The sequence below is a fragment of the Hyperoodon ampullatus genome (assembly GCF_949752795.1).
Source record: "Hyperoodon ampullatus genome assembly, chromosome: 11".
NCBI lineage: Eukaryota > Metazoa > Chordata > Mammalia > Artiodactyla > Ziphiidae > Hyperoodon > Hyperoodon ampullatus.
The window spans coordinates 15,278,954-15,351,042 of NC_136924.1; positions in this window are offsets into that span (position 1 = coordinate 15,278,954).

A 72,089-nucleotide genomic window follows, 5' to 3' on the forward strand; every position below is an offset into this window, starting at 1 on the left:
TGTGGGATCTTCCCAGACCGGGGCACGAACCCGCATCCCCTGCATCGGCAGGCGGACTCTCAACCACTGCGCCACCAGGGAAGCCCCCTTGTTTCATTCTTTATATGAGAATGCATTTTCCGTCTTTTTATTTGGATTCGTTTAGGTAGGAGTATGTCAATTTTGTAGATCTTCTCAAATAATCAAATTTTGGATTTGTGTTTTTTTCTTTCTATTGTTAGTTATAAATTTCACTAATCACTGTTTTAGCTGCATCCCTCGATTTTTGATAGGTTGCATTTTTGTTGTTATCCTTACGTTCAAAATATTTTATAATTTTCTTTGATTACTTCTTTGACCAATAGATTATTTGGAAGTGTTTTAATTTTATTTATTTATTTATTTATTTATTTATTTTGTGGCACTGCATCTACTTTCTCACTGCTTCTGTGGATCAGGAGTCTGAGCATAGCTTAACTGGATCCATTTCTTACTGTCTCATGAAGCTGCATTCTTGGTGTTGACTAGGGTTGGTTTCTCACCAGAAGCTCAGGAACCTCTTCCAAATTCCCATGGCTATTGGGAATAATCAATTCTTTGTGGGTGTCAGACAGAGAGCTTCTGTTTTTTGCCCAATGACTAGAGGCCACCTGCAGTTCTCAGAGGTCATCCATGGTTCCTTGCCACGTGGGATTCCCCATCATGGCAGCATACTCATTAAGCTACCTAGGGGCAGCTCTCTGGTCTCTCTACTGAGTCTATTAGTAAGATGGAGGGTTTTTAAAAAAATATATTTATTTTTTATTTTAGGACATTTCTTTTGCAAATCAAGATATTTTTATACAGACATTTCATTTACATTGAGGAAATGAGAACTAATTTAAATGAAGTTCACATATTTTCTTTAACATAATAGGATAAGTGTTATTCTTGTTTTTTTCTTAAATTAAAATTTAGCAAAAATAAAACATATTATCAAATAACAATGAAATAAGAGGTTTTAGAAGAAACATATTTATAAAATATTTGTTCATGACAAATGACATAATTGTTGGATTTTCCTTTTTTTAAAAATGGAAACTTCTAGGAAGGAGCCATGAATATCTATGATGATTTTACTTTAAAACTTATATGTACATAAAGCTTGGATGAATAGATCTTTAGGAATAGAGATCACTACATTACTTTTACCACTGTCAACTTCACTCACATGAAGAGTGAAAGCCATCCTTCCTTCTTTCTCTCTGTTCCCTCAACTACTCAATCTCCTATGCCATTATTATTAGCTCCTTGGCCAGGTCCCAGCCCTACTGCCCATTAGAATCATGTGAAGAGGTTTTAAGGAACTCTGATACCAGGGTCCAACCGCCAAAGTAGAATTTTTTTTAATTTCAAAATATTTGAGGTAATTCTATTTAATATTAATTTTGCATTTAATTCCATTGTGGTGAAAAAACATACTCTCTATAAATTAAATGATTTTGAATCTATTGAGACTGGTTTTAATGATTCAACATATTTCTATCTCAATGAATGAACTATGTGTGTTTGAAAAGAAGGTATACTCTGCAATTCTAGGGTATGTATAGTGTTCTATAAATAACAATTAGGTCAAGCTGGTTAATGGCCTCATTCAGATTCCTCTATGTGTTTACTAATTTTTGTTGTTTTATCAATTGCTGAGAGACGGTTGTTAAAATCTCCAACAGTGCTGGATTATTTATTTTGCATTTTCTTTCTGTTCACTTTATAATCTGTACATTTTGAAACTCTGTTTTTAGGTACTTACACATTTATAATGGTTATCTCCTTGATGAACCGGCCACTTTATTATTATGAGGAGGCCTTTTTTTATTTTCCTCAGGTAATACTCTTTATCTTGAAGCTTATATTGTCTGGTATCATTTCAGCCAACACAGCCATCTTATGCTTACTCTTTTCAGGGTGTATCTTTTTCCAATTATTAAATTTCATTTTATCTGTCTTTATATTTAAAGTGCATCTCTTATTGACAGCAGTTACTTGGCTCTTTCTATTTTGATCTATTCCAACAATTTCTGCTTTTTAATTGATGTGTTTATTCCATAATCATTTAATGCAATTATTGATATGATTTGATTTAGGTCTATATATTTTAAGTCCATCTGTACTTTTGCCTCCTTCTTTGTTATTTGTAATTTTTTTAAACTACATTTTAATATATCTATTGTCTTGTTTAGCTGTAACTTTTCATGTTATTTTTTTTAGTGGTTGCTCTAAGGACTGCAATATACAAAGTTTTTTCAATCTACTGAAAGTTAATATTGTAACACTTCAGGAAGAAGTATAAAAAACTTGCAGTTTGGAGAGTTCATCTTCTCCCATCCTTGTTTATGTTATAGTTGTCCTGCATGCATTATGAACACAAAATAATTTTATGTTTTTGCTTTAAATAGCTCTATATATTTTAAAGAAGTTAAAAGAAAAATGTTCTTTTACATTTTCCAGACATTTAACACTTCTGCTGTTAATTACTTCTTACTGATGATCCAAATTTCCATCCGGGATCATTTTATTTTAGCTTGAAATCTTTATTTTCTATAGTATAAGTCTGCTGGTGACAAATTTCCTTTGCTTTCTTTCATATGAAAATGTCTTTACTATCATTCTTGAAGAATATTATTACTTGATAAATAATTTTGGATTGCCTTTTCCACCCCATTTATTACTATAAAGATATTTATTTCACTTTCTTCTGGCCTCTACAGTTTTTCATAAGAAGTCAGAAAATTTTCATAGTTGCTTCTCTGCATGTAGAGTGTTATTTTCCTCTGGTTATTTTCAAGATATTCTGTTTATCTTTAGTTATCAGCAAGTTGATAATCTCATGCTTGGTCATGATTTTCTTTGTATTTTTCCTGCTTGTGATTTATTGAATTTCTTAATCTGTAAATTGATGTCTTTCTCTAAATTTGGAAACCTTTACTTATTTTACCTTCAAATATTTGTTTTGTCACATTCTTTTATTTCTACTGCAACTCCAATTACACATATGTTAGATCTTCTATTATTGTCCCACAAGCCACTGAGTTTCTCTAATTTTCTTTTTTTTTAATGTTTTTTATTGTATTCTTCAGGTGAACATTTTCTATGGATCTATCTTCATAGTTACTAACTCTTTTCTCTGTCATCTTTATTCCACTATTAACTCCCTCCAGTTAATATTTGATTTCAGATGTTGTTTTTCAGTTCTAGAATTTGCACTTTTAATGTGATTTCTATTTCTCCTCAGAGATTTCTTCATTACAAGCATATTTTCCTTTACCTCACTGAACACAGTTATAAGAGCTGCTTAATATACCTTGCCTTATAATTCTAAAACCTGAGTCATCTCAGGGTTGGTCTTGATTGTCTTTCCTTTAGAAAATGGATCACATTTTCCTGGATCATCTGATGTCAAATAATTTTGGATTGGAACAAACACAGTGTGACTGTCATATTATAGGGACTTTGGATTTTGTTATTTATTTTTCCACAGAGTGTTAAGGTTTTTGTCTTAGTGGGCAATTAACTTATTAGGTCTCAATCTACAAACTTTATTTTGTAGATGACAACTCAAATTTCAATTCATAAAAAAAAAAATCTTTACTTGGACTGCTTTGAAGCTGTTTTGTGCATGCATAGCTCATAGGTCAGTCAGATAATTAAGTAAATTTAGAAACAAAATTTGAAACTCTCCGTGTCCAGAGCTCTCCTTTCTGGGATATCCTCCTTATTTTCCAAGATCTTTTTTTTGCCTCAAACTCTATGGTCTATAACTTCAGGCCAGAAAGACTGCAGGTTTATCATTGGTATTTAAAAGCTAAATACCATAATAGGCAACTCACTTCCTGTGATCCATTCTTCCAAGTTTCAAATTCCCTCTAGAATTCGCCTGTTTGGTAACCCTCTTCAATGCTTCCAGGCTATTTTAAAAAAATATTTCTTGTCTAGAGTTTGAAGTGTTACCTTCAGGAGGGTCAAGTATTATGGGAACTTACTCAGCCATCTCAGGATATCACCTCGTGTACTCTTCAACAGATATACTTAGCACAATTTTTTGACAATTTTCTGATACCATATTATACAATTCAACCCAAGGTCAATATTCTCATGAACTGAGAATGTCTACAATAATTGGGTCATTAGTTGCCTTTTTTTTTTTAGTTTGGGATTCATTTTTATAGTTTTTCTCTTTTTTACTACCCTGACAACAGGAAAGCTGTCACTTAGCACCCTTTGAATTCTCCACAGCCTATATAACATGAAAATCAATATGATTTAAACTGAGTTTGAAAATAGAGTACAGAACATTATGATCAAAGCACTAAAATGATCCCCTTTGAATGCAATATGTGGAATTAAATAAAAGAATTTTGTAACATCTAAGATACTTAATTTTTTCTCTTACAAATTCCAAGTATATTCTGGACTTTTGTGTTATCAGATAAAAGAACTCTGGATAAGTCAAAGACCTTTTAAATTAAGGATTTAAAAAAAGGATTGACTTTATTGACAAATATATGTTTTTCTTCTAGGTCCTACATCAACCTTCTCTCCCAGAGAGAAGCTTTTTCAATGATTAAGGCCTATTTACTGAATCTAACAACTGCATTAATCTGTTAGTTGTTTTTTTTTTTTTCCAGAAAGAAAGACAAAAGAAATACAAAAAGAAAGAAATATTTGTCACACACTTCCTTAATTTATTTTTATTGAAATGTGTTCTTAAATAAATTTTGTTCAAAATCTAAGTTGATAAGAGTTTATTGAACTTCATAGTGACACATAAAAATTAGCAAACAAAAACAAAAACTCTTTGCTACTAGCAGTACTATTGTCAAAATTGTTCTATAATATCAGCAAGTTTTTAGGGGAAAACTTATTCCCAGTAGTGGGCTAGTATTTTCCACAGGAAACAGTGGTTCAGGACTCATACTAATTTTGTCCATGGGAATTTAAAACAAGACACATTTTCGTGGTTTAGGTTGCACATAGTCATTTTGGGAGCCAAAGACACTATTTTAATATTCCCCAAAGAACTGTGATTTGAAAGTATCTTTTTCTCAGGGCAGATACAGCTGTGAAAAAAGTATTACTTTTTTTAAAGAAATGAAAATTCTAATGAACACCAATACACTGAGTTCCTTTAGAATTGTTCTAAAGAGAAATATTATATTCTAATTAATCTTTCATATAAATTCTTTTACTGTTGCTCTTTGGTTCAGCCTAGCATTTTGTAATTTTGGAATAATAAATACCCATGATAAATGAGAGTTGTTATATGTTATTTTCTTAAGAAGTTGAATGTCTTTGAATAGTACACTTTTAAAATGTAGGTTTCTAAAACAATTACAAGCTTTTATCTTTTTGGAATCCTGTCCATAATTTTCTTGATAATTGTAATAAAAAATATCATTAATATTTCATTTTAATGATATAGTGCTCTGGAACAAAATTACAATAGAACAAAATTCCACGTGAAGAGCTGAACTGCACCCCACAATCATACTAAATGAATTCACTGTGATTAGTTTTATGAGCCTCAGACATGAAATTAGAGTTTGGGTCATTCTAGAAAAGGAAAACATTTTTTCCTTTAAAAAAATTTTTTTTTGGCCTCACCACATGGCTAGCAGGATCGTAGGTCCCCAACCAGGGATCGAACACAGCCCCACGGAAGTGAAAGCACAGGCTCCTAATCACTCAACCACCAGGGAATTCCCTCCTTTCTACTACTGTTATTACTCTAGGTTTATTTGGAAAATTTTAGATTGTTATCACATTGAGAGTGTTAACATGTTTTCTCATTCTTTCACTGGGGAGGTGTTAGAATAAAAAGCTTTGGGGTTACTCTTGTAAATAATTTCTTAGAGTCTTGTGACACTTGCTATTCTAATGAAACTACAAAATCCAGATAGATCGTATCTCAATTCTATTTCCCATATTATGTTTTACTTCTCTTGATCCCTTCTATTGTAGTGCATATCAGGAGAATAAAATCAGTCAGAATAAAAGGATCTACTCCACTGAGAAGTTAAGAGACAATTAACCATGAGTAAATGTTCATGGAAACCTAAATCACGGGCCAGCACATCTGGAACTTTTTGCCTGTATCCAAGGCAATGATTTGACTCAGTGGAGACCAACAACTACCACCCACTATCCTTACCCAACAGACAGGGAATTTTCTGGATAATTCCAAAAGCTGAGGAGAAGGTAAGATGGTCGTGAAGCAGCAGAAGAGACAGAAGTACAGATGCAGAAATTGAAAGAAGACTGGTTGACTTCTTGATACAACCCAGCCTTTGCATAAGCCTCTGGCACTTGTCTAAATTTTCACACCTACCTGCTGGCTCTGGCAGAAGAGAATATTTATTTATTTATTGGTTTATTTATTTATTCTTTTTATGCCAAATTGGCTTTTTACCCCCTTGGGTCTGAGTTTATTTACAGGGTTGTCTAAAATACAGACAGAGTTTCCACAACCTCTCCAATGACTTAAAAACATTGATTGAGTGCCTAGTGTAGTCAAGCATAGTGCTGGCTGTGAAGAGGAAGGAGTCAAATATATGTATATATATATTACAGACACTATTCTAAGTGCCTCCAAAAAACACCTTCCTATGGTGCAGTGTGACTATCAGCATCCACTTTTAATAGATGAGAAAACCAAGCCACAACATACCCAAAACATGGCAGTAACTGCTCAGTTATGGCCCACATATGCTCTCTCTCCCTAAATTAGGTGTGCTAAACCACTACGTCTCTTGCAGCATAATCTCTGCTCTTAAGGATTTCAAATAGGAGAGACATTCAAGATGGCAGAAGAGTAAGATGTGGAGATCACCTTCCTCCCCACAAATACATCAGAAATACATCTACATGTGGAACAACTCCTACAGAACACCTACTGAATGCTGGCAGAAGACCTCACACTTCCCAAAAGGCAAGAAATCCCCACGAACCTGGGCAGGGCAAAAGAAAAAAGAAAAACCAGAGGCAAAAGAATAGGGAGGGGACCTGCACCTCGGGGAGGGAGCTGTGAAGGAGGAAAAGTTTCCACACACTAGGAAACCCTTCACTAGTGGAGATGGGGGGTGGGGGGGTGGGGAAGCTTTGGAGCCACAGGGGAGAGCGCAGCAACAGGGGTGCACAGGGCAAAACAGAGAGATTCCTGCACAGAGGATTGGTGCTGACCAGCACTCACCAGCCTGAAAGGCTTGTCTGCTCATCTGCCAGAGTGGGTGGGGGCTGGGAGCTGAGGCTTGGGCTTTGGAGCTCCGATCTCTGGGAGAGGACTGGGGTTGGCTGTGTGAACACAACCTGAAGGGGGCTAGTACGCCACAGCTAGCCGGAAGGAAGCCCAGGAAAAAGTCGGAACCTGCTGGAGAGGCAAGAGACCATTGTTTCAGGATGCAGGAGGAGAGGGGCTTCCTGCTTCGTGTGCCCACAGATGGCAGAACACTGCCTAAGTAGGCTCCAGAGACCAGCGCAAGCCATGGCTTTCATCTCGGACCCCAGAGGTGGGCACGGACTGCTATTGCTGCCGCTGCTGTCACCAAGGGTCCTGTGTGCCAGTGTAGGTCACTACCCACACCCTCGCAGGAGCCTGTGCAGCATGCCACTGCCAGGGTCCCTTGATCCAGGGACAACTTCCCTGGGAGAACACATGGCATGCCTCAGGCTGTTGCAACGTCACGCTGGCCTTTGCCGCTGCAGGCTGGCCCTGCATTCCAATTATGACTACCACACCCCTCCCTCTCCCTGGCTTGAGTGAGCAAGAGGGCCCTAATCAGCTGCTGCTTTAACCCCCTCATGTCTGGGCGGGGAACAGTCGCCTGAGGGTGGCCTACATGCACAGGCGGGGCCAAAACCAAAGCTGAACCCCAGGAGCTGTGTGAAAAAAGAAAAGAAAAGGAAATTTCTCCATGCAGCCTCAGGAGCAGTGGATTAAATCCCCACAATCAACTTGATGAACCCTGCATCTGTGGAATACCTGAATAAGACAAAAAATGTTCCCAAAATTGAGGCGGTGGACTTTGGAAGCAAATGCTGACTTGGGGTCTGCATTCTGCTTCTGATTTGTTTTTGGTTATATCTTTATCTTAGTTTAGTTTTTAGTGCTTGTTATCATTGGTGTATTTGTTTATTGGTTTTGTTGTGCTCTTCCTTTTTTTTTCTTTTTGCTCTTTTTGTGAGTGTGTGTGCATATTTGTGTGATTCTGACTGTTGAGGTTTGCTTTTACCATTTGTCTTAGGGTTCTGTTGGTTCGTTTTGTTTGTTTGTTTGTTTGTGTTTTCTTGGTTTTTTTGTTTTTCTTTTCTGAGTGTGTGTGTGTGTATGTTTCTTTGTGTGATTTTTATCTGTTTAGTTTTGCTTTTACCATTTATTTTGGGGTTCTGTCAGTTTTTTTTTTTTTTTCCTTCCTTTTCTTCTGAGCTACATGGCTGGCAGGGTTTTCGTGCTCTGGCCGGGTGTCAGGCCAGAGCCTCTGAGGTGGGAGAGCCGAGTCCAAAACTTCGGTCCACCAGAGAGCTCCCGGCCCCACATAATATCAATCGGCAAGAGCTCTCCCAGAGATCTCCATCTCAACACTAAGACCCAGCTCCACCCAACGGCCTGCAAGCTCCAGTGCTGGACGCCCCATGCCAAACAACTAGCAAGACAGGAATACAACCCCACCCATTAGCAGAGAGGCTGACTAATGTCATACTAAGTTCACAAAAACCCCAAAACACACCACTGGATGTGGTCCTGCCCACCAGAGGACAAGATCCAGCCCCACCCACCACAACACAGGCACCAGTCTCCCCCACCAGGAAGCCTAAACAAGCCACTGAACCAACCCCACCCACTGGGGGCAGACACCAAAAATAATAGGAACTATGAACCTGCAGCCTGTGAAAAGGAGACCCTAAACACAGTAAGTTAAACAAAATGAGAAGACAGAGAAATATGCAGCAGATGAAGGAGCAAGGTAAAAATGTACCAGACGAAACAAATGAAGAGGAAATAGGCAGTCTATCTGAAAAAGAATTTAGTAAAGATGATCCAAAATCTCAGAAATAGAATGGAGAAAATACAAGAAACATTTAAAAAGGACCTACAAGAACTAAAGAGTAAACAAACAATGATGAACAACACAATAAATGAAATTAAAAATTCTCTAGAAGAAATCAATACCAGAATAACTGAGGCAGAAAAACAGATAAGTGACCTGGAAGATAGAATAGTGGAAATAACTGCCACAGAGCAGAATAATGAAAAAAAATGAAAAGAATTGAGGACAGTCTCAGAGACCACTGGGACAACATTAAACACACCAACATTCAAAATATAGGGGTCCCAGAAGAAGAAGAAAAAAAAAAAGGGTCTGAGAAAATATTTGAAGGGATTATAGTTGAAAACTTCCCTAACATGGGAAAGGAAATAGTCAATGAAGTCCAGGAAGCGCAGAGTCCCATACAGGATAAATCCAAGGAGAAACATATTAATCAAACTATCAAAACTTAAAAACAAAGGAAAAATATTAAAAGCAGCAAGGGAAAAGCAGCAAATAACATACAAGGGAATCCCCATAAGGTTAACAGCTGATCCTTCAGTAGAAACCCTGCAAGCCAGAAGGGACTGGCAAGACATATTTAAAGGGATGAAAGGGAAAAACCTACAACCAAGATTACTCTACCAAGCAAAGATCTCATTCAGATTCAATGGAAAATTAAACCTTTACAGACAAGCAAAAGTTAAGACAATTCAGCACCACCAAACCAGCTTTACAACAAATTCTAAAAGAACTTCTCTAGGCAGGAAACACAAGAGAAAGAAAAGGCCCACAAAAAACCCCCCAAAACAATTATGAAAATGGTAACAGGAACATACATATTGATAACTGCCTTAAGTGTAAATGGATTAAATGCTCCAACCAAAAGACACAGACTTGCTGAATAGATACAAACACAAGACCCATCTATATGCTGTCTACAAGAGACCCACTTCAGACCTAGGGGCACATACAGACTGAAAGTGAGGGGATGGAAAAAGATATTCCACGCAAATGGAAACCAAAAGAAAGCCGGAGTAGCAATACTCATATCGGACAAAATACACCTGAAAATAAAGACTATTACAAGAGACAAAGAAGGACACTACATAATGATCAAGGGATCAATCCAAGAAGAAGATAAAACACTTGTAAATATTTATGCACCCAACACAGGAGCACCTCAATACATAAGACAAATGTTAACAGCCATAAAAGAGGAAATCAACAGTAACACAATAATAGTAGGGGATTTTAACACCCCACTTTCACCAACGGGCAGATCAACCAAAATGAAAATAAATAAGGAAACACAAGATTTAAAAGACACATTAGGGCTTCCCTGCTGGCACGGTGGTTAAGGATCCTCCTGCCAATGCAGAGGACACGGGAAGATCCCACATGCTGTGGAGCAACTAAGCCTGTGCACCACAACTACTGAGCCTGCGCTCTAGAGCCCACGATCCATAACTACTGAGCCCGAGTGCCACAACTACTGAAGCCTGCGCGCCTAGAGCCTGTGCTCTGCACAAGAGAAGCAACCCAATGAGAAGCCCACACACCACAACGAAGAGTAGCCCCCGCTCACTGCAACTATATAAAAGGCCGCACGCAGCAACAAAGACCTAACGCAGTCAAAAATAAAAAATCAATAAATTAAAAAAAATGAAAGACACATTAAACCAGATGGACTTAATTGATATTTATAGGACATTCCATCCAAAAACAACAGAATACACTTTCTTCTCAAGTGCTCATGGAACATTCTCCAGGATAGACAATATCTTGGGTCAAAATCAAGCCTTGGTAAATTAAGAAAACTGAAATCGTATCAAGTGACTTTTCCAACCACAACACTATGAGACTAGATATCAATTACGGGAAAAAAAACCTGTAAAAACTACAAACACATGGAAGCTAAAAAATACACTACTAAATAACCAAGAGATCACTAAAGAAATCAAAGAGGAAATCAAAAGAACCTAGAAACCAATGACAATGAAACCACGATGACCCAAAACCTATGGGATGCAGCAAAAGCAGTTCTAAGAGGGGAGTTTATAGCAATACAATCCTACCTCAAGAAAAAAAAATCTCAAATATACAACTTAACCTTACACCTAAAGCAACTAGAGAAAGAAGGACAAGAAAAACCCAAAGTTAGTAGAAGGAAGGCATCATAAAGATCAGATGAGAAATAAATGAAAAAGAAATGAAGGAAACAATAGCAAAGATCAATAAAACTAAAAGCTGGTTCTTTGAGAAGATAAACAAAACTGATAAACCATTAGCCAGACTCATCAAGAAAAAAAGGGAGAAGACTCAAATCAACAGAATTAGAAAAGAAAAAGGAGAAGTAACAACTGACACTGCAGAAATACAAAGGATCAAGACATATTATTACAAGCAACTATATGCCAATAAAATGGACAACCTGGAAGAAATGGACTCTTAGAAAAGCACAACCTTCTGAGACGGAACCAGGAAGAAATAGAAATTATGAATAGACCAATCACAAGCACTGAAATGGAAACTGTGATTAAAAACCTTCCAACAAACAAAAGCCCAGGACCAGATGGATTCACAGGTGAATTCTATCAAAAATTTAGAGAAGAGCTAACACCTATCCTTCTCAAATGCTTCCAAAATATAGCAGAGAGAGGAACACTCCCAAACTCATTCTACGAGGCCACCAAAACCCTGATACCAAAACCAGAAAAAGATATCACAAAAAAAAGAAAACTACAGGCCAATATCACTGATGAACATAGATGCAAAATTCCTCAACAAAATACTAGAAAACAGAATCCAACAGCACATTAAAAGGATCATACACCATGATCAAGTGGAGTTTATCCCAGGAATGCAAGTATTCTTCAGTATATGCAAATCAATCAATGTGATACACCATGTTAACAAACCAAAGGATAAAAACCATACGAAAATCTCAAAAGATGCAGAAAAAGCTTTCAACAAAACTCAACACCCATTTATGATAAAAACTCTAAAGAAAGTGGGCATAGAGGGAAACTACCTCAACATAATAAAGACCATATATGACAAACCCACAGTCAGCATCGTCCTCAATGGTGAAAAACTGAAACCATTTCCTCTAAGATCAGGAAGAAGACAAGGTTGCCCACTCTCACCACTATTATTCAACATAGTTTTGGGAGTTTTAGCCACAGAAGTCAGAGAAGAAAAATAAAAGGAATCCAAACTGGAAAATTAGAAGTAAAACTGTCACTGTTTGAAGATTACATGATACTATACATAGAGTATCCTAAAGATGCTACCAGAAAACTACTAGAGCTAATCAATGAATTTGGTAAAGTAGCAGGATACAAAATTAATGCACAGAAATCTCTTGCATTGCTATACACTAATGATGAAAAATCTGAAAGAGAAATTAAGGAAACACTCCCATTTACCACTGCAACAAAAGAATAAAATACCTAGGAATAAACCTACCTTAGGAGACAAAAGACCTTTATGCAGAAAACTACCAGACACTGCTGAAAGAAATTAAAGATGATACAAACAGATGTAGAGATATACCATGTTCTTGGGTTGGAAGAAGCAACATTGTGAAAATGACTATTCTACCCAAAGCAATCTACAGATTCAGTGCTATCCCTAACAAACTACCAAAGCAATCTACAGATTCAATGCTACCCTATCAAACTACCAATGGCATTTTTCACAGAACAAGAACAAAAAATTTTACAATTTGCATGGAAACACAAAAGACCCCGAATAACCAAAGCAATCTTGAGAAGGAAAAATGGAGCTGGAGGAATCAGGCTCCCTGACTTCAGACTATACTCCAAGGCTACAGTAATCAAGACAGTATGGTACTGGCACAAAAACAGAACTAGAGATCAATGGAACAGGATAGAAAGTCCAGAGATAAATCCACACACATATGGTCACCTTATCTTTGAGAAGGAGGCACGCATATACAATGGAGAAAAGACAGCCTCTTCAATAAGTGGTGCTGGGAAAACTGGACAGCTACATGTAAAAGAATGAAATTAGAACATGTCCTAACACCATACACAAAAATAAACTCAAAATAGATTAAAGACCTAAATGTAAGGCCAGATGCTATAAAGGTCTTAGAGGAAAACATAGGAAGAACACTCTATGACATAAATCACAGAAAGATCCTTTTTGACCTACCTCCTAGAGAAATGGAAATAAAAACAAAAATAAACAAATGGGACCTAGTGAAACTTAAAAGCTTTTGCACAGCAAAAGAAACCATAAACAAGATAAAAAGACAACCCTCAGAATGGGAGGAAATATTTGCAAATGAAGCAACTGACAAAGGATTAATCTCCAAAATATACAAGCAGCTCATGCAGCTCAATATCAACAAAAACAAACAACTCAATCAAAAAAGTGGGCAGAAGACATAAATAAACATTTCTCCAAAAAAGATATACAGATTGCCATCAAACACATGAAAGGATACTCAACATCACTAATCATTAGAGAAATGCAAATCAAAACCACAATGAGGTATCACCTCACACCTGTCAGAATGGCCATCATCAAAAAATCTACAAACAATAAATGCTGGAGAGTGTGTGGACAAAAGGGAACCCTCTTGCACTGTTGGTGGCAATGTAAATTGATACAGCTACCATGGAGAACAGTATGGAGGTTCCTTAAAAAAACTAAAAATAGAACTACTATATGACCCAGCAATCCCACTACTGGGCATATACCCTGAGAAAACCATAATACAAAAGAGACATGTACCACAATGTTCATTGCAGCACTATCTACAATAACCAGGACATGGAAGCAATGTAAGTGTCCATCAACAGATGAATGGATAAAGAAGATGTGGCACATATATACAATGGCATATTACTCAGCCATAAAAAGAAACGAAATTGAGTTATTTGTAGTGAGGTGGATGGACCCAGAGTCTGTCATACAGAGTGAAATAAGTCAGAAAGAGAAAAACAAATACCATATGCTAACACATATATATGGAATCTAAAAAAAAAAAAAAGTGGTTGTGAAGAACCTAGGGGCAGGACAGGAATAAAAACGCAGATGTAGAGACCTGAGGACATGGTGGGTGGGGGAAGGGTAAGCTGGGACGAAGTGAGAGAGAGGCATGGACATATATACACTACCAAATGTAGAATAGATAGCTAGTGGGAAGCAGCTGCATAGCACCGGGAGATCAGCTAGGTGCTTTGTGACCACTTAGAGGGGTGGGATAGCAAGGGTGGGAGAGAGGCGCAAGAGGGAGGGGATATGGATATATTTATACATATAGCTGATTCACTTTGTTATAGAACAGAAACTAACATAACATTGTAAAGCAATTATACTCCAATAAAGATGTAAAAAAAAAAAAAAAGAGGATCTCACATATCTGAACCAAGTGGGAAAATGTGCTTTGATGTGAGCCATGAATAATAAATAAACAATTGGCTCTGTGTTAGAGCTTCTGCCCCCGTTATCCCACAGACCTGCACTTCACTTACCCTATCTGTATTCCTCACTGGACTCTCAGCTCATTGAGCGCAGGGATTATATCTTATGCACTATTGCCTCTAGTGCCTGCACAAGGAATAAGTTTCCAATGTTGATCTGGAGTTAGAGAGACCTGGCATCCAATCATTTTTCCTAGCTGTGTGCCTTTGGACATGCTATAGAATTTCGTGTTTCACTTTATCTTTCTAAACGGAAGGTGATGCAGAGCTATCTTATTGGTTTGTAGTGAACAGTAAACAAGATGAGATATATAGAATGCATGTCATATACACAATGTTAATAAAAAGACAGTTACTGTTGCCTTATAAGGATAAATTTATTCAACAAATATTTATTTATTCATTTTTGTGTGTGGTCTCCAGAGATAACTGTGGGTAAGATAATGACATTTTATTTCCCTTTTTTTTGTCTCCCCTAGAGATCAGAGTAGGTCTCAACAATAATGAAATTCTCTTAAATTCAAAACCACCACTTTGGTGACCTCTTTACATGTATGAAGAGGTAGTGACCTGGTAATAGTCATCATACATTGCAGAGACATGATAAAGCTGTAGGGAAAGCCAAGGTGCTCTATGCTTCCATCTGCTTCCTTGACTTTGCACATCACCATCATGCCCTTATCCACGTACAGCCTTTTCTCTGTGTTCTCATTTTGTTCTCCCAGTTTAGGAGGACCTGGACTTTTATGTTTTACTGTTCCACGACAGGTGGTTTGCCTTCTCTGTCGCATACAGGCTCATAGGAGACCACAGCCCTGAAAACAATAGCTACCCTTTATTGAGAACTTACGTGGGAGGTCCTACGCTAAGCATTTTAGATACACTATCTCATTTAATCCTCACCATATATATGAGCTCATTACTAGTACTATTTCTGCTTTAGAGATGGAGCAAGCTAAGTTGCAGAGCTTGTACAAGGTCAAAAAGCTACTGAGTGGTGGAGCTTCTATTTTTCCTGCCTTCCATATGCTCCATTATCATTACTGCCAAAGGTGAGAACATTATCTTCTTTCTTCAGGTGCTTAGATGATGGAAAATGGGTCAATTGAAAAGACGCATTTCGAAGACAGAGAAAGGAAGCATAATAATACCTTAATAAAGCGTTCAAGATGGTCACTTGTACTCATGTAAATCAATATATAAAAGGAAGAATCAGAAACTTCAGGAATAAATAATTAACTAAAAATGATTTTAAGTGTTCTCCTTTCAACTCCAAATGAAGCCAGTCCTAATATTTAGATAACCTGACCTTAAATAATCTCATCAATCTGATCAGGAAAAAGGGGAGATCTTTATATATCTTTCAAAGAAATGAGGGAGTTGAATTTAACCAAAGAAATAAAAAGGAGGTTTGAAAAGTTATGGCAAGGAGCATAATTTCTGGAATAAAGTAGAATATATGGCCATTGTCCTAACTGCTTATTTTAAAATAGATTTTAATTTAAAGACAGTTTCAGATTTACAGAATTATTGCAAAGCTAGTACAGAGAGCTTCTATATACCCTACATCCAGTTTTCCTCTAATTAACATTTTATATTAGTATAGTACATTTGTCACAATTAATGGGCCAATATTGATAATTATTATTTAACTGAAGTCCATTGTTTATTCACATTTCCTCATTTTTTCCCTAATGTCCTTTTTCTGTTTCAGAATCCCATCTGGGATACCACAATACATCTAATTGTCATGTCTCCTTAGGATCCTCTTGGTTGTGACCAGTTTCTGAGATTTATCCTTATTTTTAATGATCTTGACGGTTTTGAGAAGTACTGGTTAAGTATTTTAAAAAATGTCTCTTAATTGGGATTTGTTTGATTTTTTTTCTTATGGTTACATGGAGATGCTGATTATTTTACAGTATATAAACATAAACTAGTCAACAATAACAAAGTCTGTGGTAACTAAAAGTCACAAAATGTCCAGGAAATGGAATGGGTTCTTGGTTAAAGGGAAAGGGATTGGACCTACTTTAGAACTTTATTCCCCAAAGCAACCAGGTTAATAAAATGGATTGAGAGGTATTGCTGTTTAAAATGCTGGGAGTCACAGGTAGGTCATGGGGAGAGGGAATGATGGGCTTGCTTACAGGTATCTGGGGCTATATAAAGAGACTGATTTGGGGTTGAAGAGTACAAAGTAACCAGAGTATCCAAACGGTGAATAGATACATGCAATCAGGGATAGCATTGTGATTTCACAGTGGTTTTTGAAGAAGGTCTTCTGAAAAAAAATGAGGATATTCATGCGTAGAATCTGTAGCCCTTTGAGAGGAAGGTCAGGGGCCAGACTCTTTCCTTGCTACCTGGAGTTTGCAATACTTCTATCTCAGTAGGAGAAGCAAATGTAGTTGGGAAATCTAGACAGAGATCTTACTTTAGGGCCTACACAAACATGACGGGGATTAGAAACGAGTCTGAAACTCCACAAACACAAGGGTGCAAAGTTTGCCTTAGGAAAGCCAGATTCTCAGTTTAAGGGCAGTCAGGTACATGGTACACATCACCTACGTTTAATAACCTGCCAGGCTAGGTCAGGATTATGTGGTTGTCTCGGTTGAGCAGACCTGCCAGTCTATGGTCTTTAGGTGTTCTGGGCAAGAGATGGTAATGTTCTAGTTATAAGAAGTTGCCTGTAGGATGGCTATGGGATTAGGGATATGCTATACCATTTGCCTGTATATTCTCATTTTCTCTATCCCTTTCTAAGAAGTAGATTTGACCTGTGAATGAGAAACCTTTTCTTTTAAATAGCAATGAACTGCCACTGTTCTTAGTCCAGACTCCTTCTCAAGGCCTGGGTAAGGTTTGGATGCACACTGATGAATTTCTCAGCCTCCCCAAATAGTCACTCACCAACAATTTAGTAATTCTTTAGGACCTGTACCTCCTTCAGGTCCCCATGCTTTCTATCAACTTTTTGCCTTTGTCTGTGGCATTTCTTCTGCCTGAAATATGCATCTTCTTTTTTCCTCTTCCTGACTAATTTCATTGATGTCCCTACTTCCAATTTTTCTCTATTCAATCTATTTACTCACAGCAGTCAGTGTAATCTTTTTAAAAATAGATATCATGCATAGTACTCCCTGTGTAAACTCACTAACGATTTCCCATTACACTTAGAATCAAATCAAACTCTTACCAATGACTTTCAAAGCCCTCCATAATCGGTGACCTCCCAGCTCTCCAACTTGTCCCCCACCCCTATGGCATGCTTCCATGCTCCAGACACACCTCCTACCTTCAGTGCCCAAAGCACACTAGATTGTTCTGTTTAAGGCCTTTTCTACTTCCCTCAGCCTGGAACTTTCCTCTTCCATATCTTCTCAGTCTCAGTTTCTTCCTGTTATTCATATCTTAGCTAAAAGTCACATCCTCAGAGAGCCATTCCTGAGCCACTGTCTATAATGTTGCTTACTTCTTCTTGTTATATTTTCTTCATGGCTTCCATCACTTTCTGGAATGGCCATACATCCATGGAGCTTATTTATAGTTCAGGCCCTTGAGCCCTACTGCTTGGCCTTATACCGTGGCTCAATCTCTTATTAGCTGGATGATCGTTGGGAGCCACTTAACCTCTCTGTGCATAATTTACTTTTCTGGGGAGGCTGTAAAGACGAGATTCCTTACCACATGTAGAAGGTCTGTAGCCAACAAAACATTGTGTTGTTAAGAGCTGAGCTGGAGAGACCTGAGCTGCCATGTATCCAGGTGGTTAAGACAAGCCAAAATGAAAGTCACAATCAAAACTCTAATCACTTAATTATGAGAGTATAAGCAAGAGACTAAAAATGCTAGCCCCTGTTATGTTCTATTGTTCCACATGGAACAGTGTCAAGCAAGGATCAGATGTATTAGAACAGAAAAAGATGGGGAGTGGGGAAGGATCCCTTCATTGTAGAGGGAGCCCTGAAAAAAGGCTCCTGTTACTTTATGGTACCAGGGAGCTAGCTGGTGTTGGAGTAGAGACAGGGGGAAGGGCTAGGAGTGGCAAAGTACTTAATACTGAGTCAGAGTGGAGAAGTGTTTTTAACCCACCCCGCCACCACCCGTCTGCCATAACGTGGTCTCAGCAAAGATGCCTAAGAAAGGCCATGGCTGATGGTCCCTCAATAAGCAGGCTTTGGAATGGAGGCTCCTGGGCTAAGAACACAGATATAAGGAAGAGCATGGCCACCACCAGGGGAGACTGTGTCCTTGAATGCAACTCCCTCTAGAGACTGCAATGCAGTGTCTTTGTACCAAGTCTGATGTGGGGAGGACAGCTTTCCCCCTTGAAGCCTGCTGGGTAAGATCTTTGGAATTGTCTATGGTTGGGATTGAAAGATCACATCGAGGATTTTGGGCTAGAGCTGAACTCCTCAACCATGTAGGTGTTGGTTTTAATTATTCTAGGTTTTATTGTTTCTTGATTAGCTCATGCCACTCTTTGGTATTAATTCCATGAAAGCTGGAACTATGTCTATAACATTCACCCCTCTATCCCGAGGATCTAGTTTAGTGTCTGAGGCTAGGTGTTCCACCTAGCGCTTGATAACTATTCATTGAAAATGTGAGTATATGTATGTACATTTATAAGAAGTATTTACTGTTTTAATGTAAGAACAACTATGAAAGTAAAATCTACAAGAGTTGAGCGGTAAGGACACTTCCATTCCTCAACAGCTGAAATATATAAAATACCTAGTTATTGTGATCATGGTTGGTTAAATACCAGCATATCTGTTTTATTATGCTTTGTTTTATTGTGCTTTGCAGATACAGTGTTTTTTTACAAGTTAAATTTTGTGGCAACCCTGCATCAAGCAAGTCTATTGGTGCCATTTTTTCCCACAGCATTTGCTCACTTCATGTCTCTGTGCCACATTTTGGTAATTCTTATAATAATTCAAACTTTATTATTATTATTATATTTGTTATGGTGATCTGTGATCAGTAATCTTTTTTTTACATCTTTATTGGCGTATAATTGCTTTACAATGGTGTATCAGTTTCTGCTTTATAACAAAGTGAATCAGTTATACATGTACATATGTTCCCATATCTCTTCCCTCTTGCATCTCCCTCCCTCGCACCCTCCCTAGCCCACCGCTGCAGTCTGTGATCAGTAATCTTTGATGTTACTCGCTAAGGGCTCTCATGATGGTTAGTAATTTTTAGCAATAAAGTAGTTTTAAATTAAGATATGTACATTGTTTTTTTAGGCATAATGCTATTGCACACTTTAAGAGACTAGAGTATAGTATAAACATAACTTTTATCTTCCCTGAGAAGCAAAAAAAATTCATGAGACATTCACTTTATTGTGGTGGTCTGGAATATTGTGGACATGCAATATCGCTGAGGCCTGCCTATAATGAATATTATATGATTTATGTATTATTTTAATACAGTAAATTAGGCTAAGTATTGAATATACACAATGAAAATGATTGTCAAAAATAACTTTTTACCTTGTAGTTTAGTTATCTTAATTTTCTCAGTAGACAGAAGAAACTGATTTTAATGTTGAGCAGAAAGATTTACTGATGGTGATTTGGCAAGGAATTTAGAAGGAACTTTTGCAGGAGATAGAGCAGGTGATTTTGATGTTGATTCAAGAGTGGTTTATTAACTCTTCTGGAAATCTGGGCAGGGATATTGAATATATGCCTTTATTTCTTGATATAGAGAATCAGTGATACGCTGTTATTTCTGTTAAATTTCTGTGAACCTGTGAACTCCTTTCTTTTTGCTTTGTATAACAGAAACAGTTTAATGTTGATCTCTATACTTTTAGGTAGCTCTGCATTTTCTTTATTGTGATCCTTCAATTTCTGGACCTTATCTGCTTATCCTCCTACATGAGAGTTCATGTTTTAGCTACTATTTTTGATGTTATATATCCAGCATTTTAAATTTGTTTTTAAATTTGTTATTTTCTTTTAATGTTAGCACAAAGTGAACTAATATATAGCATATGAATGTCAGATTCATGCTAAATGTTAGTGAGTTGATACGTTTCATCATTTTAGTCTTTTACTCAATTGTGTTATCACTGATATCAGTACTTTTACTTTCTCACTATAAATATAAAAGTTAAAAAAATATTCAAAGAAATATTTTGAAAGTATGGTACTGATAGAGCTGGTGGACTTTATACACACACACACACACAAACACACACACACACAATTTCGCTGAGTGGGTAACTTTCCTTTGAGATAACATAGCATCATGAGCTTAAATTTATGGTAATTTTTATTACATTTTATTAAAATTGTTTACTTTTCTGATTAGCATTATCCCTAGACTCTGATTGCTCCTTGAGTACCAGGATGTTTGTTTTGTCTGTGCATCACCACTAAATACCAATGACTGGTAATGTAATTCTTAAGTAAATTTTTCAAGTAACACTAATGACAGCTATTATCATTTGTAAGATACCTAATATGTGCCAGGCATTGTGTTGGCTAAATACATTATACATATATCATGTGTTTTTGTGAATCAGTTCTAGCTAACACTCACAAAATCCCACAGTGTTGGTATTATATGTTTCAGATAAGAAAAAGTTCTTTCCATCTGCCATACTGCTCAATGAAAGACAGCTTGAATAAACGGTGTAGAACATGTTTGGCCCCTCAGGGATTTTAGGTCCTAGCTCTCTCTTCCTACTCACAATTTAAGAATTTAAGATATGCCTTTTCAAATGAAACCCATACTTTCTACATTTAGAACAAAATTTATGACTTTTTAATTTGAAGCTGCTTTTGTTTTTCTAGGTGGTTAAAACCCTTGTTTCATCTCACTGGCTAAGTCTTGATTTGGAATATATATATATATATATATATATATGGAGAGAGAAAAAGAGAGAGAGAGAAGGGGAGAGAGAGAACACATAGAGGAGCAGTCTCCATTTCCCCTTTTCTTTTGGTAATAGAATCTTTCAAGTTATTACAGACATATGACCACTGTGCTACAGACATTTTTTAGTCAGTGTTGCAGCTAGTGAGGCTTGTGACTGCATTTGGTATGTGCATGCATAACTGATGTTTACAACTTCTAATGAATCTGCTTAAAGATATGGTGTTTTTCTCCTGAAACTTCTCTTTCTCTTCTCATAGGGTAGAACAGGAATGTGAAGGTTGTCAGCTTCCAGTTTGCACTTTGCTTCCACTTTGTAAAGACAATGTCCATGATGATGAAGAAGCTACAAGATAGAGGGATGGTGTCCCTGAAAACCTTGTGGAACTAAACTACACTCTGCACATCTCTGAACTACCATATGAGATAAAAATAAATATCTATCATATTTAAGCCACTGTGTTTTGGGGTATCTTATATTACAGAAGTATAACATATATAAAATTATATAATACATATAGTTAAATATATTACATGTATATGTAACAGAAGTTTACATATACAGTATATACAGTATATGTGGTATGCACAGTTGTCCTCCCTTATCTGCAGTTTTGCTTTCTGTGTTTTCAGTTACCCTAGGTCAACCACAGTCCAAAAATATTAAATGGACAATTCCAGAAATAAACAATTCATACATTTTAAAATTCAAGCTGTTCTGAGTACTGGCATGTAATCTCCAATGTCACGTGCCATCCTTCCTGGGATGTGAATCATCCCTTTGTCCAGCTTATCCCATCTTAGTCACTTATCAGATCAACTGTCACAGTATCTCAGTGCCTGTGTTCAAGTTTACTTAATAATGGCCCCAGAGTGCAAGAGTAGTGATGCTGGCAATTTGGGTGTGCCAAAGAGAAGCCATAAGAGAAGCCTTTAAGTGAAGAGGTGAAAGTTCTCTATTAACAAGGAAAGAAAAATATCCAATACTGAGTTGCAAAGATCTACATTAAGAACAAATCTTCTGTATGTGAAACTGTGAAAAAGAAAAAGAAATCTGTGCTAGTTTTGTGGTTGCACCTCAAACTACAAAAGTTACAGCCACAGTGCATGACAAATGCTGAGTTAAGAGGGAAAAAAAGCATTAAACTTGTGAGTGGAAGACATGAACGAAAATCAGAGTTTAGTACTATTTGCAGTTTCAGGCACCCACTGGGTCTCTTGGAATGTATCCCCCACCAATAAGGGGGGACTATTGTATATAATATCTATTTAATATATAATAAATATAATACATGTATAAGTCTCAATCATTAAAATGAGCGTTTTGTTTATTGGCTGTCTGAAATGAAATGCAGCTTTTCTTTACCTTTGCAACCAGAAACAAAAAGAAATATCTGGTTTGATTTATATCTGCAGTAGAGACCAAGAACCTCTGTTTTCATCCCCACCTATTTGTCTCAGCTCAAGTAAATATTTGCTATAATAGGTTTCGACTTTTGTCTACCAAGAGAGAAGTTGTAAGTTTGGCTTTACTATTCATGATAATAAAGTATATTGTTATATGGATATTTATGTGCAAAGGGACAATTCTAATGGAGACTTGCTGTAATAGCTGAAGTTAGGAGAATAAATTTTAATTTAGGGAGTATATGAAGATTTTGTAATTATGTTCTACTGTGAGCCTTGCTTTTTTCCATTCATCTTTTTCCCCCAAGTTACCTCTTTATAATTCATGTTTGTAGTTTATAGTGCATTAGAATCATAGAGTAAACTACAGAAAATTATAAAGTCTATATTGCATGCACCAGAGGTCATAAACTCATTTTTAATTCTAAATAATTAAAAGATCATGGAAGTATTGACTAATTGGCATTTATTTCAGAATCAGCTAATCAAAGATTTTGATTGCAGAAAACATATGAGAAATAGTATCATTTAAATGTCCATCAACAGTTGCAAAATGTTTTTGAGGTCTGAAGAATACTTGCTATTCTTCTAGAAATTTTCTCAAATGTTCTTCATTCTGCATATTTTTTCTCATAATTTTAAATCACAGAAAAAGCTACATTATATCTAAAAAGAAAAAAATTATCCTGGTCACATTTGTTATGACTACAAAATTGTGAAACTGTGAATTTTTATCTTTTTAAGTACACTGGATACAAATATATGTTATGCTGCAAATTATTTGTCATATATTTTTCTACCTGTTGATAAATCATTTTGAACTAAATTTAAATTCCTTCCACCATAATGTGAGAAATAAAGAATGGATTCTATGAGATTCCAAAAGACCTATTTTTGTGTTCTCACTGGACAAACCTATAAGCAATGAATTAAAGATGTTAGCAATTGAGTGATTAAGAATTACAGAATTGGGAACTTTAGGGTAAATACTAAGAAATAAAAATATGAGCTTAACTGACAACATTTCTGTTTTTATTCATTTACTTTAACCACAGGCTTGTAATCATTGAAGCAAAATAGCCAGCCTTACCTGAAATATAGTCTGTGATAACTGAAATGTAAGTATATATTATGTCCTGTGTGTGTATATGTGTGTGTGTGTTTGGGTATGTGGGTTTTAGGGAACAAAGTCAGGACTCAATTTATTGTTCACTTACTATGTTTCAGTCATTTGTTTTCTCAATTATTCTTATGAAAACTTTGAAAAATAATATTTTTTAAAGTGTGGAGAGATTAAAGGGGGTAATCTGAAAGTCATTGATGAGCATTTAAAATTTTATGTTTACACATTGATATTAAAATTAACTAAGCATATTCTATAATATATACATATCTTATATTCAAATACATTGCACTTATGATGAAGACATTATTTGCTTTATTTCAACTGTCCGAGGCTAATGAGTAAAGAACCGAGGTCAGCTTACAACAGAGATGATGTATTTGCAATAACTGAAGGTCAAATTACCTCACAGACGCCTGTATAGATAAGCTAACTTCAATTCAGAAGGAAAAATGAGCTAGCAGAACTGCGTCCTCACACATAAAACAATATGGGAATGTCTCCTCCACCAAAATTAGATGCATTCCTAATACTTAGTATCAAGTAAATCGTGGTGATTAATAGGAAGAAAAAAATGTAGCAGCATAAGGCAGAAGATAATAATGGTGTGTTATTTTTATATAAGATAGTCATAGGCTTCTTTGAGAAGTGATAGTTGCACAGAGCCCAAATGAGTTATGAGAATATGTAGGGAAAGAGATTTCTCGAACAAAGGGACCAGCAAATGCATAGGACCTAAGATGGAGCACGCTTGGAGTGTTCAAGTGAAAAGCAGAAAGGTAAATGTAGATACAGCAGATAAAGCGAGGGGGAAAGGCAGAAGAAGGCGATGGGAAGTTGTGCATTTGTGCTGGGTAAATGAGCATCAGTCCTAGAGGCAAGTGGGTGCTGAAATCCAACTCACGGGACACTAACCAAGCCATGTTTCTTGGAGAGAGGCTGGGTCAGCCTGGAGAAATGAGGAACCTTTTTCTTTGCACAAAAGCATTTTCTGCTCCTAGGACTGAGCTGCCCGGTGGAGACATCTTTTTCTAGTTGGTCCACCTAGAGGACCTTTCAAATCACACAAATGTGCCGTATCAACTAGCAAAAGCCCTGAGGGAAGGAGAGGTAAAAAGGGAGCATATCACTTAGACCTGTAGGATAGGATACAGCCTCAAAGAAAGATAGAAATTATTGAATTTGTATATGCTTTTGATAGAATTCAATTCAGCTGCAAGAGTACCCAAAGTAAGTGGTGAGAGCCAGCCAGAACTGGGCTGAGATCCTGGCTTAGTTTTGTGCAAGTTGCAGTGACCTTGGGCAAGTGAATCCATCTCTCTCTGGCTTTGTTTCCTTATCTATACAATGGGGATGCTAATACTTGCTTCACAGGTTAGTAGGGACTGAGATGTTTGTGAAGTTCTTCCCCCAGTGCTCCCTTCACAGCAAGACCTTAATAAATGTACGCTATTCATGTTATAATCATCAAGGCATTAAATTTGGTCCTGGTGAAATACAGACTGAAACAGGCCAAAATAATAATGATGATTAGGTGAACAATTTTCAACAAATATTTACTGAGAGGTTTTTCGATGTCAAGCATTGTTTTAGGTTCTAGGGCTACAACAATAAACTAAACAGAAAAGTTCCTACCCTCTTAGATCTTTCACTTTAGAGTGAAGAGAAAGACAGATGAATAAACAAAACTATGCTATGGCTTGGGTACTGAATTCCCATATGAAGAAAAATAAAGCAGGTGAAGCAATAAAGAAAGATGGGATAGGCACAGAAATGGGGGGACTATTTTATACAGAATTACCAGGCAAGTGCTAAATGTAGAAGTGCCATTTACATAGAGCTCTGAATTTGGGAATGTTCCAGGCATCTTTAACAGCAGATACAAAGGCCCTGAGGTAGGAGCCTGCTAGGTGTATTTGGAAAGAGCAGAGAAGCTACTATGGCTGGCACTGATTAATTTCTGTTAGGAAAGGGAGCAGGCAATGACGCAGCAGTGGGGGCCAGATCAGAGAAGCAGCATGAGGATCTTTAATTTCTTAATTTCTAACAATCTGCATGAGAAATTTAGGATGTCAATCACATTATTAATTAATCTGTTGCTGACTTTACTGTTGATTTTTCTTCTAACAGCTTTCTTTCCAATCAGTCTTCTAATGGTGGAGTTTTAATCCCTACAGCACTTGTCCCTGGAAAGACAGATTATATAGTCAGAGATCACATTACTACTTAAAAAAAATCACCTCCTCTTCAATTAAGAAGACGATTAAGTGGACATAAATTTGAGTTTCTACTTGCATGTGTCCAAAAGTTCTAGAGAATAGGAATTCATTTAACTCCAGGTAAATTTGACACCATCATATGCACATTTTAAAGTTTAATTTCTAGAATTAAAAGTAGGCTTTGCAAAGCTTTTTTTTAGTTTTGTGCTTCTATTACAGGTTAAGAATATAATTGAAAAACTGAATAAGTGGAAGTAATAAATGATGGTGCTCTTCCCTAGATATTATCCTATGTCTCTCAATTTCCTTCTCACATCTTCTGTCTGCTTTGATTTTTTTTGGAAGTATATTAACCACTGCAAATCACAATTTGTCTGAACTTCAAAAACTATTGCCCTAAACTGTTATATAAGTAACAAAATTAAAGGCAATTTGTCATCCTCCAAAAAAGCGTTCTTCATTACCTCCTAATGAATTTGGGAATGAACATTTCTTTCTGCTTCTAGTGGCTTTTAATCTCTGTCACAACTTTTTATATACCCTTTTAGTTTTGTGTAGATCAGAGGACATCCATCTCATCTGAACCTCTTACACAGAAACAGACAAACACATTACCTTTCTACCCTGAAGTCATATGGGAAATCTAAAGAAAGCATTCCAAATTATTTCCAGTTTAATATGACAATTAGGGTTACTTTGGATCATTACGGCAATGCAAAAAAATAGTTAAAATACATCTAGATCAACAAAATCTCTGATCATGTTTGGGTAATAGTAATTCCCCCAATCACCTTGGTTCTTGTTCTAGCTCTCTGGATGTTCCTTTGACACTCTCCCTCCACACCCAGCTGGCCATACACATCCTTCTCTTCCTGTCCTGCCTCCCCTCTCCAACCTGGCCAATAATGCTGATGTGCCCTGTAGTACCATCTGGGACAGTTATTAAACTATTAAATATTGCCTCTCAGCTTCAAGCCCACCCTACTATCCCCAGCTGGGGTCATGACTTTGCAAGGCACATTTCGCTCTGCCAGTAGGGGGCACTAGGGAAGATTGGAAGGCTGATGTGAGGGGAAGGGACTTGCTTCTTTCCCTTGGATTCCTCTGCCTGTTTGCATCCTGTTGCTGTTTACTTCCTGTTTTCTTGTTCTTCCCAGGGTCTCCCAGCAATACACCTTCTTCACTTAGCAGTGGTGGTTCCTCACAGAAGCAACAGTTGGCAGTTATTCTAACACTTTTGGTGTGGTTGGTAGAATTGTAAGTTGGCCTCTAAATTCCCAGCCCCTGATATACCACACTTTCTCCCAATTATTCAAGCAAACATTAATCTAGGTACTGCTGTGAAGGGATTTTGCAAAAGTAATTAAGATCCCAAATCAGTTGCCCTTAAAATAGACTATTGTTGTTGGACCTGGTTTAATCAGGTGAATCTTTAAAAATATGACATAGTCCTCCCTAGCATGAAAGATTAGAAGCTTAAGAAGGATTTAATGCAATGGTGATTCTCTATTGATGGTCTTAAAGATAGAGGGGTCACATGGTAAAGAATAAAGGCAGTCCCTAGGATCTGAGAATGCCTCCCAGTTGATGGCCTGCAAGGCAACAGGCACCTCCATCCTAGGACTTCAAGAAACTGAATTCTGACAGCAACCAATGAACTTGAAAGGCAACCCTCAGACTCAGATGAGATAACAGCTCCGGCCAACACCTTGTAGCCTTCTGAGCAGATACTTTAATCTACAGAACTGTAAGTTAATATATAGGTGCTGGTTTAAGCTGCTCATTTTGTGGTAATTTGTTACACAGCAATAGAAATGAATACAATAATCCTATATATGCTCATTTGGGATTCTAGCACCAACTCGTTGTTGCCCTCTCCTCAGAGGCCTAGAACTCTTCTTTGAGTTCAAGACACCAGGAGTAATCGAGCAGTGCACCCCTGTGCAGAAAAGGGTTGACTCAGTTCTCTGGGCTCTTGGCAGCCCCTTCAGGAATGGTGGCTCTGCCCTTTAAGTCATTCTTTTGTTTTCTTGAAGGATATCACATTTGCAGCCCAGGAGGATTATCAGTCTGTTTTCCCTGTAGAATTCCAGAAATCTGATAGACTTTCTTCATTTCATCTCATTTCTGTCTCCTTCATTCCGAGCTGAAAGTGTTCTTAGTGATACAGCATTCTCAAAAACCATGGCTCTCCCATGTGTGTCAGGGGATCCACACCGTGAGACAAGAGGTTCTTCCACAGATATTTCCTGGATAACTCCATCTCTGTGCCTGACTTCAGCTCAGTTTTATGATTGGATCCCTGAGCCCCACCCCTAATCTCCTCAGCAGAAGTATGTCTAGCCATACCCTTGGTCCTGTCTCCAGAGCACACTTTAGCATCTTTTGCAATCTGGACAGGCTGAGAATTTTCCAAATCATCAAGTGCTGGTTCCTTTTTGCTTAAAAGTTCCTTTCTCAATTTATCTTTTTCCTCTTGCATTTTACTTTAAGCAACAAGGAGAAATCAGGCTGTGTCTTCAACACTTTGCTTGGAAATTTACTCAGCTATATACTCAAGTTCATTGCTTATCAGTTCTGCTTTCCACACAACAGCAGAACACAATTCAGCTACATTTTCTGCCACTTTGTTATAAGGATCACCTTTCCTCCAGTTTCCAGTACCATGTTCCTCATTTCCTTCTGAGATCTCACCAGAAACAGCTTTATATGCTCCTCACTTCTTCCTGAGCTCTCAGAGAAACACCTTTAATATATATATTTCCACCAACTTTCTCTTTAAAGCAACGCAGGCTTTTTAAATCATGTACCTGAAAATTCTTCCAGTCTTCACCCATTACCATATCCCAAAGCCACCTTCCACATTTTTAGGTATTTGCTACAGCAGCACCTCACTTCTTGATGCCAAAATCTGTAAAAGCTTCCTTAACCTGTTAAAAAAAAATTTACCAAAAATTGGGTGGCTTAAAACAAGAGAAATTGATTCTCTCACAGTTCTGGAGGCCAGAAGTTTGAAATCAAGATGTTGGCAGGACCATGGTCCTTCCGAAGGCACCAGAGAAGAATCCTTCTTCAACTCTTCCACCTTCTGGTAGTTCCTGGCATTCCTTGGCTTGTGGTCTCATAACTCCAAGCTCTGTCTCTGCCTTCACGTGGCCTTCTTCCCTGTGTCCCTGTTCCCTCTCCTTTTCTTATAATGACACCAGTCATTGGTTTTAGGGCCTATCCTAAATCCAATACGGTATTATCTTGGAAGTCTTAATTATATCTGCAAGGACCTTATTTCCAAATAAGGTCACATTCACAAGTACCAAGGGTTAGGCCTTAGACATATACTTTTTAGGGGGCATTATTAAACCTACTAAAGACTCCCAATAACCAATAATCCAATAACTCCAAGGTAAGATGAGCTTCTCTGGTTGTCAACACCTCACAGATGTTGTTGAATATCATATTAGAGAGAATTAGTGCATCTGTGTGATTCTATATAGAGAGAACACCTGGAAATTTATACTTGGTTTTTCAGGGATTTCTCCTCATGCACCTTTTCCCTTTATCAATTTTAATCTGTATTACTTTGCTTTAATGAACCACAACTCTGAGTATAACAGCTCTTCTGAGTCCTGCGAGTCCTTCTAGTGAATTATGAAGGGTGAGGGTAGTCTTGGGGACACCAAACACACCCCTGCTCAGAGGTCTGAGAAGCAGTTCCTCAGGACCCCTTCTCTAAGCTTCTAAATTTTAATAATTCCCACTTATTCTCCTATCCTCCCAGTCCTAGGTCTGGTAGGTACTTTGTGCTTTTGCTACCTCCATATTATCATATTGTTCCACTTTGATATTTTCAGTTCTTCAATACCAATTTAAGAATCTTTATATTAATTTCTCTCTGTTAAAAAAAATAATAAATAAACAAAACAACTTGGTGTGATTTCTGTTTCCTGAGTAGAACTTCACAGATACATCATCCTTAATTTTATGTTTCTATCTGCTTTTCCTTAGGCAATGTTATTCTGTGTGATGTGGACACTCTAGCACAGGCCATTCTGCTAGGCTCCATATCAACTTCCAACTACACTGGGCATCTCCACTTGGTCTTTCCATGAGAACCTGCATTCATTTTATTGTCTCAATCACAAATCAAAGGCTCCTCTTTCATTCTCTCTCTATTGCGTCAGATTACTTTTTGCATTATTTTGACCTCCTAGTTTCTCTTTCGCCTATATTAATTTCTTCATTCCCTCTGGCATTTAAGACAGTTCAGTGTGAAAAGACAGGAAGAGTTGAAATGAGGCAGACATGGGTTCTAATACTATCTCATTTTATGTCAATATGAGATAGTAATTTTATCTTTCCACAGTAATTTTGAGGAATAAAAGGTAAATGGGTTTGAAGTGCTGAGATCAGTCAACTCCATCACATATCAGATACCCAAATAATTTCATTCTTCCCACCCATGCCACTTGTCTTAGTTTGGTCAGGCTGCTATAACAAATACCATAGACTAGGTGGCTTAAACAACAGAAATTTATTTCTCAGAGTTCTGGAGGCTGGGAAGTCCAAGAGCAAGTTCCTAGTGAGAACTCTCTTCCTGGCTTGCAGACAGTTACCTTCTTGCTGTATCTTCACATGGCAGAGAGAGAGAACCCCTCTCTCATGTCTCTTCTTATAGGGGCTAATTCCATTCATGAAGGCTCTATCCTCATGACTTAATTACCTCCCAAAGACCCCACCCCCAAATATCATCATACTGGACATTAGGGCTCCAACATATGAATTTGGGGAGAATACATTCAGTCCATAGCACCACTGTTCTCTTTTACCTAGATTACCACAATTATCTCCTAGCTGTTCTCATTTTTCTCCTATTGATTATCCATACAACTGTCAAAGACACTTTTTCAAGAGACTAGTTTATTATCTTTTTTTTTGGTTTAAATTCCTTCAATTGCTTCCTATAGCCTGCTGAATAAAATCCAAATATATTAGCATAACAACCAAACTTTTCTTGACCTGGACCCAGTCCATCCAGCCTTACTATCTTCTACTCTAAGTTGTATCACAGTTTTGCTGATGCTGTTTGCTCCACTCTCAAATGCTCTCCCTATGCTGCCTGTTCCAGCTACCTCCCACCCTCACCTCCTACCCCTTGCTTAGAAAGTCCTCCTTATCATTTAAGACTCAGCTCAAGCTGTTTTGACAATGGAGTTTTGGGTGGTTTCATCCCTGAATCCAAACACCCACTTGTCCTCCTCCTTGACGTTCCCTATTAGAAAGTGAGAGAACAAGGAATTATAGCCAAATGGGGAAATATGATTATTTTGATTTCTGGGAAATTACCCTCTATTGTTCCACTATCCATTCATCTCTAGTGACTTGTGACTAGCACATAGTTTAAGTCTAGAATAAAAGGGGCTTCTGACTCCATTTCTGGAATCTAGAATATCTGAAGTATCAGAGTAGCTGTCTGGATGAGAGGGGTCATGTTCCCATGCTGATATCACAGAAGCAGGAAGTGAGAGGAAGGAAATGGAAGAAAGAGTAGGCTATGAGTATGGTCTTATGCCTTTTACAACTCAGGAACTGCCCCACTAGAAAGCAGGTTCCAGTGAATATTCTGGGATTTGATTAATAAGGTTAATAGTTCTTTCCTTAAAAAGTTGCCAAGACATGGGTAAAGAAAGACAGAAGATTGGGCATGATGTTTTTTCTTGCCTATGGATAGAGGGGAAAATACAACGGGCTAAAAAATCCCATCCCACAAAAATAGTCAATTATTACTTCTTCTGAAAAAAATTTTTGTTTCCCCAGTGCTTCAAGAGTACTTTGCTCCAGTGTTCATACTTGTCCCTACTTTGGTCACAGTTTGTTTCTAGCTGTGATCTTGCACCTGTCTGCTGTAATATTTTTGTGGTTCAATTTCACTACTAGATTAAGAGCTCATTTTTTTTTTTAGTAAGAATGAATAGTTTTCCATTTTTCTAATTTTTATGATTCCAATTCTCTTGAAGTAAATGCTCAAGAAATATTTGTTGCATGCATAAATTAATTGTGATGCTTCAGGCAGGACTGTTTGAAATTACTCTCCCTTTTGTGTGTGTGTGTGTGTGTGTGTGTGTGTGTGCTTCCTTTTTCTTGGCAAGAGTAAAACAAACATTAAAAACTATTGTTTCAAATGCTGGAGAGGGTGTGAAGAAAAGGGAATTGTCCTACACTGTTGGAGTCAATGTAAATTGGTACCACCACTATGGAGAACAGTATGAAGGTTCCTTAAAAATCTAAAAATAGAACTACCATATGATCTAGCAGTTCCACTCCTGGGCATATATCTGGAGAAAACCATATTTTGAAAAGACACATGCACCTCAATGTTCATTACAGCACCGTTTACAATAGCGAAGACATGGAAGCTACCTAAATATTCATCAACAGAGGAATAGATAAAGATGTGGTACATATATACAATGAAATATTACTCATCCATTAAAAAGAATGAAATATTGCCATTTGCAGCAACAAGGATGGACCTAGAGATTATCATACTAACTGAAGTAGGTCAGAGAGAGAAAGACAAATACCATATGATATCTCTCCTTTGTACAATCTAATTTAGAAAATGATAAAAATGAACTTATTTACAAACAGAAACAGACTTACAGATCTCAAAAACAAACTTATGGTTACCCAAGGGGAAGCGGGGTCGGGGGGGATAAATCAGGAGCTTGGGATATAAGATAGATGGCCAACAAGGACCTACTGTATAGCACAGAGAACTCTATTCAGTGTTCTATGATAATCTATATGAGAAAATTATCTAAGAAAGAATGAATATATGTATATGTATAACTGAATCTGTTTGCTGTACACCTGAAACTAGCACAACATTGTAAATCAACCATACTCCAAAAAAATTAAAATAAAAAAAAACCTATTGTTTCCAGGTCATTTGGAGGCTAAATTTAAATGTTTCACATGTTCTTATTATATATGTTACAGGACCTCATAATATTCACTCTGAAATTATCCAGAAACTAGGCTATACTTAACTTCCAAGAAGAAGGCCTAATACTTCAGAAGGTAGATACTTCATTTTCTATAATCTAAGTATCTTGCAGTCAAAGTTTTTTATAGGTAATTTTTAAAACTTTAAAGGATCAAGATTTCTGCATTCAGAAGTCTGTTCTTTCACATTCTAAGAGAAGGTTCTCAATAATTTGGAGAGGGGTATATTTTATCACAACTGCTAAATCTAGGAAGATGTTGCCACTTCTTTTATAAGAATTATGGTTGAAGGGTTAGAGAATTATGGTTGAAGGGACTTACTACAAGGTTTGAGGCAGTCCACTTTTCTGAGCTGAGGGATATAGCAATGTTGATTGATTTCTCAAGTAGGCAAGTATTCAATCTTTCAAGGCAAGCATGCCTGAGGAGGAGCAGGGAACCTTGTAGCTGAGGAAATATTTATATACAGCTGGGGAGAGTGAAAGGGAATTTAGATGAGAGTTAGTCTGAATGACTAAGCATACATTTGGGAAGATATCTGAGAGGTGGGATGGAGTGTGATGTGGGTAGTTCTGTTTAGAAAAGGGTAAACTTGCTGAGCACTGTGTCAAGGAGGTAGGCTATTGATGGATTCTATGGAAAGGATCTACTGCCTAGGCCTGTTTCTTTGTTCTTTTCCATTCTCCACTTATTTAAATCCTGATAATTTTCTAAGGCCCACTCTAATTACCTCTACTTCCCTAAAACTTTCCCATGACCTATCTAGGTGACAGTTCTCAAAGTACATTGTTCAAGCCTTAAATGATTCACGTCACTTTTTGTGCATTCTAGTTATTTATGTCCAGGTCTCTCTATGAGACACGAACCCAACCACAACAACTAGGGAGGATCATTCAGTACACAAGTTTTGTTTTTTTTGTTCCTGATGCTTACATCATAATTTATTTTATGAGGTCTTAATTTTTGCCTTCTATACATCCCTCATATGTATTTTCTAAAAGCCTTCTCAAATTCTTTGTGGAATGAATATGGAGAGGAGGTGGTGGTGGTGGTGAAATAGCTGGCTTTACTATATGACCTTATGATAATTACAAAACAATAATAAAAATAGCAAACATTTTAAAAAACAGGTGTGCCAGACACTGTTTTAAGTGCTTTATTTAATTCTTATAAAAGTCCTGTGCGTTATGGATGATTGTCCTATTTGACACTTGAGAAAACTGTAACTTGGAGAGTTGGGTAGTTTCCAAGTCAAAATCTAGGTAATTTAACCTCAAAGGACACCCCCTTAACACTCTACTTTGTGTTAGCTTCATACTGCTGCTGTATCAAATTGTCACAAATTTCATGGCTTAAAAAAACACAAATTTATTACCTTACAGTTTGGAGGTCAGAAGTCCAACATGGGTCGTACTGGGCTACTATTCAGCCATAAAAAAGAATGAAATTTTGCCATTCACAACAACATGGATGGGCCTGGATGGTATTATGTTTAGTGAAATAAATCAGACAGACAAATACTTTGAGATAGCACTCATATGTGGCATCTAAAAAATAAAACAAACTAGTAAATATAACAAAAAAGAAACAGATTCACAGATCCAGAGAACAAACTAGTGGTTACCAGTGGTGAGAGGGAAGGTGGGAGGGGCAAGATAGTGTAGGGGATTAAGAGGTACAAACTTCTACGTATAAAATAAATAAGTTATAAGGATATATTGTACAGCACAGGGAGTATAGCCAATATTTTATAAGAACTATAAATGGAGTACACCTTTAAAAATCGTAAATCGCTCTGCTGTAACCTGAAACTTACATAATACTGTAAATCAACTATACCTCAATTAAAAAAATACAGAGAATTTATTTCCATTGCTTTTGTGAGTACCAGGTAAACATATATTTTTGTGTTTTGCATAGTTCTGTTGTCTCTCCAACAGAATGGCACTTTTTCATATTCTTGATATTGCCTGACAGAGTACTATACTCACAGAAGGTGTACTATAATGGTTTATTGAATATTAATTGCTATCAGATCTTCAGACTTCTCTCAAATCTGCACTCCCCATTTCTGCCACTGCAGAACCTAAAATGCCAGGATACAATTTTCTTGAAGGGAAGGACAAAAGAAAGATGGTTAGTCTGGCAAATGAGATGTCTTCAGAACTGGGCCTTGTGAAGACACATGGCAGTATGCTAGAGATGAAGTCTACAATGGCCAAACCAACAAGGGTCAAAAGCAATAATAAACACTGGAGGGCATCTCCTAGGAACAGAGCTTCAAGCATAAAGTAGTGGATTCAGAAATTAAAGTTAAGGTTGATTGTCATCGAATGCATGTTACATATACAACTGTTGGATTTGAGGTGCTTACTACCATTGTGCATGGAAATGCTGGCTACATTTAAAGGTCCAGGGCTACAGTTGATAGAGGGCAACTGTGAGATAATGGATATTGTCAGAAATAAAAATTTGAGGGTTGAGTAAATAAGACTCCCTAGCTAGATGGCTTGAGAATATTCCTGGCAATCTTTGCACTTTTCTTGGTAGACCTAGCCAGGGTAAACTGGACTGAATTCATACTGATATTCATTCTCTCCCTCTAAAAATATTTAGCCATCTGGCCAAATTACTCTCTCCCTTTTCTCCAGGACAGTAGCTCTTATTCCTGTGAAATATTCAAAAATTTTATCTCCTATTAACTTTAGTGCAATAGTTTGTGTAACGTATTTTGAAGTTTGATATGTCTGAAAATTTCCACCTCTGTCAATGTATATTGGTAAGCCCTCCAGACAGCCACTAAACCTCCTTTAATTATCTGAATTGGGCTAGGAGAACTCTCGATGGGTGCTCGGCGGGTAACAAGAACAAGTTCGTTGAGCTCTACAGGATAAAAATATGGCCTTCGAACAAGAAATTTCCGTCACTTTCTCCAGCCAAATAATTTTATAGTACTTGATACATTTGTCTTCTACTAGAAATATGTCTGTTTAGTTTAGGATATGCAGAATGAGGAAGGAATAAAAACAGTATCAAGATTTATGGTTTACTTTCTTATGAGCTGTGGTTTCTTTTTATGTTCAGTCAGGATGTGATGGAAGTACTGTCTAGCCATCTCCCTCAATGAGAAAAACTAACAACTGCCCCTGTAATTGGCAACTTTGAAAAAATAAACAAGTTAAAAAATGAACCATATGATTCATAACCTCTGAGTGTTCAAACTCTTAGTTGTTTCCTAATAATCTCTTCCCTCTTTCTTTGGGCACATAGCTGTCCTGTAAGGCTATTTAACAGCCTTCTAAGCAGTTATGTAGCTGCATAAATGAATTTTCCTTGGTGAAAAGTGAATGTAAGTGATGTATACAAATTCCACCTCATTTAAAAAATATATTGGTAATCTTTCCTCTTTTGCACTGGACATAGGACAGATTCACACTGATCTTCATGGCAGAAAGAACCATGACTGAGGCAAGCCTGGAGGCCACTTGTTGGTGATAGCAGAACTGCTGCACCAGCCTGAGTCCCTGAACAGCATTATGAAACAGAGTCTGCCTACCCTCCTGAACTGTTACAACATGGAAAAATAAATAGCTATGTATTTGAACTACTGTATTTTGAAGTATTTTTGTTACAGCAGCTTAGATTTTATTTTAATAACACACTGAGTGAAAATTAAGTGGGAACTATTCTTCCTATCTGCAAAATCTTGACTTCACCTAGAAATCTTGAAAGAGATGGAAATTAACTGAAGCCTTAAGATGCCAAACATTGACAATTAGGACCAGGAGACTCTGATCTCTTTCTGAATGTGTAAAGACCAGAATTTCTGGAAATGTCAAGAGGAGCTCTAAGATGTCTCCACAACAAAATTCAATGTGTGTTTTGTGAAAATGGAAGAATGACAAAGCTGGGTTCTCTTTTATAAGCTGGACTTTCATTTCAGAGAAGGATGGGAAAGACATCTTTAGAATTTAGTCTTTGTAGAATGTTCCAAGGCAGATATAAAGGGAAGAGACCAATTCCATATGTATTTTTGAAATGTGTTTTTGTATAAGCCGTACAGCTGCAGTCTAGAGGACCTCATATTTGCTAGGTGTCACTGTTTATGAAGATGAGGTTGGTACAGCATGTGGATTACTGAAAAGGATGCTAAGAAATACATAAAGACATTGCTTCTTAGGCTTTCATTTCCCATTTATTTGCACACAGTTTGAAAGTGGTAAAAGAGATCTAAGAAGTTGTAAGAGAAGAAAAACCAATATGACTTTAAACAAATTCTGTTGATTCTGCTTTGTGGTGTTATTTGCCATTTGTGTTTAATTTTTCCTGATTAGATTGTATATTTCTTGAGGTCAGGATATAAAGTATCACATCCTAAGTATTTCTAAGAGTTGCAGTCTCCTCCTCTTCCCATGGAAAACAATATTCTAAATATCAAATTTCTCATAAATCATTGGACAAATATACTAGGTAAATGCTTAAAAATATTTATGCTTTAAATATTAATATAGACATCTTTGGGGAGAATTGATTTGTCAAAATGGTCTACATAAAAGTATCAAAGAAAAGTTCTTAGGCTACAGCCCTGTTTCCTGAAATAAGTTCTTGATAGAATTTATTACACAGTTGCATGTTCATTTTGACAGCCTCACTGTATTTTTTAACATGCAGATTTCTTTCTCTGTGTAGGTGCTGTAAAGTATTCTGGGAGCTGCTTTGCTAAAAATAAGCCATCTGTGTCAATAATGAGTGCTCAATGTACAATCTACTATCATTTGCACCTGCAAAGTTCAAGAAGGTAACTTTAGGTGAAATGAAAAACTCTTTTATGCAATTGAATGGCATATCTTCCCAAAATCTTACTTATTAAGCTAGTTTGGTTCTTCTTAATGAGTTGCTGCCCTCCAACTCATAGATTCTTCACATAATAGGCACACTGACAGGATGCAGAAATGAGATTAGGTAGAATACTGGGATTTAATAATAATTTAATCTTCCTCAATCTACATGTTCTCTACAGGACTCCTACTGGCCATGAGTTACCTACCTGTAATATTTTGGCATTTGTACGGTAACTTTGGAACCCAATATATTTTCTAATCCCCATTATCCCTTACCACAGGCAAATGACCTTTCTGGGCCACTTTCTGCCAACCTTACTAGCCAAGGATTAGATTCGTCATGGTTCTCCCAATCTTGTTAGATTCCCATCTCCCCTCAGTGGAATGATTGTATTTTAGCCTTGGGCTATGGATTTCATCTGAGAAAACCAAATGCAGATCATCCTAGAAAATCTAACTGCAAGTCATTTGGGAAGTATAGGTAGGCCAAGAAAAAAGTGAACTTGCAGGATGATGCTTAGGAGGGTTGTGTCTCTAGGGCCACATCCTTTCTACCCCACTAAATGTGCTGGTAAAAAAAACAAATAAAAAGCAGAGACAGGAACAATCAGTGATTAACTTTTTTCAGGTACAACAATTATAAAATGTATTTTTTGGCCATTGTTTTCCGTAGTACAAGACCTGATGGAGATCTTCATGTTGGAATGTACCATAATATGTCAGTAAGATATTTAAGACATTCCTACTTAGTCTTAACTAGTTTTTGGTAACTGAGCACAAGGAAATGATAAATCAAATTTTTAAAATTGCAGATGATTTAGGATGCCACTGCCATGCACTAATTTTTTTTTAGCCATTAGCTATAAAAAAGGTTTAATAGATTGTATAAAATGTTGAGAATGGCTACCCTGGCTTATATCCTTTTAATGTATCATCATAAGAAAAAGAAAGCAGATGTCACAGGAAGAGGTCAAGATACCAAGCATCACAAATGTGTGACTTGACTAAGTTACTGAAAGGAGCCATTATTGACTCTAGAGGAAATCATACAATCATGCCTTCACCTTCTATTATGGTATGGGATGATCATTAATCAGAGTATGTGTTACAAAGGCAGTAAAATATATATAGATTTATGGAATAGTTTTACAATGATGGTGGTATGGACCTTGGAGCCCCTGCAGTGGCTCATGTCTATGCGATGACTGACTTGAGAGAGGTATGACCCAGTCATAAACTGTGATCTGATTCTTCTTTGTTAAGATAAGGAGCCTGCTCAGAGAATCAAATCCAAAACCATGTCCTACTCAATTGAGATCTCTTAGAGACTCATAACAGGACAGTTTTATAAATTGAAGATACAACAAATGTGCTGGAAAAATGCACAGAACTGAAAATATGAGGTACCTTCCTGATTTCTCTTTCTTGTCTTTGTGCGTCCTTGCTACTCTATGGATCAAAATGAAGTAAATCATGAGAATAATAAGCTACAAGAAATCTTTCCAGTCTCCACTCCCAAAGCCACTTTGACTTCTTACCTTAACAGCATTGGATGGGAGACAACCACCCGGTGTGAAGAATATTACTTTCCTTAACAGGGAAGCATACTTCAATTGGGTTGGAACCACTGTGTTTTCTTTAGATGGCTCTATAGCTTAGCTGGGTTAAGACTGTGTCCACTATTTCAGGCACACCACAGCTTGGTTAGTATCATGGTCAGCTGAGGCTCTGGTCCCAATGCAAGCTCCCCTGCCCTATGACTTCATGAAGTAGTGCAGACAATGGTGATGACGATCATTCATGATCATGATCATGACAACAAAGGAATCAGAGCTATTATATACTGAACACTGTCCTAGCTCAAATAAGTTACCTTCTTTATTTTGTAAAGAAGGAAAATGAACCCTAGAGAAATTTTATGTTGCTCATTATCACAGAATTAAATAAATGAGGGAGCTATACAGAATTTCTGCTCTTGATTTTCTCTCCTATTTCAATCATGACCTCATTTTAGCCTCGTAAGAATCTTTTTGCCCCACAAGGGCTTTATTTTTGAGTTAGTTTCCTAGGAATGCCACAAAATGGGTTGCTTGAAACAACAAAAATTTTTTTCTCTCACAAATCCGGAGGCTAGAAGTCTGTGATCGAGGAGTCAGCAAGCTTGGTGCTTTATGGAGGCTCGAAGGGAGAATTTGTTCCATGACTCGCTTCTAGCTTCTCCTGGTGATTGCTGGCAATCCTTGGTGTCCCCTGACTTGCAGCTGTATCACTACAGTTTTTACCTCCTTTTTCATATGGTGTTCTCCCTGTGTGTCTCTGTGTTCCTGTGTCTTTACATAGCCTTTTTCTAAGGACATTAGCCATTGGATTTAATGCCCATCCTAATCCAGTATGACCTCACCTTAACCTGATTACTGCAAAGATCCTATTTCTGAATTAGGTTACATTCACAGGTATTGGGAGTTAGGACTTCAACATATCTTTTAGGGAGACAAAATTCAACAAGTGCTTTTATTCTCTGTTGCTCTTTAAATTGCTCACTAGTAATTTTTCCAGAAACTCAGTTGTAGGAATAAAGTCTAGGCAACCTCAGCTATCATCCTGATAACATGAAGTTCCCTTGAAGCAAGCATGTGCATGGGGACCTGGCTACTCTCTTAAAATGGGCAGGAGACCAAAACACAAACCAATACCACCAAGAATTACCCTGCCACTCCAATGGGACTGTATCTTGAGTGACTGCTTTACACTGGCTTCACTGCAGCTCAGAGAGATGGTGCTTTCCTCTTAAGTCATGTAGCACAGACAACATAAAAGCTCATGCCAGATGTTTCTTCTGCTGCTTGTTGACAGAACCAAATTATTTATGAGCATATCACCTTTCCTTGGAGGATGGGTGGTGCTCAAACTCCCCATCTACAAATTTGTTCTCATATGATGAATGAGGAACAGAGTAGAATTGCTTGGAATCAGGTGTCCCAATCAGCTCAGAGCAAAGAGGGTTATAAGTGACAGGGTTAGAGGAATCAATTCAGAGAAAGAAAATAGAAACGCTAAGGTTATCAGTTAAAAAAAAAAAAAAGAAGTACAGAAACATTACTTCTAATTGCTACCCATGCAGTAAAACATGGTCATTGATTAGGGAATCCAAGCAAGCAGTCTCTTTTGGGTCCAGATGGTGTGAGTTAAGGCTATTATGTGTATTGCAATACCATTTGTATTTTTGAGAACACTGATACCAGATTCCAACATCCAAGTGGAACCTGTGTGGATTTCTGCTTGTTCTAATTTCTGCAGTACCTGAAACATATTCACAGCCTCTCCATCTGCATCACATTCCTGAAGACTGCCATGCATCATTTGACAATCTACAGGCTCTGCTCTTTCCATGACCCCCGTCTTTCCCACTGCATCATTTAACTCAAATATGTTCAGCCACAGAGGCTCTCCAAATCATTCACTTAGTGACCAAGGGCAGAGTTACCGACTACGCATGAGGGAATGAGTCATTGTATCATGAAGGCCATGGAAAAAAAGAGACATTTTTCAACAGATTCTGTGTGTTGTAGAAGATGAGTTCAAATGCAGGACACCACACAAATTTAGTGGTGCATAATAGATAAATTTTTTACAAGGAATGTCAAGCATCTTCAGAATATTTAACAATAAGAAAATGAAAAGTTAAATGCTTGTTGTCAAATAGGCACTGTGGTATCACAGTTTAACAAGTAAGGTCCTTTCCTCCGCTAATATTACTCGCAGAAAAATAAGAAACTGGACAAGGCTCTCAAGTTATTGGGGCATACTCTGTTTTTTTTCTAACACCTAATTTTGAGTATATGCCATAGACATAGTGAGTCTGTCACTCTCTTGCTTGGAACAAGAATGGAGATAAAACAGAGGTAAATATAAGGTATCTCTGTTCTCAAGATGCTCTTTTGAAAAGAGGTTCTTGTGTCTCCATTAATTTGCTTAATATAGAATGACTATATAATAGTAATAAACCACCATTTGTTAAATGTCTACATGCTCTAAACTCTTTACATATATAATTTCTAATCTACCCAAACCATTTGTCTATTGGTTAGATGTGAAAACTGAGGCCCAGACACTCAGTAACTTCAGTCCCTAACCAAATCTGCCAGACATTGGAGGCCATGCTTCTTTACTACCCGGTACTGCCTCTCATGAAAGTGTTTTAAATGCTGAGAAACTTGCTATAATTTAGACTTCTATGCTTTTGTTAATACTATTTTCTGAATTATAACACACTTATAGCGTTAGACAGATTTTACTGCAATAATGCTATATAACAAACAATCCCTAAATCTCAGTGGCTTACCATAACAAACATTTTTTCTTGCTTCTATGTCTGTGGGTCAACTGAAGTTTGGCTGGTCCTGGTTGAGCTTAACTGGGTTCAGTGAGTTCCCCTGCAGGTCAGGTTGTATTTATTCCATATATTCCATTGTAGAACAAGTAGCTACACAGAACATGCTCTTCTCATTGCAATGGCAGGAACACAAGAATCCAAGGCAAATCACACAACAGTATTTAAAATCTTTGCTCGTGTCACATTTGCTACTATTCCATTGGCATATGCAAGTCACATGGCCAAGCTCAAGAGCAACAGGCAAGGAGGGAAAATATATTCTATCTACATTAAAGAGAGGTATGCCTACTTATCTTGGCAAAGGGCATGGATATACATTTCTATAATAGAAATGGAGATAAGAATGGACACAGTAATCCAATCTATCACCAACACCTCTCAGTTATCCATAAAATGTTGTAGGTTTTACAAATATATTTGGTAGAACTACTGGGAATCAGTGTAGGTGGATTTTCATCTACTCAAACCAGAGAAGTTTTGTTTTTATCAATTTTATATATTGGGCTTCTGTAAATTTATATCAATTTACTTTGAACAAAGGGTAAATAAAACTGCTTAGAAACCACTGGCTTAGGTGATTATAGCTAACAAAAAAGTCATGTATGTAACTTTGGGACAGTCAACATATTTTATAATTAATTTACTATTATCTTCTGCTTTAGGTAGATGAGATTAACCTGTGCTTATAAAAACAGATGTTATGGCAGAATGGTTAAAAATCTGATTTTGGCACTACCTAGCTGTGTGACTTTGAGCAAGTTACTTAACTTCCTACTATACACTGTTTCTTTTTTTCCAACAGTCAAGTTGGAATAATAAAAATATCTACCACAGGATTATTGTGAATAATAAGAGAATGAAAGCACATAAAATGTTTAGGACAATGCCTAGTACTGGGAAATACACAATTAGTGATGCTTACAAGAGACCCACCATTAAGTAGAATGGTAGGGCAAAGCAGATCTAAGCTAGTAAGATACTGAAAGCAGATATTCAGGTGACAGCCTAATTATCATCAAATTCTATTCATTCAAAAATATTTACATACATTTTGAAAGCACAAAATAATATGTATAATATATATGAATGTTAAGGTAGAAATATTAAAATGCATACCTATCACTCAGCATTGGACCAAAAACTTAAATGTTACCAATTCCTTTGTATCAACCTATGTGCTCCTCCCCATCCCATCTCCCTGCTTTACACACACCTTCCAACTATCATATCTATGTAGTATAGCATAATCGTCAAGAATGCAGACTCTGAGTCAGACCAATTACATTGGGCAAGTTACTTAACCCCTTTTTGCCACAGTTTCCAAATTACTACTTTGGGGATAATTATAATATCTATCTCATATAAGAATTATATTTATTAATACATTTGTAGCATGCAGAAAGAGGCCTTGCTCTCCAAAATTTATAAGCAGCTCATGCAGCTCAATAACAAAAAAACAAACAACCCAATCCAAAAATGGGCAGAAGACCTAAATAGACATTTCTCTAAAGAAGATATACAGACTGCCAACAAATACATGAAGGAATGCTCAACATCATTAATCATTAGAGAAATGCAAATCAAAACTACAATGAGATATCATCTCACACCAGTCAGAATGGCCATCATCAAAAAGTCTACAAACAATAAATGCTGGAGAGTGTGTGGAGAAAAGGGAACACTCTTGCACTGCTGGTAGGAATGTGAATTGGTACAGCCACTATGGAGAACAGTATGGAGGTTCCTTAAAAAACTACAAATAGAACTACCATATGACCCAGCAATCCCACTACTGGCCATATACCCTGAGAAAACCATAATCCAAAAAGAGACATGTACCAAAATGTTCATTGCAGCTCTATTCACAATAGCCCGGAGATGGAAACAATCTTAAGTGTCCATCATCAGATGAATGGATAAAGAAGATGTGGCACATATATACAATGGAATATTACTCAGCCATAAAGAGAAACGAAATTGAGCTATTTGTAATGAGGTGGATAGACCTAGAGTCTGTCATACAGAGTGAAGTAAGTCAGAAAGAGAAAGACAAATACCATATACTAACACATATATATGGAATTTAAGAAAAAATATGTCATGAAGAACCTAGGGGTAAAACAGGAATAAAGACACAGACCTACTTGAGAATGGACTTGAGGATATGGGGAGGGGTAAGGGTAAGCTGTGACAAAGCGAGAGAGAGGCATGGACATATATACACTACCAAACGTAAGGTAGATAGTTAGTGGGAAGCAGCCGCATAGCACAGGGAGATTAGATCGGTGCTTTGTGACCACCTGGAGGGGTGTGATAGGGAGGGTGGGAGGGAGGGAGATGCAAGAGGGAAGGGATATGGGAACTTATGTATATGTATAACTGATTCACTTTGTTATAAAGCAGAAACTAACACACCATTGTGAAGCAATTATACTCCAAAAAAAAAAGAAAGAGGCCTTGCATATAGTAAGCACTGTGCCAGTCTTAATTTTTTATCATCACTATCGTCATTGTGATTAGTAACACACACATTACTAAATAATATTCTGTTTGGCTTTGCTTGGTTTTGAGCTTTACAAAAATGGAATCATTATGTCTAGTCCTCTCTTGCGGCTGACTTTTTAACCTAAGATTATACTTCTGAGTGTCATCGACATATTGTATAATTTTCCATTAAGTGAATACACTATGATTCATTTTCTTGTTTTCATTTCACATTTCTATTATGAATGATGCTGTTATGATTTTTCGTAAAAAAATCTATTGGTATACAAACTCAAGAATTTTCTCAGACTGACACCTTGAATAAAATTGCCAATTGTTGGGATTTTATGATCAACCATCTAAGATAGGACCAAATTGTTTCCAATGTGCTTCTATAAATTTATATTTCAACATGCTGATCCTTGACCTCGGCAGATTTCTTAATTTGTGGCCAAAGTAAATTCACTGGAATTTAATTTGCATTTCTGGATCATAAGACTGAACCTAATTTTATATGTGTGTTGTCTCTTCATGTTTTCTCTCTTGGGATATGTCTACTCTTTTTTTTTTTTTGCCATTTTCCCTGGATTATTTTATTTTTCTTATTGAGTTGTGTTACTTATTCTTTAGGTATCATTTCATTACTGGTTATGTATGTTACAGATACTATCTACAACATAGAGTTGATTTGCACTTTCCTCATGGTACCTTCTTATAAATAGAATTTCTTAATGTTAAGATAGTTAAATTTATTAATCTTATCTCCTATGTTCAGTATTTTAAATCATTTCCTAACCCCAAATCAGAAATTGTTCTCATACAATTTCTACCAAAATTTTAAAGTTTTACCTCTTACATTTAAGGGCATAGCCATCTGGAATATATTTTTGTGTGTGGTAAAGGTCCAACTTAATTTTATCCAAATTGATAAATGCATCGTTTATTAAATTGTTCCTTCTTTTCCTCATGGTCTGCAAGGCTATTTCTGTCATACACTGAGTTTGCATATATGTGTGGCTCTATTTTGGGGCTCTCTCTTTCCCTCTCCGAGTGTGTGTGCGTGCGCGTGCCACGTGTTCCACAGGTCACTTTCCTGCAGAATTACACCACCACCTTAATTAAAACAGCATTATAATAAGACTTGATAAATGGTACAGCAAGCAGTCCCTTTTTATTCTTCATCTTGAGTAATGTCTTGGCTACTCTCAGGCTTTTGGTATTCTATATAAATTTTAAAATCACCTTGGTATTCTGAGGTTTAACTATGATGGATCTAGGTGTGAATTTCTTTTTATTTATTCTATTTGGGATTAATTTCATCTCTTACATTTGTAGAGTGGTATTTCTCATCAGATCTAAAAAAAATTTACAGATATTATCTCTTCAAATATAACTTATTCTTCATACTATCTATCCTTTTTCCTGAGACTCTGGTAGAGTATACATTATACTACCTCATTCTGTTTTCTCCATTGTTCAGGCCATTTAAAAAATATTTTTCATTTTCTTTTCTCTTTATGCAGGAGTCTGTGTGTTTTCTTTTTATCTTCCAATGTACTAATTCTCTCTTTTAGGTACTCTTAGTTGTACCTAATCTGCTTTTTAACTCTTTCACTGATCCTCTGATTTTAACAATTTTCCATGAAAAATTTATTTTTTAAAATATGGCTTGTTGGGGCTTCCCTGGTGGCGCAGTGGTTGAGAATCTGCCTGCTAATGCAGGGGACACGGGTTCGAACCCTGGTCTGGGAGGATCCCACATGCCGCGGAGCAACTAGACCCGTGAGCCACAACTACTGAGCCTGCGCGTCTGGAGCCTGTGCTCTGCAACAAGAGAGGCCGCGACAGTGAGAGGCCCGCGCACCGCGATGAAGAGTGGCCCCCGCTTGCCACAACTAGAGAAAGCCCTTGCACAGAAACGAAGACCCAACACAGCCAAAAAAAAAAAAAAAAAAAAAAAAAAAAAATATGGCTTGTTATTTTTTAGTGAGTTATTTCAAAAATAAAATCTCATTTTTAAATTTTTGTAATATTTAATTCACAGTTTTTAAACCATTTTTGATAACTTCAATATCTAAGTGCTATGGGGGCATAACTCTGTTGTTTCTTATTTTTACAGATTCTCATTCATTTTATTTTATTTCCTTAAGCATTTATTTGCCTTTGTTATAATAAACCCAAATTTCACTGATTTTATTATGTATGAGTGCTGGAAGCCTAAATTGAGAGGGTTATCATCCAGAGATGATTTTGAAATATAAATTGGTACAAGCTCTTTGGAACCAATATGATGCTCCTTATGTAGTTAAACATCTGAAAGACTCACTTACCTCCTTCCTTAGACTCTACAAGAAGCCATATAGTGTATGGACAGATGGTGATCCTTTCATGCCCTTTTGAGTTATTGGCTAAATGAAGGAATCTCAAGTTCCACCCTTGTCCATTTCATTGTCCTTAGAATCCTGATCAATATCAGTCTTATGGTGGACAGACTTTCAGATGGCCACCATGATTCCCACCTCCTGGTGTACATGCCCTCTCCTTGAGTATGGGCAGGACCTGTAACTTGCTTCCAACCACTATGGCAAAGGTGATTAGATACCATTCCGATCATTATGTTACATTATATAAGACTCCATTATCTTAGCTGACTTGCTCTAAAATCTTGTTCTCTTTGCTGACTTTGAAGAAAGAAGCTGTCATGAGTCTCAAACTGCAAGAAAATGAATTCTTCCAACAACATTAGTGAACTTGGAAACAAACCCTCTCCAATAGGTTTTCAGATGAGAACCCGGACCTTGTTGATAGCTTGATTCAGCCTTGCAGAGGACTCAGCTAATCCAAGACTACTAGCCCACAGAAACTGTGAGATAGTAAATGTATCTTGCTCTAAGTCACTAAGTTTATGGCAGTTTGTTATGCAGCATAAAAAAGAAACATAGCCTGATAGTACCATTTTCCTTCAGAGAGAGACCACCTTTTAATGTTTTTCTTTTCACTGCTCCCTGCCCTTGTTTCAGCGGTCCTTTTTTTTTTTTCTTTCCCTCTCAAAGGGGTAGGGGTTAGTAGTGTTTAAGATGGAGAATTTGAGAGCTGTTTAGAAATTTTCTTTTATTTATTGTATACCTCAAAGTGCACTGAAATTTTGTTTTATCAAGGACTTGGTTGTTAAATAGAACGATGGTCTTCCAGTATCTGGTCTGCCTTACTTTTTAAAGCAAAAGTCCTCAAATTCAATTCTTATCACTGAAGTGAGGAAAAAAAGATGTGTTTTATGAATGATACATAGAGTCTAAAGTGCATATCATTTTTTGTTGGAAGAAAAGACTTCATTTGGAAGGGTGCAGTTTTCGGATGAGATAAAGGTGTGTGGTGAGTTATATTGATCTTATGTTTTTAATATATTGACTTTATATTGATTCACTATCCAATGAGAGAAATGGAAATTAAAAAAGGAGAAGGACGTGAATTAAATGTTTAGCATTGTAGAAATAACATCTAATCAAATACTACTTGGAAAGAACTAAAAAGATGTGCCCAGAGTGACTGCCAAAAGAATTCAGACACTCTTCCCATATTCTTTGCATTTCCCTTTTTTTGGGCCAATGAACAGAGAGGAAAAACAAACAAAAACAAAAAAATCTAATCCATTTTCTTTTTCCTCCTCTGCCCATCAGAAGCTAATGCCCAGCTACTCCAGTAAGGCAAGGCTGCCACAACCAAGTCAAATGAATGATTCATTTGTAAGTTTGTCTGTAGGGATTTATTAAGCAACCAGTACTCACCTACCATCAGTCCTTTAAAATCCAACCATGGATCTTAATTTATCAATATTCTTCTACTTTCTAGTTGATATTCTCCATGAAAGTAATACTAATATGATTGCTACTAAAATCATCATCACCTTTTTGTCTTCAGTTATGTGAATAAGATTCAGTGGTTTCTGTCTATGTGCCAGAAACTATGTTAATTGATTTACATAAGTTGTCCCCAGTTAGTCTCAAAATAGGCCTCATCAAAATTACTTACGATATTATTCTGAAGAAAATTATTAAAATACTCATAGTAACATATGTTTTGCAAGTCAAACAGTACAGAAAGATATAGTAATAAACAGCAGGCCCCTTCATCACTCCTCCTTATCCTCAACATTCCACTCTGCAGAGGCAAACTCTTTATTTTTAACAGTTTTATCTAATATTTAACTCCATATTTTAAAATAACTCACTTAACAGTCTGTTTATTGCCTTTAAAAATTTTACACATTATAGTCTGAATTCCTTCTTTGATGAAGGTTGCTTTCCCCTTAAAATCAGGAATAAGGCAAGGATGTCCCTTCCCAGCACTTCTATTTGGCACTGTACTAGAATGCAATAACACAGGAAAGGAAATAAAAGGTATATAGATTGGGAACTAAAATTAAATTGTATTTGTTTGATGATGACATGATTATATACTTAGAAATCTCAGAGTTGACCCCCAAAATGCCCGGAATTAATAAGCTATTATAGCAAGTTTGTAGAATACAAGGTTAATATACAAAAGTCAATTGCTTTCCTATATACTAGTAACAAAAAATTGAAATCTGAAATTTAAAACACAATACCATTCACTTTAGCATTATAAAATGAAATGTTTACGCATAAATCTAATGAAAATTGTACAGGAACTATATTTGAGGAAAACTATAAAACTCTGATGAAAGAAATCAAGGATCAAAATAAATGGAGAGATGTTCCATGTTCATGAAAAAGAGGACTCAATATTGTTAAGATATCTGTTCTCAACTTGATCTACAGATTCAATGCAATCCCAATCAAAATGCCAACATGTTATTTTGAATATATCAACAAACTGATTATAAAATTTATTTAAAAAGATAAAAGATCCAGAATAGCCAACACAAGACTAAAGAAGAACAAAATTGGAGGAATGACATCACCGAATTCAAAGACTTACTTTAAAGCTACAGTAATCAAGACAGCATGGCATTGGAGAAGGAATGAACAAATAGATCAACAGAAAAGAGAGACCAGAAATAGACCCACACAAATAGAGTCAACTGATCTTTGACAAAGGAACAAAGCAATTAAATGAAGAAAAAATATTTTTTTTTCAACAAATGGTGCTGGAACAACTGGATATCATTGTGGAAAAAAAAAAGAATCTAGACAGATTTTACATCTTTAGCAAAAATTAAATCAAAGTGAATCAGTGACCTAAATGGAAACACGAACTATAAAACTTCTAGAATACAGCAGGAGAAAATTTAAGTGAACTTGAGTTTTTAGTTCTGTAAGCATAATCCTTGAGAAAAAAAAAAAGGATGTTAGACTTTATTAAAATTAAAACTTCTGCTCTATAAAAACACCATTAAGAAAATTAAAATATGAGCAACAGACTGAGAAAAAATATTTGAAAAACACATAAAGGACTTGTCTCTAAAATAAACAAAGAACTCTTAAAACTCAACAATAAGAAAACAATCCAATTTAGGAATGGGGAAAAGATGTGAGGAGACACATCACCAAAGAAGATGTCCAGATAGCAACTAAGCATATGAAAAGATGCTCAACATCATGTCATAAGGGAACGGAAAACTAAAACATCAATTAGATATGACTACTCATATATTAGAATGGTTAAAATCCAAAATATGACAATAGCCAATGCTGATAGGGATGCAGAATACCTGGAGGTTTTATTCATTGCTGGTAGGAATGCAAATGGTCCAGCCACTTTGGAAAATAGTTTGGCAGTTTCTTACAAAGCTAAACATAATCCTACCATATTATATAGCAGTCATTCTGCTAGCTACTAATCCAAATGAGTTGAAAGCATTTTGTCCATATAAGAATCTGTACATAAATGTTTCTAGCAGCTTTACTCATAATTACCCCAAACGAGAAGCAACCAAAATGTCATTTCATAGGTAAATGAATAAACAAACTATGGTACATACCTACAATGAAATATTAATTGGCAATAAAAAGAAATGAGCTATTAAGCAACAAAAAGGCATGGAGGAAACTTAAATGCATATTGCTAAGAAGCCAGTCGGAACAGGCTAACTATTGTATTATTCCAACTATTTGACATTCTGAAAAAAGACAAAAATATAAAGATGGTATAAAGAGAAGTGATTGCTGGAGGTTTGGGTAATAGGGAAAGAGATGAATAAATGAAATACACGGGACATTTGGGGGTAGGGAAACTATTCTTATGATATTATAATGGCAGATACATGACATTATGCATTTTATCCTCTTCCTTCACGCACAGGACTATATAACCAAAGTGTAAACTTTAATGTGAACTATGGACTTCAGGTAGTAATGATTATCAATATTGGTTCATTAATTATAAGACATATACTAATGCAAGATATGAATAATAGAGGAAACTGTATGAGTGTGGGAGGGGTTCTTGAGAATTCTGTACTATAAGTTCAATTTTTCTGTCAATGTAAAACTGTCCTAAAAATAATTAAAAGAGCTTACATGCTATATTCTGACTCCCTACCATGAATAAGGTTGTTTTAGTTTTCTAATACTACCTTTCCTCCTCTCTCCATATATTTCTTCTTAATTTCTGATGAATCGCCACTCAATGAAGAGATGATTATAATGATGTAAATACCATTAACAACTGAGCAGTGCAGAATGTTATGATTACACTTTGCTTCTTGTACATCTATTCTTTATTTTCCTGTAGTTTTAACTGCTTTCCAACAAGAACTCAAAAATGCTTCTTATTATAACCAAACACCTCAGTTAATCAGTTCACTTGAATTCACATTTTTCTTAAATCCATATTTCTTGGGGCCCTCTGTCCTCTTGCTCCAATATGGGTTGATTTCTTTCTAGGTATTTTGCTCAGTTGTTTTTTCCTTGAACGTCCCTTTATTATCCTCAAAGTACGCTTACCTCACTCTTTTCTTGGCTCCCTTGTTTCCTGAATCTCAAATCTTTCTCTTTGTGGTTTTGCACTGTGTCAACTTAGACAAACTGGAATTACATTCCCCAGGATGCCCCACCTGATATGGTTCTCCATTAGCACTGGCTGCATGAGTCATTTTGCTCAAGGTTTGGAAGATGGAAGGGAAGCAGGAGCCATATTTCTTACACTTGGAAGGTTGGTGCAAGACACTAGCTGTTCTGAGTAGGAGAAGGAATCTGATAATTTATGCCCTAAATTTGTTTTCAGCCTCTCTACAGTTTTGAGATACAAATCAACTTTCTTCTCTGTGGGTTCTTTTATTTAAGTTCCAAAAGGGCAGAGTTTTTGCCTTTTTAATTCACTGCTCTATTGCTTCTCTCTAAACAGGGCCTGGTACATAGTAGGTGCTGAATAAATATTTAGTAAATGATAAATGCAAGTACTTAGTTTCAGCTTTCATCACTCTGCTAAGTCAGTTACTATTCCCATCATCTAAATTTTTATTACCAACTTTCTTCTATTTTCTCCTCTCCTATTCTTTTTGATTATGAGGGCAGTAGCCTGCTCTGTAAAAATATTTATTGATATATTTATTTGTACTCATATTAGTGGAGTTTTAGGATAGAATGGAATAAATATGCATTTTCATTTCCCCATGCTTACCACAATATCAAGCATTATTTTTCAACTATTTTAATATTTTAAAAAACATTTTTGTTTTCACTCTTTATTGAATTCTCTCAGTAAAATTGTAAAGCCTAGAGATGGGACCATTTGTATTTTGTTTTGAGAATTTTGTGGCTTCTCCAACTTCTACTCTCATCCATTATGCTATTACGTTTATATTATTTTTTAAATTCAGTAGTAGCAGTTATCTGACCAGATATAATTTTTCCATGAGGTTAAGTACACTATACTTCAGGAACTCTTGGGCTTTCTCTTTTCCTTGAACTTTAAATAAATTATGACACATTTATTTTACAGCAGAATTAGGTGCCAGGAAAGACAAAAAAATCTATCTTCCATTTCTCGGATAAAGGCTGATCATCCCAGCAGTCTTTGTGTAATGATTCACTCATTATTGATCAAGGGTCTAGAAAGTCTGAGGAATTTTGCATTTTGAGAATTTGGGAGTAATTTATGATAACAAGCAATAATAAGAAGAGAGTTATTCTGTATGTTTGTTGCTAAATGCAGCTGTCAAACCCAGATGCCAAGAGGTATAAATGTAAAGAGTTTTGTCATAACACCTAGTGTTTCCTGAAGTAAAATAACTCAGTTGCATAGCACTGTATAGCTTAATGGCCTTTGGCTTATTTTCTCTTGGCTCTCTACAAATGTGAAAGTTATAAAATCTTATGTATTCAAGATTATGCTCTGTGTTTGTTATTAGCACCAAGATAGACGGCTTTCACCTCAAATTCATTTTTCAGTTTGTTAAGCATTTCACCAGAGCTATAAGGCTGCTATCCACCTGTCAAAATAAAATTTTATAGATTGACATCTTTGGATGAACTACCTCTGATGACAGAGGATTGCTGAGTTTCTAGCATTTTCTCCCTCCTCCAAAAACAGTAATGGCATTATTGCTCTAAGGAGAGATAAAAATTATGTTACTTCAGTTTGAAATCTAAGTATTCTGTTGAATTCAATAAAGTATTAAGCAAAGACATAACCTGGTGTGGTAAAAAGCACCTACCTGAAGAGTCACACCCAGGAGTGAAAATAAAAATATTTAGCAATTAGATGGCACAAGTCATAAAATCAGAAAAGAAATGGCTAAAATACTAATTACCCCCTGCTACACCAGGCATTATCTATTCATTTCTAGCTGCTAAGGAAGTCCCCTGGGTCCTAAGAGAAGGGTCAGGGGCATACAGAGGACTCAAGGCAGTGGCTATTTACCAACCATTACAGAAATATTTCAATATTTTAACCACTAGTATTGATGTACTGCTGCCTTCTGGCCTGAGTCATACTAAATTTGAATTTCTCTCACAGAGTATCTTACAATGTGACCCAAGGACAGGTCCTTAACCTCTCTGAGCTAAATTTCTTCATCTGTTTTAACAGGCTATCTTGCCCAGGCTGCTGCTCCCATGTGTCATTTTGCAACTCCTGTCCAGATTTTCTAGGTGTGTCTTGGGTGGACAAAGACTCCCTAAACCTGTGTTCTCTGGGAAGAAAGACTCTGTGGTAGAAATTATAAACTACAGAATTGGACCACTATGGGAGCAGCAGCTCTGCCATGAGCAGGATGCTGCTGGTGCAGTTAAGATGTCACTTCTACAACTATCAGCTCCAGAGTCTCAATACCATTGCTAAGGTTCCTCTGTCAAATTTTTCAGTAATTGGTAATGTTACTGTGATGCTTTGTAATGGATGGATGCCTTACCTTTTGTTCCAAATAACTCAGTTCTGAATTCAATTCAAATCTTGTACCAGTGCATCTGAATATATAAAGTTATAAAGTTAAATCCCATTTAGAGTGATGGCTACAAGGGAATCAGGAAATTTTTTTTTTTTTTTCCCACACGGTGCAGCTTGCGGGATCTCAGTTCCCAGACCAGGGATTGAACCTGGGTCCTAACACTGAAAGCCCAGTATCCTAACCACTAGGCCACCAAGGAACTCCCTGGGAAACAGGAACATTTTTAGCTTTCTAGTCTCTGCAATACAAGAAGGCAACTGAAAGGCATAAGTGAATTTTTACCCCAGAGGCAAAGCTGATATGTAAATACATCATCTTAAATGCCACTTCTACCTTAAAGATTTCATGGTTGATTATAACGTATCTGAATTCAGATTTGCACGATAATGTTGCCCAAAGTTTTCATAAACACTTGCAAAGCATTACTACGATGTTTATGCTGACAATTTACAGATTATAAATTACTTTGACAGATGAAAAATATAAAAAGCACGGCATTAAAAGAAAAGTTGCCCCAAGACATACAGCTAAGATTTACATGCTTGTCCTTGAAGCCAAATGACTTATTGCTCAGATATCAAAATATGTGAATATATTTCACCTTAGTTTATCTACTATTTCAATAATGGGTAATTTAGTATTAACTTTAGTTAGTGAGGAAACTTCTTTTTAAGTAATTTTGTCTGTGATAGCTTTGAAATAAATTGGTGGGCTATGTATCCTTGTAAAGATAATGTGCTATATAGACAGTCTTGAATGAATTATAATTATTATTTTTTGTATTTTTAACCATTGAATTCACCTTCCTGTGTATGAAAGGGCAAAAGCTCCAAAAATAAAACTCAAATTACTTTTTCATTCATTTATCCAGGATTACATAACTATGTAAAAATTGAGCCTTTTTTACTATAAACATAAATTGCCAAAATTTTCTGCTAAATAAATTTCATTCTTTATTGATATAAGTTATAATCAATGGGAGCCATATGTCAACTTAACTGTAGGGACTTTGCAATATCAATTACAGTTACTAATGTATTCAATTTAAAGATTTGGTTAAATTCCTGATATGAAACTGTCATATTTTAAACATGTTTACATAGCTAGTATCTAATAATCTTACTGCTTCTAAAGTAGAGCATTAGAAAATCCAGGATGGTTAGGAAAGGCTATGGAAAAGGGATTAGAAAATACAATCTCTCTGTTATCTAGAAATATTAATTTTATAAATCAAGAAATGATTTAGGGTCATTTGTATACAGTCACATCCTGGAATTGATAACATGCTCTTAAAGGAAATAGTACTGAACTTGAAAACTTCTTGAGAATTGTAAGGCAGGTATTAAACAATCACAGTGTTCAAATCCAAGATATCCCTCAGAAGCAAAATGGACATGGGCAGTGCAGGGGTTATGGCGGTGGAGTAGGGGGACTGTGTTCCTGAGAAGAGTTGTGAGGTTTTACAGATTCTGTGTGTGTGTGTGTGTGTGTGTGTGTGTGTGTGTGTGTGTGTGTGTAAAATAATCCTAAGAACAAAATCACTGAAAGGAAAAGTAGTTCTTGAAATCTTTCACTTGCTGTCTCTCCTGGTCTCTCTTTGTCATTGTTTTACAGTATGTTTTACTTTTTCTATCTTTCCAGGCAAGGCGCAGGTGATTTAAAACAACCTCATGCTTCTCAAATTCTCTTACAACTAGTTTAACATATATCATTTTCAGAGACTTTAAGCAAATGACTTTATTTGCAAGAGTGAGGTAAATTATAAACCAATTTGGAACTTATATATAATTTATGAAATCATGTAAGAAATATGAAGAAGATTTACAGGCATGAAATTATGGAAATAAAGAGAACACAACTGTCCTTTAAATTCCCCCATCAAGACAAAGACGTAGAGAATGGACTTGAGGACATGGGGAGGGGGAAGGGTAAGCTGGGATGAAGTGAGAGAGTGGCATGGACATATATACACTACCAAATGTAAAATAGATGGCTAGTGGGAAGCAGCTGCATAGCACAGGGAGATCAGCTCGGTGCTTTGTGACCACCTAGAGGGGTGGGATAGGGAGGGTGGGAGGGAGGCGCAAGAGGGAGGGGATATGGGGATATATGTACATGTATAGCTGATTCACTTTGTTATAAAGCAGAAACTTACACACCATTGTAAAGCAATTATACTCCAATAAAGATGTTTAAAAAAAAAATTCCCCCATCACTGGGGGAATTTGAATGATGAGGTTGAGTGAGCTCAGATAGGAGATTAGCTTAGCTCTCCATGAATTAAGCCCACATGTGTGTTTCTAGGCTATAAATTAGTGGAATGAACCCAGAAATAAAATGATAGTTGATTCCTAGGCAATTAAAGCAAAAAGGAAAAAGCTAATCTTAGACCAACTTCCCCTTGTCAACAGTATTCACAGCAAAAAACATTTTTTGTTAATTCTAGTGGGCTGATAATGGTAACAATAGCAGGCATTTTTTCCCCCAGTAAACCTGATCAACTCTTAGATTATTTTTATACCATTGTCTTCCTGTTTTGATGTTCGTGAAACCCCAGTTTTCTTCAGATTGTTTATAATTGTTTCTTAATATGAGTTCGTACATGCCATGTTCCCACACTGCTCTTTCCTGAGGAATATATAGTCTTATCCGATCTCCATCAAAATACCAAATGACTTCAGTAAACTTGAAACAGAATTTTTCTCAAGACTGGGAACAGTAGAGAGAATGCTTTTTTTTTTTTTCTCTTTAAGTGTATGACTTAAAAGCTATGATCACAGTCAGGAAAACAGATTAGTAAAGTATTGTCATGCTTTGTAAAAAGTTGAAAAGGGCTTCAAGGAAAAATCATGCTGTACATAATCTTTTTCCCCCCCTCTTCTGGGCCATGCCCCTTCAAACCATTATCCCAGAAAATACATTTCTCAATCTTTTTATTCTCTGAACAACATTAGTTTTTCTGTTTTTATAAAGTGCACAGAAAAAATCAGCTACCTAATAGCTTTAACTATACCTGCTTTGAATCTATTTGGTAAGTTAATTAAATATGATTACTGAATCCTATATTTCTCAATTTTTATGTTGATAACAGACCAGACTAGGAAGGCATGGGGTATGGTTGATGAGAGCCTGAGTTAAGGGTCAGAGTGTTTATACTGTTCCATGTACTCATATAACAAAGTAGTAAATGTTAGGACCACACAGGACTCCTAGTAATAATGAGACATGGATGGAGATCCAATCATGTTTTTTGAGTCTTGATTTTTTTTTTCCTTAGAAGAGAGGGTTTTGAATTGCAAAAAGCAAGTACCTTTCAACATGTGGCCAGCTTTTCACATGATACTCCTAAAACTCACTTTGATTTTTATTGCTGTTCCTTTACACAACCAAGAGCCTATAAAGAACCCATGATTTTGCTATGTTTGTGCAGCTGGGTCAAAGGTACTACAATTGCTTGAAGATGAAACAGGCAGTAGGAAAGAATTAATTCAAATCATGTTATTATGTGAAATAAGGCATACTTCTTCTCATATCTCAGCTCAGGTGTTTGGAGACTGAAGCTACACCAATGAGCCAATTCTCATTTTGGTCTGTCTTATAAGTCTAAATCTTTACCATTGCCTCATTCCTGAATTTGATTTTATAGCCCACTTCCAACACTTCCTAAATCTAATTCAAGATACAGAACTGTACATATGTGTATATATGTGTTTCTTTAAAAAAACACACACTGCTAGAAACTTTCCAAGAAAACAGAAAATTAAGCTGTTTGATAAATCACTGTTTTCATATGCAGGATTCTCCTATAAGTAGAGATACAGTATATAAAAATTTCAGGGGCTTCCCTGGTGGCGCAGTGGTTGAGAGTCCGCCTGCCAATGCAGGGGACACGGGTTCGTGCCCCGGTCCGGGAAGATCCCACATGCCGCAGAGCGGCTGGGCCCGTAAGCCATGGCCGCTGAGCCTGCGCGTCTGGAGCCTGTGCTCCGCAACGGGAGAGGCCGCAACAGTGAGAGGCCCGCGTACCGCAAAAAAAAAAAAAAATCAAACTGAAGACCATCAATCCCATATCTGTGAAATTAATCACTTTTATTCAACAGATCTCATAGTGACCACCGTCTGGCTTTCATACCTCCTCATTTTCTCCTGATGAAGAGATCATTCTACATCACCTTTTGAGTACATTTTAAGGTTATGAGTTAAATCCATTGTTAGATTCTGTTCCCTAATTAAAATGCCCCTTCATGACTCAAAGAATTAATGCTTTGAAGACAAATTTTTGGATATTCATTTTCTTCATAAAAATAAAATCCACCAGATAGTTGATGTGTGAGGAAATATGTTAATGTTTAATGTTTAATGATTCTTGTGTTAAAGGTTTAATTCTATTTATACTATATTAGTTGTGGTTGACAATAGCCTGGTCTCTTTAAAAAGTCACCCATTCATCTGAGCTGCCACAATTGAGTTTGATTCATGATGTGATGATATGATGATGAGATTCACAGTAGCAAGATAGGAAAGTGAGGACCTGGAACCAGCTGTTGGGCTTGGGGCAGAGTCCCATTTGCAATTAAAAAAAAAAAAAGGTACTTGATGGGTTTGTTGACAATATAGGCAAAGGTATTGACAGGTAAAGCTATCTGAAATATATAGCAAGAATGTAGGTAGACTGTGAGAACAAGAGAAAGAAATTAGAACTCCCACATGTATGAGGAGAAGCTGATTAACAATTAAGTCCACTGCCACCTCCTAGAGGAATAGGGTACCGGGCAGATTCCTCAGACAGGGGCTGATGCATCAAGCTAAAGGCAGGCATGCAGTTAACTCATGAAGCATGAGGCAGAGAATGTGATCTTGGGAAGAAGGTAAAAATCCACTAACATAGTTGGGACCAGTAATTAGGGTCAGGCCAAACTAGTCGGGACAACAATTTGCTGCTAATTGCCCACATGGTGAACCGTAACATTGAGCTCTCTTGCCTTGCAGAGCCTTTGATAGAAACGAATGTAGGTTTGAACCTAAACAAGAATGACAAGTTTCCAGCTGAGAGGAAAAGAAAATCAGAGGAGGGGAATTAGGTAGGACCCAACAGTACAAGGCAACACCAGTATATATACAGTTAACTTATGAAAAAAATAGCTTTGCTCACCTAAAAGATTGCATGTGAAATCCTCTTTCTTTCTTTTTTTTTTTGCTTTCAGTGACCTAACGAAAGAGGTTGCAAAAGAGAAACAAAGGGCTACTCAAGGCCTTTTTCAAAGACAAGTTCGACTACATGTGATTTTTGTTTCACATGCTCTTCTTGAATATAAGCTCTATGTGACTTCACTCTGTTCTGCTAATATAAAAGGACAGCCAGGAAAAGAGTTTCTTTGGTTGCTGGAGGATGCTGCTTTAGGAAAACTAGAGAAACAAAGAACTCTTAGTAGATGTTTTTGGAACTATGAAATAACTATTTGTCTTTTCAGCAAATACTCATTGAAGCCGAAATAAATGCCACAGGAATTGAGAGCACAAAGAAGAATACGTAAGTTGCCTGTCTTGGGAATAGAGTACTGGAATGAAAAGCTGTGTAACTACATAATTGCAAGACAAAATCATAAAGGCTGCAAGTGAGGCATTAACAAAATACAGAGGGAGTTATAGCAGGTAATAGCTACTTAAATCTGTGGTACGGAAGGCATCAGGCTGGTAGTGACTTGAGTTCACTGGAACAAGGAAGAGACAGGCATTCTTGACAACAAAAGTACCTTTCATTTGCATAGCAAATTAGAGTTTTCAAGGCATTTTCAATATATCATCTTATCTGCTACACAAATAGTCCATTAATGCAGATATTGTTCCTATTTTACAGATGAGGAAACTGGCCCTGAGCAGAAAAGTGACATACCCAAGTCACCCAAGAAGGTATGTGGGAGGGCTGGGTCTCAAGATCATTAGAGAGCTTCCTGGTACACCATGCATGGTTGCCTTTACAATCATACAAGTTGACTTGAAGATACTTTGACTTAACTATTTAGCAAAGCAGCATCAGTATAGTAACACTCTCTTTTTAATCAAACTTTAGACAAACTCCTCTGAGCTATCTTTTCAACAAGGCCTTGTCTTTAGGTCTTGTCTTTGGCTGCATAGTCTAGTTGTAGCAAAATTCCTGCTTGAATCAGTTTAATGAGAATCCCTCCACCCTCAATATATGATCAAATTCCTTATCCCCCATGGCTGATATCTGATAATCCTGGCTTGCCTTCAGTAAGAATTCTAAGTCAGGTTAGCAAGAATCTCCCTGCCCTTGATGTCTCCTCTCAGTAATTTTCCATCCACTAACCCCCTCACTCTGCTTGTTGACTAAAAATCCCCAGCTGGCTTTGCTATATTTAGAGTTGAGCTTGATTTCTCTCCCCTATTGCAATAGTCTTGAATAAAGTCTTTCTTGCCATTTTTACAAGTGTCAGGATAATTTTTCTTTAACAATAGTATTGTTAAAAGATAAACTGAAGCATATTAAAGATTTTAAGAGTTTATCTGAGCAAAAATCAATTTGAATCAGGCAGCATCTAATCTAGCAGATAGAAAGGAGCTCTAAGGAGCTGTAAAAATGAAAGACTTTTACAGGCAGAAGGGAACAAGAACAAGGATGTTATACCAGGCCAAAAAGTGGGTTGGTTATTGCAAAGCTACCTTCCTTTAGGGATGGCAAGGGTCTATTAGGCAGATCACCTAACTAGTGCTAATCAGGCGACTTCTGATTGACTGGTTTAAGATCCTATTTCTGGGAGAGATGAAAGTATTATTAAGCCTCAGTTTGGTGATATGGGGTTTAACAAAAGCAATTCCATTTTGGGCCACTTGTCTTATTTTTAAAAATTCCCCCCTTTTTATCAGCCTCTCAGGCTGAGAGATATGATCAACTTTTAAGGCATTAACTTTACTCCCAGCTACCACTCTGGAGTTCTCAGCTTTTGTAGGATCTCTGTGTGGTATTCACAGATCATGATGTTGAGTTCACATTCTTTTTTTTTTTTTTTTTTTTTTTTTTTTTGGTGGTACGCGGGCCTCTCACTGTTGTGGCCTCTCCCGTTGCGGAGCACAGGCTCCGGATGCACAGGCTCAGCAGCCATGGCTCACGGGCCCAGCCGCTCCGCGGCATATGGGATCCTCCCAGACCGGGGCACGAACCCGTATCCCCTGCATCGGCAGGCGGACTCTCAACCACTGCGCCACCAGGGAGGCCCGAGTTCACATTCTTTAAGTTGGTCATTCTCTTAGTTTCTTTTCTAGTCTTAGGGAGATAATTTGCTTGGTGGTTAGAGGCTGTGAACATGCATTTTAAGCTTTTGAGAGGATACAGCACACCAGGGAGACTACTATGATTGTTATATGTAGGATAATTCACTTCAGAACCATGGTCCCTAAGACTGAAACCAATCAGAATCAAATCAAAGAAAGACCCCACTGAAGGAGTCACTTTCCCTTTTTTTTTTTTTGAGGTACGCAGGCCTCTCACTGTTGTGGCCTCTCCTGTTGCGGAGCACAGGCTCCGGATGCGCAGGCTTAGCGGCCATGGCCCACGGGCCCAGCCGCTCCATGGCATGTGGGATCTTCCAGGACCGGGACACGAACCCGTGTCCCTTGCATCGGCAGGTGGACTCTCAACCACTGCACCACCAGGGAAGCCCTGAAGGACTCACTTTCTTAAGCCAGCTGGCTTGTTCAGTGATCTTATGTAGCTGAGTCTCAACTTCCCCAGAAATCTCAGTCCAAGTGCAGCACAGTGTTGGCCACAGCATAAACACCTCCTTGCTCAGCTAAAAGATATCCTATTATCAGGGGCTATCCTACTATCAAGAACGACTTTGGTCAGAGAGTCTAGGGATTTTTATCAGGCTTTAACAGAAGATTCTGCAATGAGAGTTAAGGAAAGATTCCTGATCACAGCCTCATTTGTACTTAATTCCTAGCCAGGGCAGTAGGGATCTGCCAAAGGAAACTAATTTTGAATCTTCTATGCCTCCTGGTAATTCCCATTTGAGACCGTGGCTCAGGACTGGAAAGGTGACTGCCATGGAGGCCCGTAAAATTTAAGGGCCTATAGGCTGCACAGATGGCTTTATTCTGGTTACTTTTGCCTTGTGTCCCCTTCTTTGTACAGAGCCTGAATGAAATGTTCTGCTAGTTTGGAGTTGTTAACCAGAGACAAGGAAATAGACCCTAAGGATTAGGAGTCTGACATTATAGAGAGGGGGCTGAGTTTGTTCCAGAGACACTGAGACTTTGGATATCAGGGAGAAGTTTGTGATGGAAAGAACTACAGGATCGGGCTTCCCTGGTGGCGCAGTGGTTGAGAGTCCGCCTGCCGATGCACGGGACACGGGTTCGTGCCCCGGTCCGGGAAGATCCCACATGCCGCGGAGCGGCTGGGCCCGTGAGCCATGGCCGCTGAGCCTGCGTGTCCGGAGCCTGTGCTCCGCAACGGGAGAGGCCACAACAGTGAGAGGCCCGCGTACCGCAAAAAAAAAAAAAAAAAAAAAAGAACTACAGGATCACTAGCATTGTGGCAAATCCAACTATCATTTGGTGGTTAGATTACCCACACCCTTATAATAACCTGAGATATGTGGACAGTGGTATTATCTTTCTAGGCCAGAGCAAGAAAAAAGGTGAAGAAAAGAATTATAAAGAGTTTCATGGTGTTAGAATTAGGAAAAGGATGGCAGAGAGGAAAGGAAGAATGTAAAGAAAGCCTTGAGAGGAAGTAGTCTAGCTCAATGTCAGCTACTTCTTTTCCTAGTCAATTTGATTTTGAGGCCTCCAGCATTTGCACAGGACCAAATGTCAGGTAGAACACATGTCTTCAGTTGTGAAATATGCATTCAAGTTTTGACTTGTAATTTGGCTGCAGTGTCATTGGTCAAAAGTACTTGGTACAGCTCTTTCCACAAATCTCACTTCCGTGAAAGCATTAGGGTAAAATGATAACTCTCTGTAAATGACAAAAGACTTAAAAATGCCCATGGTTAAAGATTTGATGAGTTCCTTATAATAGAACTGACAATGAAATTTGGTTATTTCTGTGACCCGCAATATGTTAAGACTGGAATGGTGATTGATAATATATCAGATTTTTAGAAATTTCATACAATTTCTAGAACACTTTTACTGATAACCTGCAACCATACAAATATAAATATAAATATGTAAGAAGGCTTATCATCACTTATTTGACAATTCTTCTTGTGTCATTTAACGTACCAAGTAAACATAACATCTCTTACTTAGCATCTCTCTTTTACAAAGTGAGAAATAAATCCTTTGACATTCTCTAGGGGAATCTCAAAGTTAATTTCAGGTCAAAATACTCCATTTAGAACTTGATTTTGGGAAGTTGTCAAAACATCAAAAGGTTTGAGCATTTGAATGAATAGGGTCACAGATTATTATGAAATGACACTTAATTATCTATTTTACCAAAGTGGCAATAGATAATTTTAAAGGTAAATATAGAAGGTTACGTAGTTTTGAACAAAATTTAGCTCTTTAAATATTGAAAAGACTAGGTTTTCTAAAGTAATGCAAAACCTGATAAAGACAAAGAGCTGACTAATACTCAAAGAAAAATGTATTCTTTTCAATGGGACCTAATTAAACTTCAAACTTTTGCACAGCAAAGGAAACCATCAACAAAATGAAAAGACAATCTACTGAATTGCAGAAAATATTTGCAAATGATATGACCAATAAGAGGTTAATATCCAAAATATATAAACAGCCCATACAACTCAATATCCAAAAAACAACCTGATTAAAAAATGGGCAGAAGATCTGAATAGACATTTTTCCAAAGAAGATATGTAGATGGCCAACAGGAAAATGAAAAGATGCTCAATATTCACTAATCATCAGAGAAAGGCAAATCAAAACTGCAATGAGATATCACCTAACACCTGTCGGAATGGTTATTATCAAAGAGCCAACAAATAACAAATATTGGTGAGGATGTTTTGCCATTTGTGACAACATGGATAGATCTGGAGGGTATTATGCTTAGTGAAATATGTCAGAAAGAGAAAGACAAATACTCTATAACTTATATGTGGAATCTAAAAGACAAAACACACAAATGAATATAACAAACAGAAATAGACTCACAGTTATAGAGAACAAACTAGTGGTTACCAGTGGGGAGAAGGAAGGGGGGAAGGGCAAGATGGTAGAGGATTATGAGATAAAAACTACTATGTATAAAATAAATAAGCAGGGCTTCCCTGGTGGCGCAGCAGTTAAGAAGCCACCTGTCAATGCGGGCGACACGGGTTCGAGCCCTGGTCCGGGAAGATGCCACATGCTGCAGAGCAACTAAGCCCGTGCACAACTACTGAGCCTGTGCTCTAGAAAGCCCACGTACAGCAACAAAGACCCAACGCAGCCAAAAATAAATAAATAAATTTATTAAAAATAAATAAATAAATAAGCAACAGGATATATTGTACGGCAGAGGGAAATGTAGCCAGTATTTTGGTATAACTTTAAATGGAGTATAATGTATAAACATTGAATCACCATGCTGTATACCTGAAACAAATACTGTAAATCAACTATACTTCAATTTAAAAAAGGGAAAAACTTGTCCTTTTAAGAGAGAAAACTAAATTCTAATTTTGTACCAGTGTACTTTTGAAATGAAATTTATTTTTTAAAACTTAAATAAATCCATTCCAATATCAGTCAGCTTGATCACACATAAGATTCCTTTCCCAAGATTCCTTTCCCACAAACCTACAACTTTTTAATATCCATTCAGATTTTGTCCTTTGTTTTTTACTTTTTTGTTCTCATTCTGGAACAATCAGTTATTCTACTTTTCTTACCTACTTTTCATACACTGTTGTTTTCTTTCCCCCATATAATTTCTAAGTAGTTTTAATTAAATATATTGATTAGAATTCTTAAGCCTCAGTGTCCTTAATTGCTAGTGAAAACTAAGAAGTAAGCAATTGAGAGCTGTCTATTATAGCATTCTGTGGACTGGCAAACATAAATACATTTTATAATTTATAGAAGCACATTCTTCCTCATAGTAAATTTTCCAAAGTGGCACAAAATGTTTATCAATAAACCCAAATATCTTTACTTCCTCTGTAAAAGGAAACCAAAAGTTGATATATCTATGTTCAGTTAATATTTTCATATTTTATCTTATTTGGAAATAATCTAGATATTCAATTAATATCCATCATTTAACTTACCTGAGTATAACTTTAAGATTTGAAGTTACCAAAAAGATTTTGGAAACTCTTAAAGTAGACATACCAAAAGGCATAATTATTGTTGAAAAGTTCATTTATAAACTTTTATAAATCTATTTACTTGTTCTTGACAATTATGTTTAGATTACTTATGAAAATCTGATGAGACATTAAACAGCTAACCATCACCTTAAATTATCTTTCTTGATGACAAATTTTGGAATGGAGACAGCATGAGCTTATTTGACTTTTACTAAACCTATGAAGAATAAAAGTTTTATATTTAATGCTGATAACTAAAGACATGCCCGTTTTAATTAAACCAACAAACTTAAACTAGATTTTATTTTCTGAAGATTATCTTAAATCACATGAACTTGAAAAACATTTGGGTTAGTTCCTGTATTTCTGAGAGTATACTTGATTTACATAAATGCTTGTTTGTCTTTAAGCCAATTAAATAGACCTCTTTATAAATTAACTTTGGTGATACCACTGGAGGTAGAAAAAAATCACACATCTATGACATATGAAGACATACATAAATATACAGAAACACACAGATCTTATAACTTTCATTTTAAAATTTTATCTATATGATAGGTACAGTAATGCAAAACTCACTAGTTTATAAAAGCCAAATTGTGTTTCTGGCAGATGGAATAAGTGAATATTATTCACTCATTAAAAAAGAATGGAATCTTGCCATTTGCAACACCATGGATGGACTTTGAGGGTATTATACTAAATGAAATAAGTCAGAGAAAGACAAATACCATATGATATCACTTATATATGGAATCTAAAAAAAAAAAAAACCCAAAACAATAAACAAACCCCTAGCTTAGATAGATACAGGGAACAGATTGGTGGTTCCAGAAAAGGTGGGGTGGGTAGGTGGGTGAAAAATGTTTTCAAGGGGATGTATTGTACAGCATTATGACTATAGTTAATACTATATTACATAAAAGTTCTCATCACATGAAAAAAATCATAACTATGTATGGTGATGGATGTTAAGGAGACTTATTGATCATTTTGTAATGTATACAAATATTGAATCATTATGTTGTATACCTGAAACTAAAATAATGTTATATGCTAGTTATACGTCAATGAAAAAAGTTGGAAATAAAGGCTGTCTATCACCAAGTACTTACCACGAACCAGGTTATCTCATTTAAATCTCAACACAATTGTGCAAGGTAGAGATTATTCCCCATTTTGGAGGTGATAAAATTGATTCTCAAAGAGCAACTTGCCCACACTCACTTAGCTAGAAATTGAACCTCTGACTTCTAACAAAGTCTGTGATCTTTCCTGTATGCTACATTAACTAAAATAGGGATTTGTTCTTTGTAAAATCAAATAGAGTATGATGATGAATGCATGTAAGTTTTAACTAGTATAGGTTTTAAAATTGGGGGGTAGGGTGGTTAGAAAATCAGGTATTGAGAATAGTGATGTATTTCTGCTCCTATGGTACCTCTGTCCAGCCACTTCACAATGGGACTAAGTCCAAAAACAATGACTTGAGACTTTGGCTAGTCTCTCCAGCTAACATCTAAGGGTGGGTCAAACTAGTTGTACTGATTTGGCTATATTAGGGAGCCCAAGTAAACTGATTAATGTTTTCTCTTAAAAAATCCTTTGAATATTTTCATCAGGGACAAAAAGTAAATATTCTTGACAGTACTGAACAACTCCAAGGAGACAAGAGGCATCCCCAAAGATAGTGCAAAAAATACTACCCTCCCAAGATCCAGAGCCACTCCCAAAGACAACCAAGAAAGAGATAATTCCTCTGAGTGTTGGCTACAGTAGGGCCCTAGCCACCAATTGAGTGCAATCCACATTTCTGTCCAGCCATATTTTGGGGGTCCCCCAACCTGACAGTGGGGTTGCCTGAACACATAAGAACCCACATGCCCCAGTCAGGCAGAAAGCCAAGTCAAGTTCTCAGGACACAAAGTGAGACAAACAAGAAGGCAATAGTTGTTCCTGGGAGAGAAAAGGTCGACAACCAGTGGGTATCCGAAAGCAAATTCACAAGTCATGCTTCAAATATTTAATTCTCACACATGCTTTTTGCCTGCAAATCCGAAAGGAAAGGACAACGTGAAGGTTTCCCTCCCTCTCGCGACCAGGCACCACAGATAGAGGCCTAGGAGCGCTGACTTTGATAAGAATTCTTACCCTTTGCCGGCTTCTTCCAGTTTCCCTAGGATTCTGCAGGCTCCGGAGCGCGCGGGGCGTCCCAGCGGGTCTCATGCTGGTCACACGCAGCTGAAGAGGAGAGAAAATGGTTTTCCCGCTACGCTTTATAGTGAGCGCTTGCCTGAGGCCCTTTTTCTTTGAGGCGCCTCCTAAATGGATAAACTAATCTACATTAAAAGTTCTCTGGGGCTTCCCTGGTGGCGCAGTGGTTGAGAGTCCGCCTGCAGATGCAGGGGACACGGGTTCGTGCCCCGGTCCGGGAGGATCCCACATGCCGCGGAGCGACTGGGCCCGTGAGCCATGGCCGCTGAGCCTGCGCGTCCGGAGCCTGTGCTCCGCAATGGGAGAGGCCACAACAGTGAGAGGCCCGCGTACCGCAAAAAAAAAAAAAAAAAAAAGTTCTCTGTTGTGGTCGCCGTAATTCATTAACCTGCTTGTTCGGCCTTAAAAGAAAATTGTATTCACCTGACACCTCACGCCAGGCCCAGGCCGGCTTAAATAGTTCAGAACCAGGCCGACCCGGAAGCACTCCTGTTTCTAACTCCTTGGCTGTCCGACCCTCCACCCGGTCCGCCTTCTAAGTCGGACGCGGTCTGACCTTAGACCCGGAAGGGTTTCTAAGTCGGACCCGGCCGTGGCTAATTCTAGACCTGGTCTGGAAAAGAAACGCTCACTTAGACCCGGAAGGGTTTCTAAGTCGGACCCGGCCCAGCTGTGGCAAATTCTAGACCCGGTCTGGAAAAGAAACGCTCAAATAAAGCCTGAAAGCTCCGCAGGCAGAAGCTGCAGAGGCTCCGCGAGGGACGGACCGAGCACCTCCTGAGGCGGGAGAGGCAGCGAGCTCAGGGCTCAGCAGGTACCACGTCTGGTTGCTCGTTGCTCCTGGGGGCGTCGGGGGTCTCCTTCGGTCCCCGCTTCTTACTGTTACTAACAGGACTGTTAAGAGAGAAACTGAGGCATAGAAAACATTTTAAGAGTTTATTTGAGCAAAAGGCAATTTGAATCGGGCAGCATCTAGTCTAGCAGATAGAAAGGAGCTCCAGGGAGCTGTTGAAAATGAAAGACTTACAGGAAGAAGGGAGCAGGAACGAGGAAAGTAAACTAGGCCAAGAAACGGTGGGTTAATGCAGTCACTTTCCTTCGGGGGATGGCAGGGGCCTGTCAGGCAGACGACCCCACTAGTGCTGAGCAGGTGGTTCGTGACTGACTGGTTTAAGGTTTCATTTCTGGAAGAATCAAAACTGTAATTAAGTCTCAGTTTGGTGACATGGGGCTTAGCATGAGTAACTCCATTTTGGGCTTGTTGTCTTGTTTTAACAATATCTAAAATTGAAATTCTACTTATAAACCAGCTGAGACTAAGATGATATAGAAAGAGTAAATATTTTTCTCCCATGGGAAAAAAATAACGTGTTTTTAGCTTCTTGAAAGTAAAAATGTTGTCTTCTTTATATCCCCACTAATTATGGTGCATTTATATAAATATTTAATAAATCCAGGTGTCTATATTTGACAGGTGAATTAATTAATGTTTGTCTTATTACTAAGAATTCATTTTCTTTTCATAAACAGTATATGCTTTGAACCAAGTCTTAGTTAATGATTTAATATTAGTCTTGGTAAATCCCTAACTATAGTCTTAAAGTTATTCATGACTCATCCATTTGGGTTTTTTTGTCACACAAACGAAAGGCAGCATTCACCACTGGGGGCAATGGCTAGAATAGGCAGCAGAAATGGCCAAACCAGGATAGGAGCATCACATACTACCCAGTACGGAAGAAAACCACTTTTCCCTCTGCAGTCTGTTTCTTAGATGAGATTATTTACCTGATGGTAAATATCTAACACCTGAGTTCATTTTAACAAATTGAAAAGAAAAACCAATTCACAATTTCCGAAACTACTTTTTAATCGTATATGTAATACTTGGTTTATACCTGCTTTAATTTCTGTGGGGAATTACATAAAAATTGCAGATCTAGTGCCTGCCCTGGAGGAACTTACAGTCTAAAAGTAGGAAGAGAGTAAACAAAAATGAAAGATACTTAAAGGCAAAACCAGTTTACACTTTGCTATTTTTAGAGGCTCCAGGGAGAGCAGAAATTTTCATTGCATGCAGCACTCATGACTGTTGAAGAAAAAAATCTGCCTTTTTATATGTTGCCCGCTTAGTGGATTCTGTGATGTGAGCTCTAAAGAATGAAATTACGAGGTGAATAGCTAAGAACTCACAAGCTTGGAAGAGATTTTCAAAAAGAAAAGAAAAGAGACAGACACAAGCATTACATGGTACATTTTTGAGAAGGAGGAAATGTACAAGTATTGTTCCCCTGGCAACCATTGTGTAGAGTTTGTGAGTTAGCACAGCAGTTTCTCCTGTTTTCATATTACAGTCAAGAACTTGATTGTTTTCATTAATGTGATTATTTTGCATTTCCTCTCCTTTTTTTCTTTCCCCTTGTGCTTGTTTTCATTAATGTGATTATTTTGCATTTCCTCTCCTTTTTTTCTTTCCCCTTGTGCTTGTTTTACATCTAGGTCTAAACTCTGGTTGTTGTTCTCAATTTGTCAGAAGTACAAATTCTTGGACACAAAGTAAGAACTGAAGCAAAATGAAAAAGCTTTAAATATTCGAATTCCAGAAAGTGAATATGTTTGTAGAATCAGTTTTTCAAAGGGAGCCCAAAGAGGAATTTCTGAATAACAAGAACATTATCCAAATCCTATTATCTTAAAAGGTAGTTTAAATTATAAGCAGCCTGACTACTGGCACATAAATTATACTGCAGGTAAGCAGAGCTGTATCTGGGGGTAAAATTTAAAAAACACACTGTGCCTTTTGCCATCAATAATGTTGCACAGTTAGTCTAGTTGATGTTTCTTCCAAATGAACTGTAAGTGAAAGATCACTCATTAACCTCTTCTTGGCTTCACTAACCTCCCTTCAGATTTCTACCTTGGCCTGGCTGTAACCTTTCTTATTACCTTTGGATCGAATGATTCTTTAATCTCCCATCATTCCCAATTTAATCAAACCCTATCACTCGTGTTTTGTTTTGCTTTGTTTTGTTTAACAACTCCTTTGATCTTGTTTTGCAAAGCACTGCTGGAGAAATTCAGGCGAGCTTGCCAGTTGAGTTCTGTGCAATTAGGCCCTTCATGCTGTTCTGCTATCCTTTTATTCACCCATAACTAACTTCCTAAAGCATTTTCTTCAGCAGTTGTTCTAATTCTTTTTTTTTTTAACATCTTCATTGTAGTATAATTGCTTTACAATGGTGTGTCGGTTTCTGCTTTATAACAAAGTGAATCAGTTATACATATACCTATGTCCCCATATCTCTTCCCTCTTGCATCTCCCTCCCTCCCACCCTCCCTATCCCACCCCTCTAGGCGGTCACAAAGCACCGAGCTGATCTCCCCGTGCTATGCGGCTGCTTCCCACTCTCTGTTTTACGTTTGGTAGTATATATATGTCCATGCCTCTCTCTCACTTTGTCCCAGCTTACCCTTCCCCCTCCCCATATCCTCAAGTCCATTCTCTAGTAGGTCTGCGTCTTTATTCCCGTCTTGCCCCAAGGCTCTTCCGACCACTTTGTTTTCTTTTCTTTTTTAGATTCCATACATATGTGTTAGCATACGGTATTTGTTTTTCGCTTTCTGACTTACTTCACTCTGTATGACAATCTCTGGGTCCATCCATCTCACTACAAATAACTCAGTTTCATTCCTCTTTATGGCTGAGTAATATTCCATTGTATATATGTGCCACATCTTCTTTATCCATTCATCTGTTGATGGACACTTAGGTTGCTTCCATGTCCTGACTCTCTGCACTTCCGGGACTTGATTGACTATTTCCTTTCCCATGTTAGGGAATTTTCAGCTATAATCTCTTCAAATATTTTCTCAATCCCTTTTTTTTGTGTTCTTCTTCTGGGACCTCTATAATTTGAATGTTGGTGTGTTTAATACTGTCCCAGAGGTCTCTGAGACTGTCCTCAATTCTTTTCCTTCTTTTTTCTTTATTCTGCTCTGTGGTAGTTACTTCCAGTATTTTATCTTCCAGGTCACTTATCTGTTCTTCTGCCTCAGTTATTCTGCTATTGATTCCTTCTAGAGAATTCTTAATTTCATTTATTGTGTTGTTCATCATTGTTTGTTTGCTCTTTTGTTCTTCTAGCTCCTTGTTTAACCTTTGTTGTATTTTCTCCATTCTGTTTCCAAGATTTTGGATCATCTTTACTATTATTACTCTGAATTCTTTTTCAGGTAGACTGCCTATTTCCTCTTCATTTGTTTGGTCTGGTGGGTTTTACCATGCTCCTTCATCTGCTCTGTGTTTCTCTGTCTTCTCGTTTTGCTTAACTTACTGTGTTTG